This window comes from Abramis brama, assembly GCF_963993115.1.
Source record: "Abramis brama genome assembly, chromosome: 19".
NCBI classification, from domain to species: domain Eukaryota; kingdom Metazoa; phylum Chordata; class Actinopteri; order Cypriniformes; family Leuciscidae; genus Abramis; species Abramis brama.
Genome location: NC_139981.1, coordinates 20,218,172 through 20,290,260, shown reverse-complemented (window position 1 = coordinate 20,290,260; position 72,089 = coordinate 20,218,172). Strand labels below are relative to the sequence as shown.

The 72,089-nt window shown below is 37.2% G+C and overlaps 5 protein-coding genes across 7 annotated transcripts in view; 3 read left to right on the top strand and 2 right to left on the bottom strand.

Annotated features, from left to right (window-relative positions):
- The first annotated feature begins 13,071 nt into the window (after positions 1-13,071).
- On the top strand, positions 13,072-16,200 carry LOC311069620 (programmed cell death 1 ligand 1-like). Its single transcript, XM_084092903.1, has 4 exons — positions 13,072-13,272; positions 14,139-14,483; positions 14,591-14,875; positions 14,981-16,200. The coding sequence occupies exons 1-4, from the start codon at positions 13,218-13,220 to the stop codon at positions 15,193-15,195; spliced, it is 900 nt and encodes a 299-aa protein (XP_083949029.1). The 5' UTR covers positions 13,072-13,217; the 3' UTR covers positions 15,196-16,200.
- An 863-nt stretch (positions 16,201-17,063) lies between these two features.
- LOC311069481 (uncharacterized protein) lies at positions 17,064-24,973 on the bottom strand (the record flags this gene model as incomplete). The annotated part of the gene is made up of 5 exons (XM_084092660.1): positions 24,089-24,973; positions 21,284-21,387; positions 20,024-20,198; positions 19,651-19,736; positions 17,064-17,824 (listed from the first exon to the last, which is right to left on the bottom strand). Exons 2-5 carry the CDS (start codon positions 21,360-21,362, stop codon positions 17,064-17,066), a joined length of 1,101 nt encoding a protein of 366 aa, XP_083948786.1. The 5' UTR covers positions 21,363-21,387; positions 24,089-24,973.
- Positions 24,974-25,241: 268 nt separating this feature from the next.
- On the bottom strand, positions 25,242-53,561 carry mfsd2aa (MFSD2 lysolipid transporter A, lysophospholipid a). Its single transcript, XM_084092815.1, has 14 exons — positions 53,223-53,561; positions 50,669-50,806; positions 48,418-48,542; positions 43,942-44,065; positions 42,466-42,544; positions 32,586-32,755; positions 32,411-32,501; positions 31,457-31,578; positions 30,895-30,978; positions 30,516-30,599; positions 30,314-30,426; positions 26,798-26,941; positions 26,495-26,674; positions 25,242-26,377 (listed from the first exon to the last, which is right to left on the bottom strand). The coding sequence occupies exons 1-14, from the start codon at positions 53,313-53,315 to the stop codon at positions 26,329-26,331; spliced, it is 1,596 nt and encodes a 531-aa protein (XP_083948941.1). The 5' UTR covers positions 53,316-53,561; the 3' UTR covers positions 25,242-26,328.
- A 7,753-nt stretch (positions 53,562-61,314) lies between these two features.
- On the top strand, positions 61,315-65,002 carry mycla (MYCL proto-oncogene, bHLH transcription factor a). Its single transcript, XM_084092238.1, has 3 exons — positions 61,315-61,652; positions 62,312-62,901; positions 63,899-65,002. Exons 2-3 carry the CDS (start codon positions 62,337-62,339, stop codon positions 64,468-64,470), a joined length of 1,137 nt encoding a protein of 378 aa, XP_083948364.1. The 5' UTR covers positions 61,315-61,652; positions 62,312-62,336; the 3' UTR covers positions 64,471-65,002.
- A 5,015-nt stretch (positions 65,003-70,017) lies between these two features.
- Positions 70,018-72,089, top strand: part of tacc3 (transforming, acidic coiled-coil containing protein 3) — a 12,505-nt gene continuing 10,433 nt past the window's right edge. For 2 of the 3 annotated variants that reach the window (XM_084094035.1, XM_084094033.1), the window contains exons 1-2: positions 70,018-70,123; positions 71,272-71,437. In XM_084094035.1, coding sequence (XP_083950161.1) covers positions 71,273-71,437 — 165 coding nt within the window. In that variant the 5' untranslated portion in view covers positions 70,018-70,123; position 71,272. Of the gene's footprint in view, positions 70,124-70,651; positions 70,769-71,271; positions 71,438-72,089 lie in introns of all 3 variants that reach the window. The other variant, XM_084094034.1, reaches the window with a different exon arrangement.

Genomic DNA, 72,089 nt, shown 5'->3' with positions numbered 1-72,089 from the left:
TTCACATCAGCAACTGTCTGAGAACACACAGACAGAGTGTCTTCATTTCCTCCACCCTAATAAATAAAAATAGGCCAATGTAAAGCATAACTGTTGTAAAGCAGATTAGTTTGGTGTTCTGTCTGCTGCATACTGACCTCTGTGTGGGAGACTGTGTGTATGTGTGCTGGCTTCAACAGAGACACTGTATTTCCCTCTACTGCAGAACATAGTCAGCTATATTTAAAACTTAAAAAAGTAGTAATGGATTGCACACGTACCCAGTGTTACTTGGAGCCAGCACCAGGGTCAGACTGTACAGCACCTGTAATCCCATCCATAATCGTCCATCCCTTATTGCCTACTCAGAGCCAACTCCTCCGCCACAGTGTATTCTGGTTTTCTGAATTTAATTCTTTATTTCTGTTTGCTGCAAACAAGTGTTTGTGATAAAATGTTCACAAATGTAATAAAAGGTTGTAGTAAATACTCACCACTTTGAATTATATTTTTATATTTTGTCTTTATCTGCTGCCAAGAACATTTGGAGTTGGGGTTGCATCTAAAAATCTAAAAAATCAATGAATATTAATCTTTCTTAGTACATACATGCACATTTTTTATATATTATAAAAATAGGCTATAGGCTATATTACACATAGGCTACACATACATATATACATACATACATCATTTTACATAAATATAGAACGTATTTGTTTAACTTACGCATTAACAATCAGCAATCTTTCTCCAACAGTCTTCTCTTGCTTTGGCAGCAGAGAACGTATTGTTTCAAGCTTGAAATACATATTTAAATTCATCGTAATTCTGAATGATTATCTCTTGCTCCTCCGCGGAAAAATAGGCCTAAATCGCTCTCGCTCTACCCGCGATTGGTTGTTCAGTGTCGACGTCACTCTTTTATGTGCACGCGCGCGTGGAGTAATCATAGCTTAAGGATCAAAGCCTGAGTTGACAGAGAAAGTTGATGAGCTGCATCATGGTACCAATAAAGCCTGATTGCATCGGTTTGGTTTTGTCAACTCAAAACTAATCCTGTAACCCCGAGTTTGTTCAGCTACCTTCATGGTACAGGCCCCAGGCAGACAAGTCCAAAACAAAACAGAACACAACTGTGACACTTTCAGTACAACAACTTTCTAAAGTTAATCAGAATTATTGTTCAGGTGTAAAGTATATTCTGAACTGCTGCTGAAGTAACACATGGATGGCTCTGTCACATTTAGTCAAGTCAAGTCAAGTATGCTTTATTGTCAGTTCTTCCACATGTACAGTACATACATACAGAGAATTGAAATTACTTTACTCTCAGACCTGTAACGAATGAGACCAAATCAGACACAATTATTTGGTACATGTACCATAAAAACTTTCAAACTTCTCTGGGAGAAGCATCTGCATCCCATCCCCCACACAGGACAAGATGATCTTAGTTACCCTGACAACGATCAGATAAGGAGTTTTATGACTTTTAGCAATGCGGACAGAGCCTCTGCTGCAATACTAGAACAGACTCTCCTGCATTCATTTATTGATGAACTGACTAACATGAAATGAACATGCATTCCAGAACATTTTGTGAATGATTTACTGTCGTGTGTTGTGTCTTTTAATACTATTATCTGTTGATACTATGATCTTTTGATACTATGTATTTTATTATACAACCAACGGTCAATGTAACCTTACCTGTATCATGTCTCCTATCTAATTAATCCTCATTTGATGACTCACGCTTTGATGTACATCACCTTCTCTTAGAATGCAGTGTGGATTTGTTATATCTATCTGAGTATTAATGAACAGAAAAGAGTACTTGAGACAGCGTCATAAATCTTTCCAACAAAGGAAACTCCCACCAGAAATTCCCCCTTTCTGATTGGTTTAAGACCGCCTGCAAGGTGTGCCTTTTGTTAAGCTTTAAAAGGCCGTTCCGTTAGCCCTGCCTCTTCTCTCAGCGCTTCTCATCCGACTACAACACTGCTTCTGCTGTTACTGGGTGGGGGGGACCCCTCCCCCCACTGGGGCCCAGGGCTGGCAGGCCACAATCTGCACTTCAGCCATGAGAACAGTGTCAAACTAACCACGAAAGTCCAGCATATCTTCTCCATCCAGCGGAGAAGAAACGATTGCAACTTATACAGTGACATTTGACACTCACGGACCCATCAACGAACCCAATCTTCAACCACTTCAAGAATTGACCATGCAAGTATCAATTTAATGAGGTGCTCGGAAAATGATAAGCTTATGGTTCTTTTCCATGTTAAATTCTTTTCTATGTTAATTTCGGGAGCAAGTTCAGCTTCCTGACAGCCTGATGAATGAAGCTGTCCTTCAGTCTGCTGGTCCTGGCCTGAAGACTCCGCAGTCTCCTCCCTGATGGCAGCAGACTGAAGAAGCTGTATGACGGGTGAGTGGGATCACCTGCAATGCAGAGGGATTTGCGGGTGAGATGGGTTCTGTAAATGTCCTGGAGGGAGGGAAGAGAGACACCAATGATCTTCTCAGCTGCTCTCACTATGCGCTGTAGAGTCTTCTGGCAAGATGCGTTGCAGGCCCCATACCACACAGTTGTGTGACGGTGTGCAGTTGTGTGTCATCAGAGTGAAGAGGAGGGGGCTCAGCACACATCTTTGGGGGGCCCCAGTGTTCAAAGTGATGGTGCTGGATGTGTTACTGCCGACCCGTACTGCCTGAGGTCTTCCAGTTAGAAAGTCCAACAGCCAGTTGCACAGCGAAGTGCTGAGCCCCAGCTGGACCAGTTTGTGAATGAGCTGTTGAGGGATGATAGTGTTAAATGCATATCTGAAGTCTATGAACAGCATTCTGATGTATGAGTCCTGGTCATACTCCTGGTCACTTTACTCAAGACCAATCAGATTTTACAAAAATTTACAAAGAAAATATTTCCAATGTTTTCACTGACCAACTTAATTGTATTTTGTAAATATAAACAAATTTTGATTTTGATGGCTGCAACACCCTCCAAAAAAGTTGGGACAGAGGCATGTTTACCACTGTCACATCACCTTTCCTTTTAATTACACTTTTTAATCATTTGGGAATTGAGGATACTACATGTTGTAGTTTTGTAAGTGACATTTTTACCCAATCTCGCTTGATACAAGACAGCTGCTCAACAGTCCGTGGACATCGTCTGATTCTCCGTTTCATTATGAGTCATACATTTTCAATAAGAGGCAGATGCGGACTGCAGACAGCCAGTCAGGCACATCCACTCTGGTGTAGTAGAGTGTCTCGAAACCTCTGTTTTAGCAAGTGCAGAATGAGGCCTGGCATTGTCTTGCTTCCCAGGAAAGATGTCATCTTGATGGCAGACAGTATATGTCTCTGTAAAATCCCAATATATGCCTCCACATCAATGGTACCTCCACACATATGGAAGTCACAGATACCGTTTGCACTGATGCACCCCGTACCATGACAGATGTTTGCTTTTGGACCTGAAAGTCTGGATGGTCCCTTTCATCTTTGAGACTGAGAATTCAATGTCCGTTGTTTTTCCAAAAGCAAGCTGAAACATGGACTCATCTGACCCCAGCACACATTTCCACTGTCTTCTAGACCATCTGAGATGAGCTCGGACCCTCAGCAGCATCTCTGCGTTGAATAGATGTATAGCTTTCTCCTTGTGTAACAGAGATTTGAGTTGCATTTCTTAATGCAGCGTCAGACTGTGTTAAGTGAAAACGGTTTTCCAAAGTGCTCCTGAGCACATGTGGGTATATTTAACACTTGCATGATGGTTTCTCATAGAGTGCCATAAGAGGGCTCAAAGGTCACACACATTCAACAGAGGTTTCCTGCATTGCCCTTCTGAGATTTTTCTGGATTCCCTGAATCTTTTCACAATATTATGTATGGTAGATGGTGAAATACATAAATTCTTTGCCATCTTGCATTGAAAAATGTAATTTTTGAATTGTTTGACAATTCTCTCATGACATTTGGCACAAATTGGTGAGCCATGACATCTTTGCTTGCAAATACAGAGAAGCTCCTTTTACACCCAATCACATTACACTCACATTTTACCAATTCGCCTGCTAATTGTGGACTGTTTCAAAAGAGTTTAACTTGGATATTCTATAATCTTTTCATTTATTTTGCCTCTGTCCCAATTTTTTTTGTAGTGTGTTGCAGCCATCAAAATCAAAAATGTTTATATTTACAAAATACATTTATGTTGGTCAGTGAAACATTGGAAAACTCTTCTTTTTGCTTTTGTCAGGTAAAAAAAATGTTCCAGAGAATGAATTAGTGATTAGATTGTGGATTTTATTAGCCTGGCTAACGTTAGACCTCTTTCTCATTGAGACGTGAATAAAATCAGCGTGAATAAAATCGCACTGCGCGCAATTTATCCTACATATTGTTTACTTATTTCGATCCTTTAATATTTGAGCAATATGTTTAGTTGTGAGTTCCTTTTAGACTAAACAATACATATAAATTATTTTTTATATATATATACACTCACCTAAAGGATTATTAGGAACACCATACTAATACTGTGTTTGACCCACTTTCGCCTTCAGAACTGCCTTAATTCTACGTGGCATTGATTCAACAAGGTGCTGAAAGCATTCTTTAGAAATGTTGGCCCATATTGATAGGATAGCATCTTGCAGTTGATGGAGATTTGTGGGATGCACATCCAGGGCACGGAGATCCCGTTCCACCACATCCCAAAGATGCTCTATTGGGTTGAGATCTGGTGACTGTGGGGGCCATTTTAGTACAGTGAACTCATTGTCATGTTCAAGAAACCAATTTGAAATGATTCGAGCTTTGTGACATGGTGCATTATCCTGCTGGAAGTAGCCATCAGAGGATGGGTACATGGTGGTCATAAAGGGATGGACATGGTCAGAAACAATGCTCAGGTAGGCTGTGGCATTTAAACGATGCCCAATTGGCACTAAGGGGCCTAAAGTGTGCCAAGAAAACATCCCCCACACCATTACACCACCACCACCAGCCTGCACAGTGGTAACAAGGCATGATGGATCCATGTTCTCATTCTGTTTACGCCAAATTCTGACTCTACCATCTGAATGTCTCAACAGAAATCGAAACTCATCAGACCAGGCAACATTTTTCCAGTCTTCAACTGTCCAATTTTGGTGAGCTCGTGCAAATTGTAGCCTCTTTTTCCTATTTGTAGTGGAGATGAGTGGTACCCGGTGGGGTCTTCTGCTGTTGTAGCCCATCCGCCTCAAGGTTGTGCGTGTTGTGGCTTCACAAATGCTTTGCTGCATACCTCGGTTGTAACGAGTGGTTATTTCAGTCAAAGTTGCTCTTCTATCAGCTTGAATCAGTCGGCCCATTCTCCTCTGACCTCTAGCATCAACAAGGCATTTGCGCCCACAGGACTGCCATATACTGGATGTTTTTCCCTTTTCACACCATTCTTTGTAAACCCTAGAAATGGTTGTGCGTGAAAATCCCAGTAACTGAGCAGATTGTGAAATACTCAGACCGGCCCGTCTGGCACCAACAACCATGCCACGCTCAAAATTGCTTAAATCACCTTTCTTTCCCATTCTGACATTCAGGAGATTGTCTTGACCAGGACCACACCCCTAAATGCATTGAAGCAACTGCCATGTGATTGGTTGATTAGATAATTGCATTAATGAGAAATTGAACAGGTGTTCCTAATAATCCTTTAGGTGAGTGTATATTATTGTACATCCAAATGTGTTTTCTAAAGTTTTTGGTAATTAATGCACATTTTGTAAAATCAATAACTCAAAGACCAAAAATAAAAAAATCTGTGCATTATGCATAAATGACAAAGTCCTTTTAGGGGATATTACGGTGGCCGAGAGAGCTCAACGCGCTGCAACTGAAGAAAACACATGCAAATAGAAAAAACACCCGCAAATTAAAAAAACATCTTCATTAGTTTCACAACACATGTGTGCTCCAAATACTCACAACACAACCAAATACAGAAACGCGCTGCAAAAGTTCACAACACAACCAAATACAGAAACGCGCTGCAAAAGTTCACAACACAAACAAATACAGAAACGCGCTGCAAATAGGACAGAACACAACGGAAATATTTCCGGGGAACCCAATAAGTGACGGACAGATGGCTGGGACGTGCTTATTGCTCGTGAGCTTTACCTATGCCCTACTCTCTTAAAAGGGCAGACAGCAGAGCCCTTGAATTGGGCACTTTGGAGGGAGCGGGGCACTTGTGTGCCATTATTATGTTGATGAAGGGAGCAACGAAAGACAACGTAATTTCCTCATTATTTTCACCTGGGATGTTCCCATGACAACGCAGCGCGTGTCCATCAGCTGAATAGCTGTTCTTACCAGAAATATAGTATTATTGCTGTTAACATAACTGTTGCAAATAAATATACATTTTATACAACAAAGTTTTTAAAATATGCGTTATATCTGTGTGTGAGTGTCTCAACTTTAAAACTTGCCGTCTCATATTTGGACCCTAGCTGCATTCTAACATTTCTTATGAAACTTATTTTAACATAACATGACAAAATGTGTACAATGTAACTGATGTATAGATTAATGTCTTTCCCTCATGTTCTTTTTCTCTCTCTTTATTTATTTATTTATTTTAGTCTTCTGCAGCTCATTGTTCTTTTTAGTATTCTTATGACATTGAACATATTGTAAATACATTTTGTATATTGTCTACAAAGTTGTATGTCATAAACGTGTCATCTCTGTATGTTTTGCAAAAAAATAAAAAAATAAATAAAAGTAGACAGCTGTAAGCACGTCCCAGCCGGGTCCGTCACTTATTGGGTTCCCCGGAAACATTTCCGTTGTGTTCTGTTCTATTTGCAGCGCGTTTCTGTATTTGGTTGTGTTGTGAACTTTTGCAGCGCGTTTCTGTATTTGGTTGTGTTGTGAGTATTTGGAGCACACATGTGTTGTGAAACTGATGAAGATGTTTTCTTAATTTGCGGGTGTTTTTTCTATTTGCATGTGTTTTCTTCAGTTGCAGCGCGTTGAGCTCTCTCGGCCACCGTAAGATATATATGTTCTGTGTAGCTGCCACTATTGTTCAGTACTGGCATGTATAATAGCCTTTTTGCTTGTGTTTAGTAACTTATGGTAGTAAGTTTTATAAAAGACAGAGAGGAAAAGCTATACCTTTTCCAGAAAAGGAAAATGCTTTTTGAAACACTAAGACATGGTTGCACTATTTCCAGGCAGCAAATTTGCATTTGAATTTGTCAAATGCTTTACATTTTCACATGTGAGTTCCAAATGAAGTATAGCAAAAGATGAAATGGAATGGAATGTTTTTTTGTTTTGTTTTTAAACTAAGAACTTTTCACTAATTTTCAGATAGTGAAAACGCATTTGAGTGTGTGTGAAGTTTCAGAGAAATTTCCCTAAAATAATTTACCCTTATAGGATAAAGTCATTTTTATAAATGACAGCACCCTTAAAAAGGTAAAATGTCAGATGTAGAAAACTAGTTTTGGAAAATGATTTTAGTCTTAAATATAAAGTGATTTATTTTTTTCTAACTGTGATTTCATGAATAGTCCCATAAAGGGTTAAATGTGGGCTGCACACTTTGTCAGGCATCTCAGCAATTCTGAAATGTTTTTTTATATGGAAGTAAAATAATGTCAAATGTTTTTGAAATAAAAAAGCCTGTTGAATTGCACTACTTGAAAAAAATAGGCATCGCATTAACCATGCTTGCATTTTTAGGATTCACCCTATTTTTAGGGCTTGCATTTTTATGGGCAGAAATTCAACATAGTTTAATATTTAAGCTGTGAATATTTCAATTGAAAACATTTCAAACACATTTTCATTATTAAAAATTCAATAATCCATATTCACCTTTCATATTTCACTTCCAAAATATTCAAACTGTTTAAAAATACAACCTATAATATTCAACAGGCAATTTTCGGTCCATTTTATTTCGCTTTGCAAATTCGCTTCCACAAATTCAGTGGTTCAAATTCGACAGTAAATTCAACATTGACATCCAGGAACTGCAGGAAAAGCAGTAGATTGCCGAGCATACTCTCCATCTGCTGTTAGTCGATCTCACCAGCAGGTGGTGCAAAAGCGCGTGTTGTTAATGGATGGTTCCACAAAGAATTGACTGCACATACAACATGAATTTACTTCAAACTAAAGATCTGACTTTACATACAGCAAAAGACACTGCATCTATTTTTGTCTCATTAGCTCTCAAAAAACTTTAACCTTACAGTTCATTAAATATTTTAACACAGCTAACTCAACATTAATTGTTTTTAAATCTCCACAATGTATAGCCAGAGGACTATCACAAAAGTGTTTAGGAAAGTAAATACATACTAGAGTATGTTTGTTTAAAGCTGCTTTGTATTGTTGTGTATTTTAAAAAGCTCTATAAATGTCCTAAAACGATGTGCATTTTGCTTGTAGTTTTGTGTTAATAAAAATGTAATATATTACATCTCATAATTCAGTTGAATTCATTATGTATTGTATTGTGTAATTTAATTAAATTTTTATATAAGTTTTGGTTCTCTCATTTTATTACATTAAATGTTATTGTGTTGTATGATGTTCTGTATTAAGAATTAATTATGACATAAATCATATGCATTAGTACACAAATGACATGCTTGTAATAAAAAAGCAATTTATGCCCCATTGCTTAATAACAAATAACTTTGTCACAAAACATACTTTAAAAATGTTATTTCTTTCAAATAAAAGATTATTATATGAATTAAGGGGTTTGATTAATTACATTAAAAATTGTGATTCCATAATTTTACTATACTGTTCTTTAGTCAAGGCTAGATTTAATATTTTATATTTAATATTTATACCCACAAAACATAGCTAGCATTCTGTAATTTATTTAAATGTCTAAACTGGTAATACGAAAAATAGTAATATACACAAATAAGCATTATTTTAAGAATATTTTAATAAATAAAAGTGTAAAAAATAATTACATAATTATAATTGCATTACGAATGGCTGTGAATATGGTAAGGCAGTATCAGTGCAGTATAAGCTCAGGAAAAGCTCATAGCACGAATCACGATCATCGGATAACGTTAGCTGTATGCTATGCTATTATCTAAGCTAACTAAAAAACACTACCAACGAGAAATGTTTAATTTCACAATCTATAGCTTCGGTTAAATACTAGTATATGAAACGTATAATTTAGAATACATTAAATACATTAATGATTCGTTATAACGTAGTACAAACGTCTTCTATAATAAAGTGATTTTGTATGATTTGTAACCAGGCACTAAAGCGATTACCCATAAAACGTGCTTTGAGCCAATCGGATTGCTTGGGTCCTCAGCCCGGACCCATTACTATACGGGTACAGAATACTATCATAGACAGTAAAAGAAATGGACACAGCGACCCCATTGGAACTCAATTGAGACAAGTGAAGCCCATTTTCAGCGATTTCTTAGCACTTCCTTTCCTGACGCGCAGACTCAAACCGAGCAAAGCGTTACACGGACCACGTGAGCAACCCGTCTGTCTTCTAGTAGCTGTGCCTAGAGAAATCTGAATCATTCCCTTCCGAATCTTGCAGAGACGGAGAGTGTGAGTAGGAGCTGTCCATAAGCTTGGAGCAGGAAAAACTTTTGCTAGGTATTCTGATTAATTATATTGTCATTTTGCCTCCACGTCCCCCCGATTGCCTGCGAGCTTCTCCTCCCGTCTATACGGTAATCTCTCTAGTGTGCGACAGAGAGTCGCGTGGTTATGACGCAATCGTTAGCCTACTTTTACAAAAACTGCTTCTACGGGGCCATAACATAAGCTACAAGGTAATGGATCATTTTATACATTGTCGTGTATCTTTAGAAATAAATAATGGACAAATGGAGTCTTTAAACGCCTCAGATGTAAAGTTATTCGCTGTCAAAGTGACGCCAAAATGAATGGGAGTCAATGGGATGCTAACGCAAGTGAAGTTCTGCTACAAGATGTCGGCACCCGGCCGACTTCAACTTCCGGTCGACTTCCTTCCCGCCTGAATACTATACCACACCGGCCGCGTGCCACCATCTTGTAGCAGAACTTCACCTGTAGTTAGCATCCCATTGACTCCCATTCATTTTGGCGTCACTTTGACAGCGAATAACTTTACATCTGAGGCGTTTGAAGACTCCATTTGTCCATTATTTATTTCTAAAGAAACACGACAATGTATAAAATGCTCCATTACCTTGTAGCTTATGTTATGGCCCCGTAGAAGCAGTTTTTGTAAAAGTAGGCTAACGATTGCGTCATAACCACGCGTCTCTCTGTCGCACAGTAGAGAGATTACCGTATGGACGGGAGGAGAAGCTCGCGGGCAATCAGGGGGACGTGGAGGCAAAATGACAATATAATTAATCAGAATACCTAGCAAAAGTTGCTCATGCTCAAAGCTCATGGACAATTCCTACTCACACTCTCCGTGTCTGCAAGATTCGGAAGGGAATGATTCAGATTTCTCTTGGCACAGCTACTAGAAGACAGACGGGTTGCTCACGTGGTCCGTGTAACGCTTTGCTCGGTTTGAGTCTGCGCGTCAGGAAAGGAAGTGCTAAGAAATCGCTAAAAATGGGCTTCACTTGTCTCAATTGAGATCCAATGAGATGGCTCTGTCCACTTCTTATACTGTCTATGATTTGAACCACTGAATTTGTGGAAGCGAATTTGCAAAGCGAAATAAAATGGACCGAAAATTGCCTGTTGAATATTATAGGTTGTATTTTTAAACAGTTTGAATATTTTGGAAGTGAAATATGAAAGGTGAATATGGATTATTGAATTTTTAATAATGAAAATGTGTTTGAAATGTTTTTAATTGAAATATTCACAGCTTAAATATTCAACCATGTTGAATTTCAGCCCATAAAAATTCAAGCCCTAAAAATACAATGCATTAAAATGCAAGCATGGTTAATGCAATGCCTTTTTTTTTTCAAGTAGTGCAATTCAACAGGCTTTTTTATTTCAAAAACATTTGACATTATTTTACTTCCATACTAATAATAAACAAAGGTGAGCTGCCTTCATTAGTTCGCACACATTAACGTAGGCTAAATAAGCAGCTCACCTTTATGGGCGAGTCTTTAAAATGTTTCTATAACAATCTGTATATATTGTTATTGATTTTTGCAACGTGGCAACAAGTTGACACTTGCCACAGATTAGTATCCATGAAAAGTAAACAATCGTGTTACGTAACGACGTTATATTTCCGTGACGTCCTTACGCAAATACCAGAAAAAAATGGCTCCGGTGTCTAGAACATTCCAGCTATTCAGGCAGTATTGCCCATCTATGGTATTACCAGTTTTAGCGCCTTTGTCGCTTTAGCGACTTTTCAGACCCCTTTAGCGTGATTTTTTCAAAAAAGCGACTAGCGACTAATTTAGCGACTTTTTTTGGACAAACCTCGGTAACCTCCAAATGTTGCCAGAGCGAGGTCTTGCTTTCTCCCTGCCGTCACTCTCTCTAGCTGCGCCTGTTCAGTGAATGGCTGAGAGGAGCAGCAGCACGTTCATCTGTGGAGCGCACGGCTGCTGACAGACGTGAATGAGCAGTGATTTCCCACGGACTTAGCCCATCACTTATCTGCTTTTCTTTTGTTTTATATTTAAAGTATTTAGTTTGACAATTTTAATTTCCTTTCTTTTCTTGTGCTTATTACGTGTAGCCTACTCACTATCACAGAGCTTTAGTTCATCCGGTTCCCGAAGTCTCTCAATTCAAATAATTTTCCACATAGGCTTATAAAAAATGTTTCACCATATCATAGCTACTCGTTCTATTGTCTGACAAAAAAAAAAATATATTGGAAATGAGAACATCTTTACTTGACATTCGATTATATTATATTAGGCTATATCATGTTATATTATATTATATTATATTAAATACAGTATGTGAGCATTCATTTAGAGAGAAAACACATTAGGCAGGCAGAACACCTACTATGCGATGATGTCATGAATATGCAAATTGAGCTATTTTTAGGGAAGGCGTTGTCTACTTTCCTTTGAAAATAGTTGGCAACACTGCATTCAGGTTGCTGTGGAGACTATCACTTTGTCCTTAGGCGATTTCAATGATTTTATTAAACAATAACTCTAAATTAAAAGTTTTGTTGTTTTTGTAGGGTTGTTATGCACATTTTGTAGGCTAGTCTATTTGACTTTGTAACACATGACTATTATTGTCAAAGTTTCAGCGCACACGTTTGAAATAATGGTAATTAAAGTAGGCTACCTTTTGTTTAAGCCTCGGTGGTTGTTTGTGCTAGATCTCAAAATTTGATACATGGTCACATTTGTCTGCTACAAATATAACGCACTTGGACGTGTACAACACAATCACATTAATGACGTGTTTGACATTAAGTTAATGTCAAACACAAGAGTTCCCCACTAATGTGGTGAGTTGCAATAGCTGGAAATAGATGTAACAAGAGGTAATTTGCTCAAGAAGATCCACACAATCTTACATTTTTGGTAACATTTTTGATGATCTGGTACAACTATCCCCACCACTAACAGCCATAATTAACTGTTTTAGCATGTGGGTTAGAGGTTAGCACTTTCCTTTCTGAAAATCATAAAATGTAGCAACAATGTTGTTCACATGCCGCTTCTCACGTGAGATCAAAAAGGGTGATACTATGCGAGTGTATGATATTGATGACAACACATTCACCACAGCTCTTTTCTGACTTGTCAAACTGACAGTGTTATAACTGACCTCGTGTCACAACACTCCCCGGTCACGGTGACATAACGCTTTAGCTGTAGCCTACCAACACAAAAATACATTTCCCTACATTTTATGGATAAAAATAAATAAATAAAATAAGCTGTCTGATTCTGCTCCGGATGCCTTCAGAAATATAATCAACCTTCATTTTTTCTGACTTTCGTCAAGTCACATGAAACCTTTAGCCCACAATAAAAACTCGCACAGCCTGAATTGCAACATTATAATAGGCGGCGCCTGCATAAATAGGCTACAGTGGCAATGAGGACTGACATCTCAAAGTAGCCTACATCAGGTGTGATCGGGATCGGATCTCTGCTGTTGATCTGACAAACCACAGAGGACAGTCGAAGTTCATCTGGTGTGATTCAGGGACTTAGAGGATTCACCTGTTACCAACGGCCGTGGATCGGGATATGAACCTAAAATTGTTCTCCCTGTCTCTCCTTCTTTTTGAAGCCTCCTGTTTCAGTGAGTATTTTTAAATTATTAAAACTATGATGAAAGGGATCTTTACGAGGCCAATCAAAACTACATATTTCCAGAATTTCTATTCAAAACCGGTCCTTGCTGCAATCGGGTCCGGCTATGTTAAATGATTGAAAATGGTTAAACCGTTTCAGTAACATTCCAGTTACTAGAAATTCAAGTTTTAAGGAACAGAATATGATAATAAAAACGGGATTTAAATAAAGGAAATATAAACACATGCTGTTTTTATAGGCCTACTGATTTTTAATTGCACTTTAAATTCTTTAAAATGTAATTGAATCCTTAGAGAACTAATAGATCTATTACTGGACTGATCGTGAGACTATTCAATATTCATATCAGCTTATAAATAAAGATTTCCTTCCTTCCTTGTTCTGGCTGTTTTGTAAAGTGTAGGTGGTGTTGGGGCTTATTATTACTTGTGTTCAAAAGAAAAACTTGTATCTAGAAGTCTAGAAGATGTGGTTTCTTCAAAATAATCTCACGCCCGTTTATTTGGTTTCTCACCCGAGGCAAAAACAAACAAACAAACAAACAAAAAAAAAACATTACAGCTTCAACAGTCCACTGTTGCTCACAACTTAAAGGCATAACAAATCTGTAATAAATTGTTAAGTAATATACAAAAATACTATTTTAATATGTCAGAGAATATCTTTATTATTTTTTTATTTTTAGAAGAGGAAATGTTGTGATATTTTTACCGAAATAATCATCTCATCAACCATAAATGCAGCTTTCTGTAAATCCTTTTGGGAAGTCAAGATCTGCCAACAAAATCATACTGCAAGTAATGATTGATTGTGAAACTCAAATGCTGATATATTTTCTCCTTCACTTTCTAGCTGAGTTTGAGATTACTGTGCCCAGAGGTCCTGTCACTGGGTTTTACGGAGAGGCGCTGATCCTCCCCTGCACCTTCCCTGTGGACTCGTGGGATCTGAGTAGCACTGTTATTACCTGGCAGCGTAAACTGGACGTTGTTCACAGCTTCTACTACAGTCGGGACCAGCTCGACCGTCAGAATCCTCATTATGGAAAACGCACCAGCCTGTTCATCCAGGAGATGGCAACAGGAAACGCATCACTCAAACTGGACAGAGTCACTCTGCAGGACGCCGGTGTTTACACCTGCTCCATCAGCACAAACACTGGCAGCCAGAAGAAGAGCTTTAAAGTGAATATTGCAGGTAACAACAACATGGACTGATGTTCATAGAAAATCATGTGAATCAATGCAAGGTCTCACAATGTGATTGAAACAGTCTTGTGATTTAATGTCTGTGTTGTTTTTCAGCGTTCTACTCTGAACCTCGTCTGCAGTTCTCCATGTTAACTGATGGACTCAACCTGCTAGTGACATCAGATGGGGGTTACCCTTCTCCTAAACTGCAGTGGCTGATGGAAAACTCAGACATCACCAACCAGACACAAACACACTTTATGCAGGACACACAAACAGGACTTTACATTGTGTCGAGTTGGATAAACCTCACTGAAGTCACAAACTCCTCTCTGACATTTATACTGCACAACAAACCTCTGGGACAAGACATCAGGAGAGAGATCCAGCTGTACTCAGGTGAGGACAGTCAAACACAAGCGCTTTAAAATGCTCTTGGATAATCAATAAAATTTAAGAGACTTAAACTAATTATGTTTAATTTAATTTAATTTTTTTATACAGATAATATAAGGAGAGAAGAACAGTCAGCATACAGATGCCACGGATGCTCCATATTGATCTCTGTTATTCTGCTGCAGATAGTGATGGGTTTATTGTTTGTGTTCATTATAAGAAAAAGAATGGAACAAACCAGACAAAATGGCTTACCTAATGACGTACTCAAGTCTCAAATTTCAGCAAGTTCCTTACCAAGTATGCATCATAATGTGGTTTGACGGAGACATGGAATGTAACTTTAATATGTTTAATGTTCTTATTTTCATCAAACAAACCAGCTTACCATCTGTAATACATACTGCTTGGTTCAAGTCTGAAACTCATAACCTTAATGGAAAAGTTTAGTATGTCCATAATGGTTATTCTGTTACAAAACCATTTCATCTAACAGTAATCATATATGAAACTTAAAGAGTGTATGTGATTTGCAGACAATAGCATTATATTTATTTTTTACATTGTATGTTATTTCATAAACTTGGCAGCTTTTAACAAACAGTAAATAGTTTATTAGTAACAAGACATTGACTATGTAACATTTCAGTCCATCATTCTAGTGATCTGTATAACAGATAATTGTATTGCCTCTCCCTGCCGAAATGACCAGATCTACTTAGGTGCTTTTTTTGTATTACTGTTATTTGCGTGTACACTGCGTGGATGTTGAGTTTGTGCACTGAAATATTGCATTGTATCCATAAATGCTTTTTCATTTTTACCCGATGGCAGTAAATCAAGAAAGATTTTGTTACACTATTTATTGAACCCATGCTTTACACAAATGTATATGTGTTTTTATATTGTGATTTTTTTTTACTGTGAACTACATTGTATTTAGGACTGTGTGAAACAGAATATTATTCTTGCACACCTATAATAGGTATTACACTGTGTAAGAAAACACTACACATGCAGTGATCAAGAAAAAATAAAATATTTCCATAGTATCTCATCAGTGTTTAATATTGTTTCATAAATCATGACTGTATTAATAAATATTGTATTTATCCTATAGAAAACAATTGTAGAAATAGTTTGAATACTATAAAAGCCAGATGTGTTTACATGACAGTCATGTGGGAAAGAATGGGATTTTAGCTGAAGTTGCTTGAGGTTGGCATCTACACTGATACTTAGTTACTCTTTTGGTTCACATGGCTTTCAACATGTTCTCTTGATAAAAATGAGGTAAAAACAATGAATAAACCAACCTTACAAAGAAAGTAGGCTATAGTGAATTAATGAAGTAACTGTGGCGAAAGTGTTGCAGGAAGAGAAAAGGAAGGAGAGCACCTGCAAATGAGGTCATCGGTTAAAACTGTATAAGAGTCGGAGTTGCAAGTGAGATGGTCAGGTCCTGCAGGCATCTCGGCTTTGTCCAATAAAGTCTTATTTTGACTTCTGGAACTCTGCCTATTGAGCTTCATTGGCAAGAAAGGAAAGCCTTTTCTCGACGAAAGTACTTGACAGTCTATGTAGGACATTTTCTTTTCTTTTCTTTTTCAAAATGACATCTGCTAGTTCTAAATAAAAACCACACAATCAGAAGGAATTGTATTCCAGGAACAATGGATATATCAGAGAATGTGTTGCATATATCCTCAACCAGTTCTTTCCTACAGAGATTACGATACATGAAAAGACTAGTGTGGGTGGGAAACACAATATGTCTTTTAAATTCTCAACGGTTAAATTCAATTCACATTTACTAAACTGTCACGATATGCTGTTCCATCAGAATGAAAATATTTAGCCTGACTTTGCCCTGAAGCCTTGCAATATACAGACCGCAAGATCAAACATGTGCAAGACTTGTGACAATATTAGTAGAAGTTCTTCATACTGTCTGAAAAGATCACAATTAACAGGATGTTCGGATTCAAGCATTGAAATGGCTTTTTTTGAACATGATGAACAAAAGGGCATTATAATGGAAACCAGAAAACCATGTGACAAAAGTAATTTAACATCCCTCAGTTCACAGCTTATCGGTCAAAAACGAGACTTTCATGAAATACTAGTTTTAATTATTAAGCTTTATGTGATTCTTTGGTTTATTCATCAAAACAAACAAAAATACATGCATTTAATCATAATAATCATCTGAGTCTTGCTTAAGATCTAGTTTCGTCACAAGACCCTGCTCCACCAGCTCATCAGATCCAACCTGAAACTCTGACGTCTCTTCAAACGATGGAATTAAAAGGAAAGCTGAACCTTCCTGCATATTTTCCGAAGAATTTTCACCTTCCTTAAACTTTTCCTCTGAAATAAAGGATCGCAGAAACACCTCATGGCGTTGCCAGTCACCCAGTGCTGATTCATTCATTGTGGAACGCTGCTCCATGGATTTATTGACCATCATAACTGATGTCTTCATGGAAACTCCTACTCTCTGAACTTTCTTTGGCCAGTAACTCAGACCCTTATTCATATCCTGCATCTTCCTCTCTCCAGACCAGCCCGAGGATTCAACCTCAAACTGCTCCATGGAGTCTAAATCTGGCCTATCAGATCCCACAAAGCTCTTACTGATAGCCATCAAAATTTCCACCTCCCCATGTTTATCTTCCTCATTCTCTTCCCTTTCCTCCTCCATGAGTTTCACTGTGCTGGAGTGAGACTCATGCGGTCTCTTAGCATGGTCCTCCTCAGAAGAAATCAGGGTAACAGAGGCAACAAAGTCCTCGTGCGTGTAGGACCGCTGGGGCTCTTTGGCCAGTTTGGCTTCAAACCAGATGGCGTCATCAATTCTAGAAGTCATTAGAGTGGAGGCAGAAGGCAGAGTTGGCAGAGTTGAGAGAGGAGATGTGTCAGAGAAGAGTAGTTGATCACTGCTTACGAACCCTGATGCACAGAAAAAAAGAGAGGAGAAGTCAATGCTTTTATTTTCTCAATGACTTTTATTACACAGCACAAAAAGGCTGTCATTTCCTGTGTACTAATTTAACAAGTTAACCTTAAACCTAAAAACCCAACATTTTACAAGTTTTAGAGCTACAACCTTGGACCTATAATAAATGTATGAAATGGTGAATAATTTGAGACCAAAATAGTACAATTAAAGGAAGCAAATAGAAAAGGTCAGCTCATGATATCTACATAAATAAATTCTAACAAAAGATATTAAGATTGAACTGTCATTGTCAATCAAAATCAGTGTCGTTATTGTTAACTAAAACTGAAACTAATTGAAAGAAAGCTCAAATAAAATAAAATAAAATATAAATATTAGATGGAAAAACTTAAATAAAAAAACATGATTTTTTTTTTTAAAGGTTGCCTAGACTGAAATAAATACATTGAGGTTGAAGTACTAAAATTACTAAACCTGAAAAAAAATGAATAAAGCTAAGACATTTAACAAACAAACAAACAAATACAATTAATAATGGAAAAAACAATATTAGTACAACAATATTAGTACAACTTAAACAAAAATTAATGAAAACTGAAAATATAAAAATAAAGCTAATTCAAAATATCAAAAAAACTTGAAATATTAATAAGCAGAGCACAAGAAAAAGTTGGTAGTGATTGTATTGTTATCACTTTCTTTCTCTTTGCTCTTCTTTCTTAGTACTGTTTAATTATTGCTGTATTTTATATATACAAATATTACCGATTACTATATATATATATATATATATATATATATATATATATATATATATATATATATATATATATATATATATATATATATATATATATATATATATATATATATATATATATATATATATATATATATATCTAACGTTGGCCACAATTATTGAGACCCCAATAAATTCTTATGAGTAAAATATCTCTGAAGTATATTCCCACTTATATTAAAGGTTTTTTTTTTTTTTTTACCAGGGTGACTAAGAGCATGAAATTGTCCAGCCATGACTTCCTGTTACAGATGAGGTTAAATATGAGTAAACACAAAGGCCAAATTCCCTTAATCATCCATCACAATGAGTAAAACCGGATTCTGTGGTCAGATGAAACTCAAAATGTTGTGGGCCTTTTTTTTGCTGGAGCTCCTAGACATCTTGTTCAGATACATGGTATCATGGATTCTAGCAAACACCAACAGATCAAAAAAAATCAAATAAAAATAAAAACCTGACTGCTTCGGCTAGAAAACTGGGCTGTGTAATGGGCCGTGGTTGGATCTTCCATCGGGACAACGGTCCAAAACAAACATCAAAATCAACACAATAATGTGTCACAGTGCACAAAATGAAGCTTCTGCCATGGCCGTCCCAGTCTCCTGACCTGAACCCTAGAAAATTAGTGGAGTGATTGAACTGAAGGGAAGAGCAACATGGAGCTGGAAATATGAAGGATCTGGAGAGATTCTGTCTGAAGGATTCTGTAAACCCCCCCCCCCCCCCCACCAAAGTAATGTGAATATACGAGTTTTTACTGTTTTTTTTAGCGTATGAATACTCAGATTGATTATTTATGTTCATGGTTATGCTTTTTATATACTTACCTTCATGAATTTTTCGTTTGGTTTTAGTCTGATTGCAGACAGAGTCACAGCAGTCACAGACAGAATCTTGCCCAAACACAGAGATCCATCTGATCCATCCAATTTAGTGATGTGGAATGGAATGGTAGTGTTAAAAGAGTGATTCATGATCTTTATAACACTGAGACAGATGTTAAGTCTTGTTAACCTTTTGTCTGGGTGGCTGTAAAAACATGACTTCTGCATTGGACCAGGACCTCCCCCCGACACAGAGAGCTCACAATGGAGTGAGACCTAGAGCAAATCGACACAACAAAAGCACACAATGAACACATCATAATGCACACTAAAGCATTATTTTGTCTTCAAAATGTTTCACTGGCGGTGGCACACCTGGGCATTTGGAGCCTCAGTGAATTGGAAAGCACCAAATGAGAACTGAACAACATTGTCCGCACTGGAGAACCAGAATCTTGAAGCACCTGGATTTATCCGGCTCTCCCGTAAACACCTGGATGTGTGTGTGAGAAAGTTTTGCGTTGGATAAATCTTCCACAAAGCTAGCGTTCAGCTCCACTCACCCGTAATTGTCTATGATGCTGTATTTGGTGTCTTGACTCAAGGTGTTAACGGTAGCCACATAACAGCTGTTGATAAAAAGCTTGACCCCAGGGTAATGATGTCGAGTGGAGATCTGCACGTTCACATTCTGACCCAGCAGGTACACAGCAGACCTGACTGGAGAAGACCAGGAGTCTACAGCACAGGCAAACACACATCAAGCAAACATTTGATAAGACCATCAGCATCCTTTTACAATCACCATGAAAGAGAAGTTTACAGATTAAATCAGGGTTAGATTAAAAACATCTGGGGTTATGCCTGTGCAAGTAATGGAATGTAAAAAAAAATGCTGCTAAATAAGCTCTGCTGGTAACAGTTTGAAGACAATCTTTTTGAGCATGTTAGTTAAGCATGTTTATAGCTCAATTATACAAAATATTTGACTTTTTAATCACTAAAAAGTCTTAGGCACGTTAGTATTTTCACCAGAAAAAAATGGTTTTAGACCAGTTATTTATATATTTTGCTGTCGTGCCAGTAGGAAATATCAGTTTACATTTCCAAATATTCCTTTTGCCATTAATTGTAAAAATAAGTTTTTGTATGCACAAGGAGTCCTACAACACCTGATCTTACCATCAACAAATCCGTCTCTGATTACATGAAGAAACACCGAAGAACTGCGGAAATATTTCCAAGAAGAAACCCGGCTGCAAAGCTATCGGCTGTTGTCAGACTCCTTGTGCATACAAAAATCTTACTGGATTATTACAATTAATGGCAAAATAATTTTTTTGAAAATGTAAACTGATAGTTCCTACTGACACACTACAGCAAAATATATAAGTAACTGGCTAAAAAACATTTTTTTCTGGTGAAAATACTAACGTGCCTAAGACTTTTGCACAGTACTGTATGTATGTATGCATGTATATGTATATATTTTTATCAAGCTTGTATATTTTAGTTCAGTAATTTCACTTAAATGGCAATGAAAATTACCTATGAATTGTCATTTAAGTAAAATTACTGAACTCAAATATACAAGCTTGATAAAAATGATCATTCTAGAAGAACATTGTCTATGATGTATAAAAAATCATATATATAGATATATATATATATAAAATGGTAAAACTTTCAAGAAAAAAAACCCCTCTGTATTGAAGATATTTGATGTTTCTCTGTGATGAAAAATGTGATATAAGCTGTTAATGCATAATGATAATGTGTTCCTTTTCCTTTCTTTTTAAACAAAACAAACAAAAATTGCTCACCGTCCATCAGCTGAATCTGAAAGTCACCAGATCGGCTCCTGATGACTTTACGCAATAGTGTTCGCCACGTTGGGCTCATGGTCAGACTGTGCACATGATGGTTCCTAAATAACAAACAACAACACAACAGTGTTTCTCCTCGTCCTGGACTGGAATGAAAAACATAGTCATAAAAGATTATGAAATTACTAAATTTGTCATCTTACAATCAACAAAATGTTTTCTTGTTTACAGTTTTTCCTCGATTGCTTAAACACATTTCTTGAAACTATGCCTCGTATTCTCAAAACTGTAAACACAAATCCATAACGTCTCACCCAATTCCCCAAACATCCTATTTTCAGGTCAAAATGAAGCTCTAGACTCAAAACCATTCACTCTTGCTGAAAAACCAAACTTTGCCCTCAGACAGGACACACAAGCCCTCAAAACCACACACACTACAACATAGTCTAAAACACTGGTGCAATAAATTCAAAACAACATTTCCAAAACTGGTAAGTTATGTGGATACATTTTTATGTATCCATCTAATTTTTATTCATTTATGTACTACACACACACACACAAAAAAAATTTTTTGTTGCCCATTTTACTTTTTTTATTTTTATTTTTTATTATTCTCTCCTCTACATTTTTTGTATATTTACTTAAGATGTGTGTGACCATCATATGACAGTAAAAGAGCACACACAAACCTTATTCTAATATGGAATTGTATTGGAATGGTAAAGAGTGTTGGTACGTGACAGGAGGGCCTCCACTCAAAGATACAATATGATGAACAAGTCTAAGAATGTTCCACATATGGTTGAAATGCCATCATTTGCCTAGAAAGATAACATTCAGGGAGTCAAGACTATAAAGGAGAAAGGATGCCCTCCCTTCACTGTCACACTCTGTGCCACTCTGTGTGACTGTACGACTGCTGGACTTTTCTTGCAAGAAAATACACCTCATCAAAGACTATTGGAAATGTTTGTCTCTTATTCAGTGATAGAATTTTGTTTGCCACCACACCTCCCTGAAGGTTCTCGAGGCGACGGTAAAGCGACTCAAATTTGGCCTTACTCGTAGGCCAGCCTCCCTCATAGTCATACCATTGACAAAGAAATGGGCAACTAGAGTGGCTTGAATTTCATCTGAGACTGCTCGTCTTCTTGCCCTTGCCCTTGCTCCTCCTCCTCGATCTCTTCCTTCATGTCTATCTACTGAAGGATGTGATTGATGTGTGTTCAATTTTGACTCTTAGTGTTTCCACCTGGGTAATTGTGTGCTAACTGAGCTGAAGCTGTGCTGACTTGAGTGAACAATATTGAATGCTAGTGCTTTCTAAATGACAACATGGTCTAGGCAATGAGAAATGAAGGGATTTGTGTGTAGAGGTTTGCAGTGACAGTTCAACAAATCTGACTCATGTGTCAAAACAGGGAATAGTGTTTATAGTTTAGTGAAATGAGTGTGCTTTTTGATAAATGGCATTATGGTTTTGAAATTTTAGTTCAAAAGCCTGGTTGTAGTGTTTAAGCAATCGAGAAAAACTGTAATTCATGAAAACAAATGTTAATGTAACACTTATGCAGAACCAGTTGAACAAAAAACTTCTTATAACGTCAAATTTAACAATAAAATAAACAGAACCTAAAAGTGTCATGGTTTCTGTTCGATTCTGTTAACTCTTACGAGCCTCTGTTGGTCATCAAGAGTCTGCCTGTGGTTACAACTGCTTTCAATTAGCATCATAATTAAGACGTTCGAGTTTTGAAAGTGCTTGATTTTAATTGTTTTCAAGATTTGAAAATGTGTTTGCATTTTCAATACCAATGTCTTCTTTGCTGCTGACCTTCAATGATTTTACCAAATTTAACCATATAGATACATACATACTTTAGTTAAATGTCTCATCTATTTAATTTTTATTGATAAATTTAGGGTTTAACTTTCTTTTATTGCGTTCTTGCATGTTGCGTCCTCTAATCTTTTTGCCTGGCACATTTAGATTCAAATTTCATATTAATTTTGCTCTTTGTGTAATATATATATATCGTTTTTATTTTATTTTTTATATCAGTTATATCACAGTACACACAATATATGTGTGTGTACTGTGTATAATTATTTTGTATATATAAATACACGCATGTATGTATTTAAGGAAATATTTGTATGTATATACATTACATATATACATATTTATACATAATTTATATTATATATAAATATTTATACATATATAATTATTTTATAAATAGTGTTATAAATATTTAATATATAAATAATTTTTTTCTTAAACATATACATGCATATGTGTGTATTTATATATACAAAATAATGATAAAAAAAGTGAAAGTGCAGGAAAAGTGCTTGAATTTTGCTCTTAAAACTGTAGGACTACAGTACAAACCCTATCGTGTGTTTTTTTTTAAATGTTTAAAATGCATGATTAAGAGGTTTAGGAATATATTAGGCCATCTACATTTAATACTACTATTTCTACATTGATTATTGTATATTTATTTAAAAAATAATAATAATTTGATAATATAGCCCAATTATTTGAACTCTTTAAAGAATAATAGTAAAACTGGCAAGGGATCTCTTAGTAAGAAAAAAATAATACTTAGAACTGATTCTTATTCAAAACCGGATAAATAAAAATTATAATAAAATAAAAATGTAAATAGTAATTAGTCAAATAATTTTTTTTTTTTAAAAATTGGTAAAATAAACAGAACTGAAATGCTTCATAATGTTCCATTACTTTTTAATGAACCGACTCAAAACCAAAACACGACCTTATATTACCTTTTATATCGACACTCCACGCCCACATTCACTCGGTTTCGGTGTGAGAGTGGCACGTAGTGTAGGACATACTTGTACACTACCTGTTCAGGAAACACCTTTCATTTGGAAATGAGTCATGTCATTATTAGGCAATGATGACAGACAACAGAGATTTCTAGATTCTTTTGAAATGACGATGACGATGACGATGACAATCACCTGTTGTTCACCCTGACAGTCCGTGAGCGCGTATATGAAGAGCAAGTCTTTATGCGGCTCTACGACCCCGTTGCTTTTGCAGGTTTCTCCGAGCGTCAGCTCCTCTGCGGCGGCCGAGAACCCGTAAAAAACCGTCTTCACCCTTAAGACGAAACTGCTGCTCGTGCAAGTCACAGACACGTCCGGGAGGCGGGTGAATTTGGGAAGGTAATCTGGGCCAGGTGGGATCCTCCTCGCAGGTGTCCGGCCCCGGATCCGCAGGACAGGCACCGATCTCTGGCGCGTCAAGTCCGGCGTGTTTGTGGACGGATTGCTCACGACAAGTTTCCAAGGGTGTTTCTCGCGTGCTGTTCGTGGGCGATCGACTCTCTCATCTGATAAAGATAAAGATAAGCCACTATTCAACAATGCTGGTCTGGAGAAAATGACAAGAATCGAACCTAGAACTAGGCGAGTGATGCTGTGTGTCACTTTCATATCAATTATCTAGAAGTCAATTTTGCTTTTGCTTTACGTATCCTTTATCCGACAGGTGGAAACTAGACAATCAAAAAGGCCCTTTGAGGAAGGTTCATTTGGTAATCATCAGATGTGATTGGTCATTTATAATTGATTTCCGCTCGCACTGTGCAGCATTGTCAACTAGATTTTTTATTCAAAAAATAAATAAAAATAATAATAATTGAAAGCCTTTTATTAATCATATTGCGTAGTTGTGCATGGAGTCAATTGTTTTATTTGTGATGATAACAGAATGAAAAATGGCAAATTGAGCAGACATAATTTTTGGCCATGTTGTCACACCAAGAAAATTGGTTAATATTTAAAATACACACATATTTAATAAGCACAATATAAATACACAACAATGTCATGTCAGTACGTTTATAAACCAATGTATAGACATATTATTTTACATTTTGTAGTTGTGTAATGTGTTTGTGGTTTTGACAAAAAAAAAAAAAAAATCTCCCAATAAATACTTTGTCTAGACACTTTGTGCTGCTGAACAAAGATTTTTGCATTTCATCTCAGCATTTAGAGAAGTAAACTGCAGGTCTATAATATTAGACAGACATTTAGCACATGACCCATTTAGCACATGACCCATCTACCACATCCCTCTAGATCCGAGCACGAATGAAAACCTTACAGCACCATCTTTAAATCCAGTCACTATCCACAGTCTGTGAAACAGCCAAAACTGCTTCTTTATGTGCACAACGTTTTTACCACAGAAATAAAACACAAACATGTACAGAAATACTTCATTTCATGCAGGAAAAAAAGACTGCACCAATGGACAATAAAACATTTAATCTAAAGTCTATTAGGTCAGTTAGTGGCTCTTTGGCACAGCTGCAGATTCAGGTGATTGACATTATTATGAGCTGTGACTGTGACTAGAAGTTTACTTGTGCTAAACACTATAATCTCATTTGATCAAGTTTCAGAAAATCTCAATATAAGGCACTATAAATAAATACAGAACCATAAAAAATAAAGTGTCATCTTCCTCAGCCTAATAAACTGCCCTACACAAGCACAATGAGTGTTATTTAAATGGAAAGATTTTTTTTTGTTGTTCTGTTATAAATATTTTACCCCCAGTGCAAAAACAATTTTCACCAACAATTCTTCACCACACTGAGGAAATATGTCCTCAAAAGACATTTCCTTTACATTCAAAAACCAAAATATGAATCAAATGAGATACAAAGAGTTGCAACAAAATGTATTAGTAGATGGTAGATTTGAACCTCATATTTATTTTACAAGTCTCCCTTTGTTGGCCAAGGAGATCTGTAACTGTTACTGAAAGCAGCAAATAGTTGTTATGATTGTATAAATAAGTAGCTGTCATAACAGCAGTGCAGATATATAAGGCTTCCCCTCCATCCTTCATTGGTCCTGTTAACCAGCTAAGTGAGGAAAGTTCTGTCTCAGAAAGCTCAGCTGTTAGATTTCCCTCATCGCAGTGGTTAAGATGTATTTTGGCACCCTTTGTAGGGCAGAGCAGGAACAGTCACGCTAGTGTTTCATGCTTCAGGCTTCAATCTCTCCATCTCAGACTCTTGTTCTTCACTCCTGCAAGGTAAATAAAAATACTAGGTATCAATTGCTGGCATGACTTAAGTAGCATTCATGACTTTTTTTTCTCAGTATAAAAAAATACAGATAGAATCATAAGTGTATATGTCCTACAGCAATAGCAACTGGAGCAGTTTGCTGTTTTTCTCCCTGCGTTCTTCATTGATGGGATATGTTTTAAAGATGAGCAGCCCCAGAGCTATAAGTGCCACAGGAGCAGCCGACACCAACATCTTCAATGTCAGATTCACCGAATCGGACTGAACACAAACTCCCGTCTCATAACCTGCAAAGCTAAAGAGATGGAGAGCAAAAGAACCTAAATATGAGCAGATGAAATGTGAAGGCCAGATTGTAAACCCAGATCACAAACTCATGAAAGGGCTTTTTAATACAGACGCAAAAAGGACGAGCTACCTTAATGATAGTGTTGATACTCCAAGCGACACTCCAGAGGCGAATTTGGTGAAGAAAACGTAGAAGGAGTAGAAAATGGCCTCATGGCCTTGAGAGGTAGGATTCTGGACTTTAAAATCATCTACCACATCTGGAAGCATTGACCTGAAACAGAAGCACATTTATGTCTGAAATTGTAAACTTGGTATTTAATGCTTACATTCACTCGCTCTCTCTCAAAGTGGTCCACAGGATCAGACGTGCTAGTTTCCTAGATTCACGAGTTGATAAAACTATCAACAACTTCATATGACTTTACTCAGGGATTGTATATAATTTACTCCTGTGACTGAAAGGAACACATGAAAACAACTGTACTGCTTCATATGTATGTCTTTCCTGTCACTTAAATGTATATGAAGAGTTCAGATGCAAAAGCCTCTAAGTGCCATCTGAAATTTTCTTATAGAATGATCATTTTTATCAAGCTCGTATATTTAAGTTCAGTAATTTCACTTAAATGACAATTAATAGGTAATCTTCATTGCCATTTAAGTGAAATTATTGAATTTAAATATACGAGCTTGATAAAAATGATCATTCTAGAAGAAAATTTCAGATGGCATTTAGAGGCTTTTGCATCTGACCTCTTCATATGTGAAAAATATATATTAATTTGTTTTCATGAATGTTCATTTTGTGTTGAACAAAGTTTGTTTTTAAACATAAATATTAAACATTTTCCTGACTGACTTTTGAATACCATACAGAAAATGTGAATAATTTCCAGCCAAGATTTAATTTAGACGTTTATTCATATTTAAACACTGATCAGCGAACATAAACAGAAGCTCAACCGAACCTGCTTGATGCGCGAGAATGAACCTCATTGGTTTTGCTGAAGCTCAAACATTCTGCGTAACACAAGAATGAATCTCATTGGTTCTCGCACAAGCGAACATGCCTGAGCTTCCGTTTACCACAACTGATGTGTGAGTTGATGAATGTTTATACGTGAATAAAAGTAAATTAAATCTGTTCATCATATAAAGTGATTGTGTCTCTTCAGAAAATTTGGACTAAACAGCTCAATTCATATTGACAACTACGATTACGATCTCTTTATGAACTATCCAGTGAAGCATCAAAGTGTCAGTTGTCAATGGAGGGACTGAAAACTCTCAGATTTCATCAAAAATATCTAAATTTGTGTTCCGAAGATAAACGAAAGTCTTACGGATTTAGAACGACAAGGGTGAGTAATTAATGACAGAATTACATTTTTTTGGATGAACTATCCCTTTATATATTTTTTACCAGCCATTAAACTGTTTATGCAAAAACAGGTTATGACACCAACATTTTAGATACCAGTGAAATTTCAAAATTCTCCATTCCCATTTCAATACCACAGCTAAAACTACTAGCCTAACTACGGTAATATAAATTTAAATCATTATTAAAAGGGTGGTTGATTATGATTTCACTTTTCTAACTTTAGTTAGTGTGTAATGTTGCTGTTTGAGCATAAACAACATCTGCAAAGTTACGACGCTCAAAGTTCAAAGCAAAGGGAGATATTTGCTTTTAAAGAAATTGCTTTTTAAGGACTACAACAAACGGCTGGTACAGACTACACAACATTCCTAAAATTTACATAAACCCCGCCCCCAGAACACGATTTATAGATTATCAAGACAGAATATGCTAATCAATGACTAGAAGATAACTACACATTAGCTAAAGAAATTCATCAACTAACCATTCAGAAACATCCTGTTGCTTCTACAGGTTGTCACTTCTTGAGTCTCTCCATCATTGTCTGACTCCGGTTTGAACATAAAAGGCTAAAAGTTTTTGAAATTTTCAGTGCATGTCTGTGTGAGTGTAAGCTGTTGAGGCTCCGCCCCCTGTGCCGGGAGCAGCAGCTCATTTGCATTTAAAGTAACAGACACAAAATGGTGCATTTTTACTCACCCTCAAAAATTGACAATTTTAACATGCTATATATCTGTGAGGTATTTTGAGCTAAAACTTCACATACACACTCTGGGGGTATCAGAGATTTATTTTACATCTTCTGAAAAGGGCATTATACCACCCCTTTAAAAGACAAGTAACGGTAGTTTTCAAGTAGAGACACTGAAGACTATCCACAGTGTTATTTTACATTTGATTACTTTATTCAACTTTATTCAATGTATAAATTTAACAGATTAATCCTTATTAAACTTACCATGTAAAATGTGACCCTGGATCATAAAACCAGTCACAAGTCGCACGGGTATATTTGTGGCAATAGCCAACAATACATTGTATGGGTCAAAATTAACGCTTTTTCTTTTATGCCAAAAATCTTTAGGATATTAAGTAAAGATCATGTTCCATGAAGATATTTTGTAAATTTCCTACCGTAAATATATAAAACATTTATTTTTGTGAGTGAATGCAGCAAAATTGCGAACATAAATGGACAACTTGAAAGACGATTTTCTCAATGTTTCGATTTTTTTGACCCTCAAATTCCAGATTTTCAAATATCTCGGCCAAATACTGTCATATCCTAACAAACCATACATCAATGGAAAGCTTATTTATTCAGCTTCTATGTGATCTATAAATCTCAATTTAAAAAAAAATGACCCATGTGACTGGTTTTGTGGTCCAGGGTCACAAATTAACATTAAAACCCAGACAGCAGCAGAAATATTAGGCTGCTGTCACTTTAAGACTAATGCATGGATCCAATAATACTTATAGTACACGTGCCTTTTCTTTCTCGACTGATTTTACATTCACTTAAGCAATAACTGACAGTTTACTATGATACTCGCATAGACAGGCATTTTTTGACACAATTTTGCACGAATTTGTCCGTTCAAACGCAAGAAGACGTGAAAGAGAGCTCAGAATTTGCGCGCTGTCTGAGACGCAGTTTTCAGGGATCTGCTTCGGATGTGTGCGCACACTAAACTTCCCACACAGTGCGTGAGTAACGAAATGAGCTCTCTTTTGCATCATCTTGCGCTTGAAAATTTAAATTGGCAAGGCTTAAACTTTCATGACGATGCAACACTGTCCCGTCAACTGTCCAGAGCGTCGTTCACGTTTATTCACGTTAGTGTTGTCAAAACATTGCACTGTTAGAATTCATAAAAATTTACCGGGATACTGGCAATTGACACAGTTTAATTTACTTACCAATGACGATTTTTACTCACATTTAGCTTGGCGAGTGCTAATTTTAGGCCCTGCATGTAAATATTCCCCAATGATTCAGTTGTTTTTAAACAAGTCATATTTCTAATGGCCTTTTGTTATAATGCTTCCTTTTAATATCAACTAGCAAACATCCTGAAATACACCTCTGTCACCTTTCTCTTTGACTACAGAACAACTTATGTTAACACATGCCGAACCTACCTATATCTCTCTCTTCTGTTCATTACTATAGATTATATAGATTTAAAAAAAAAAAATACTCTGAAAATATTCAGTTCTGTTCTGAAACTTAATGTTCAACAAAACTTAACTCACCAGGGCAGGAGGAAGGCCACTGCCACACTGGCACCAGCTGCGATGGATACGATGTAGGACACGATGAGACTACTCTTTACACACACCACCAGGATCATGAAGGGCACCGCCCACTAAAAACACACACACACACACACAAGATTAATCATCACTGCCATCGCACACATCTCTCACTAACGTAACAGGACAATCAGATACCCACTGTGATGCCGATGTATACAGCAGTCTTTTTCCCAAATCGGCATAGGAACCACTGCCACATGGGAATGGTAATAGTGGCAGACAGCTGGGAAGACAAATTGCACAAACATTTATTTACGACTGACCACTACAAACCCTCATTACCATGTTATGCAAGAGTCAGATAATAGTGTGCATCAGCACACACTCCTGAAGTTAAAAAGTCTTTTCATCTGTTGCCTCAAAGTCATGCTGCTTTTTTAACTAGAAAAGCATGTCTTTCATCACTATGGAGACTGCTAACCTCATCTAAACCCGAGAGTGCTCTTATAACACGAAACCAAACAATTTAGAAGCGTACAAAAACACTTATTCAAGTGGTCGGTTGAAAACACTCTCACCATGATGACCAGTAAGATGTTCTGAAAATCCTCTCTGAATCCCAGCGTGTACTTGATGAACAAAGCAAAATTTCCCTCCAGCAGCTGAGAAAGAAAAAAACAGACAGACCAACTGAGATTCCTTCAAACGATTGATGATTATTGTCCATACAGTGTCTTCATTTCAAACCTAACTTCAATCTCAAACCAATTCTGAACTTCACTTTTGACCGCAGACCTGTCCTAATGCTGACTGTGATTCTAAACCTAATCTCTTGCATGGCAGCGTCTCTCTCTGTCTCTCTCTCTCTCTCTGTGGCTCTCTTTGTTTTAACACACATAGCCCATCTCTGTAACAGAGCTGTGACGTGGTCAGTTCCAGAAACTGCTTTCACTTAAACATACTATCACAGACATTCATGGCCTGAGAATTTGTCAGTTAAAAGAAAACATTTTCGTCTTTTGTAAACAATGTGGAATCTGGGATATCTCTCATCATAAATCAGGAATTAAAATAAGTACATTTCAGCATATACGAACGAACATGCATGCCTTTTAAAAGACACCAACACATTTTTATTACCATGAAGGCCAGCGAAGTGAAGAGGAAGGCCAGCACCAGTTTAACATACGGCCCGTGACCTATTACCAGCCTCAGACCGCTCTGAAACGACACAAGCTTTTGTGCTTTTAAACCACCCTGATCTGAAAAAGATGGAGGAAATCATTAAATGCATCAAAAACACATTCAATGTTAATAAAAATAGACAAGGGTTTCCTAAACTGGGGTTTGTGAATCGATGAAAAGCTAATAATTAAATCATAAAAATGTCAAATGAAAATAAATCATTTTATAAAATGGTCCCACTTTAGATTAGGGTCCAATTCTCACTATGTACTAGCTATTAACTATGACCTTTGCTTGAATAAACTCCCAATTACTGCTTATTAATAGTTAGTAAAGTAGTTGTTGAGTTTAGGTATTGTGTAGGATTAAGGGATGTAGAATATGGTCATGCAGAATAAGGCATTAATATGTGCTTTATAAGTGCTAATAAACAGCCAATATCCTAGTAATATGCATGCTAATAACCAACTAGTTAATAGTGTGAATTGGACCCAAAACTAAAGTGTTACCAAAAAGATAAACAAAATAAAACATTTAATAAAAAGATTAAATATCAGAGAACCATGAACCATGTGAATGTGTTGTTAAATTATTTAAATATGAATTAAAATCTCAGGAGGGACTTTCAAAGTAAATATTTTAGGTCAAAGTTTAACAAAAAATTTTGGACTACTATATGAATTCGACAGAAGTTCTATATATATATATATATATATAGAGAGAGAGAGAGAGAGAGAGAGAGAAATTTTTCGGTGCATCCCTAGTAACTATTACCATTATATCACTGTTACCTTGCTGTAAAATCAATGTAACTCATGGCCTCTGGCTTACAGTTTTATTTGAATGTTTTTATATTCCACATTTTGTACTGACTCAGTGTGAATGTGTATGCAAAGAGAAGTAACTCACTGTCCTGCTCTCTTACTCCAAAAAAAAGCACAACAGCACACAGAATGTAGATCAAACTTATGACTGCAGATGCAATCATATATGCACGCCTCTGTAAAAGAGAGAAAGATATGATTATTCATGTGCAAAATGTTGATGAGATTTGAAACCATACTCTATATCACGCTCCCCTCACCTCATTAAATATTCTATATTCCATTAAGATCTGAGAGTAATTGCCATGCACAGAGTGATTAGAGCTGTTGCTCAGTACTGTGTTGTTAATGCAGGGGACGTTGGCCATGCCCACAATCTGCCCCTGGATGGCAGTGCCAATTACTGTACCAAACACCTCTATAGTCATGCCTGAGAGAGAGACAAAACAGAAAATAAGCCACCAAAGCAGTCAAAATGTGTATGTGGGGAATAAACAGGTGTCAGTAGGGGTGTAACGGTACACAAAACTGACTGTTCGGTACGCACCTCGGTTTTGAAATCACTAATTTTTTTTTATTCATCGGTGGTTTACTGAACAAATTGTGTCACTTTCTTTAAATGTATTCAATTATAATGAAGTTTAAAGATAAAAACAATCGTCTCTTCTAATGGTGTAAACTATATTTGGAGCCCTTACTTGCATACTACTATAATTTTAAAGGTTAACAATAGAGCCTAAACTATTAGCCTAAATTCAGTTACTATTTATTTTTAGATATAATGACCAACACATAATTTGTATACAAACATTTAAACTGCACATAAGGCAGTTTTTGCATGAACTTCTAAATCTAATTATGTAATTATGTTTTTACTCCAATTTGTTGTTGAACTATAAGTTCAACTATTTCATGACAGATTTATTTAAACATACATTAAATAATTAAGACATCATCTAATATAGTTAATTATATTGGCTAATGGCTAATATAGTGCATATATTTAACAAAAGAGTTCATTTCTCTAGCGAACTAACAAGCTGTGGACACTGAATGGCTTGCCTGAGGTAAATGTTTGTTTATTAAGTTTTAACGCCATGTTAGCATCAGGGCTATGGCAAACACAAGGTCAATATCACAATCCATAAAATTTTAATTATTATAAAACATTTCAACTTGACATGAGATAGTAAATCTAAAGCACATTCGGGTGATACATTCTGAAATATTCCATGAAAACCTCTTTCTCCTCCATAGTAAAAGGTTGATTTTATGGTTCAGTGATATTTGAAAAAAAAAAAAGGGTTCAGCTCCTACTGTGTTCATATTTTCTTAAATTCAAATCGACAGTTTTCCAGTGAAGAGTTCTTTTCGAATGACATTACTAGAACATTAGTTATTTCTTGGCTTGTGGTTAAAAGTGTGTCCTGATGTTTAAAATGCCGTACTTGAAGACCACCTCTGTCTCTTTGCATCATTTATGACTCTACGTCCTTGTGCTCAACTTATTTTTAACTTTATTAAATTTTCCTTTGTTGGATGTTTGTTGAAGATCCTCTCTGCTTTCTTTAAGCCTTTTTACAATTGTCATCAAACCATGGATTGGTCCTACGACTTGGCTTTGATGATGTCTTTGGTATCATTTCATTTGCTATTTCCATAAGTACATCTGTAAAACTACTAACATGGTCTTCACATTCATGAAGCGCTATATAAAAAATTCATAGCACTGTGTCTGAAAAAGTTATCAGCTGGCTTTTTTTAAGGTTTCCATCTAGGGTTTTTATGTTGAAAATCTGATCTTATGGAGGTCATGAGTGGTCACTTTGACATAAATCATCCCATTTTTGCCACGAAAAATCAAGTAAAAGTTCAGGCTCACATATTATTATGTCAACTGCAGAATATGTTCCATGCCCTGGGTGCAAGTAGGTATTTGAGCCATCGTTGATAAGGCACAAATCGTTGTCATTAATAAAATCTAATCTATAAAACCAAAAGGATTGAGAATCTTGGCTAGATGTTGAAGTTCTGCAAAATTTGCCTTAACACAATGACAGTGTCACGTCTCTGTTTGAGTTTAGTTCTGTGATTTAGTTTTCCCCTGTCTGTTCCATTAGTTCATCTGTCTCACCTGTGCCCTGTTAAATCACCCCATTTATTATCTCGTTAGTTTTGCCCCAGCTGCGTCTTATCACCCTGATCTGTTTCCCAGTGTATTTTATCCCTGTGTTTTCTTTGAGTCTTTGTCGGGTCATTGTATGGTCTTCATTGTCGCTGAGCCTGTGTAAGAGAGTTTTCTGAAGTTCCTGAATTCCTAAGTTCCTGAGTATTCCTGTAATCTGAGTTTGTGAATAAACCAGCTGCATTGAAATCCTGTCTCCTCGTTGTCAGCAACCTGCACAATCGTGGCAGACAGTTCCACTGAATAAAACAGGTATTATGTTGGTAAGATCGGTACTTGGCCTCCACTCCTACTTCTAGGAGAGGGGCTTCGACTGCAGGGAGATATGCTCTCCGCCATATTTACGTCTTTAACAGAGTCAGCTTTCTGTGATCTGTTCTAAACTTTGGTCTTCACTAATTTCAGTTTGTGTTTAACTAGAAGTTTGGGTGTTTTGTGTTTTTGTTGAAGTTGAGGTTTTGCTGATTAATTATGGGTTCTCTCTCTCAAAAGGTCAGATCTGCACTCAGCCACTTGATTTTTCAAACTGAAAAATAGGAAACATTTCAACCTTCTGCATAGTCTTTCACTCTTTAAGGCATTTCCCTTTTTGAATTTCTTTTTCTTTTATCCATGAGGGACAGTTCTTTGATGGAGATGGATAGTCACCTGTGCAATTCCTGCATTTCGGCAATTTTGAACAGTTTCCCTTATGTCCTTCAGTTATGACAAAAAGATTTGTTAGGGCATTCCAGCAGAACTATGACCAAACCTCTGACAGTTGAAGCATCTCAGAGTATTTGGAATGAAGATGTCGACAGGGACTCTCAGATATCCTAAACGGATCCATTCTGGTGGATGAGGTTTGTTGAAAATCAGGACATACAGTCATGTTAAAAAGAAAGCACACCCTTTAGAATTGTATGGTTTTACGTATCAGAACATAATAAAAATCCTCTGGTCTTTAGGTCTTAAATTAGGTAAATACAACCTCAGATGAACAACGCATGACATTACACTGTGTCATTATTTATTTAACAACAATAAAGCCAAAATGGAAAAGCCATGGGTGGAAAAACAAAGTACACCCAATGATTCAATTGCTTGTAGAGCCAATAAGTTGTTTTCAGCCCGGGAGTTTCAGGCCCAATACCGGCCCACTTTTTCCATGGTGGAATTCCAAATTAGCACTTTTTCCAAATTGGATAAATGAAGCAACAGTTCAGCTCTTACTATTGTGTAGTTTATAATAAATAAATACCATATAAATATAATATAAATTAATACCATGGTTCAACAAATAATGTAAAGGTTAAATAATAATTCACTTAGACTTTATAAGAAGCAATTGCGACTATTTCACACAATTCTGACTTTATATCTTGCAATTCTGACTTTATAACACGCAATTGCGACTTTATTTCACGCAATTCTGACTTTATATCTCGCAATTCTGAGAAATAAAGTCAGAATTGCGATATGTAAACTCGCAATTGTGAGATAAAATGTCGCAATTATCTTTTAAAATGTTTTATTCTGTGGCGGAAACAAGCTTCCATACCCCCTGGCCTCTTCCTCCCATCCATCTTCCCTGAGGCGTACCGTTGCGGTAGGGCCGGCCCAGCCATAGATATCATATATAAACGCTAGATGTCTTATGGCGCAGTCACTTCCGGCATCACCGTTCGGCCATCTTGTCACAGTGAAGCTGTGAATTAAGGTGAGTGATCAGCATGCACACAAATCCTCTTATCTCGCTGAAATCTTGACGGATTTACAAACTGTTTGGTTTCTTACAAACGTTATTAACGTGGCTATAATTCCGAATGCTTGAACATGTATGTTAGAATTATTCATATGTATGCAGTGTCATAACTACATCTCTGACGTTTATAACAAACCAAACCGTTTGAAAATCGGTAGAAAATTGAGCAAGTTATGGTTATTTAAAAGTACATGCACCATGTTACGAGTGAGCGAGGACACTGTGGCAAGATGGCCGCCACGTGTGGACGTCGACCTCCACTGGCCAGCAGCGCGCACGAGACATCTAGCGTTTATATATGATATCTATGGGCCCAGCGCCGCGGTAGCCTACCTGAGAAAAGTTTTTGGAAAAGACGGGCTATGGACCCAACCAACTCTATAGGAGGGGAGGGGAGAACTCCCTCACATGGTACAACCCATGCAGAGGCTGCGCGCTGCGGTGTCAGAATCCGGAACATGTAGCCTAATGTAACTAACGTGACAAATGTGGAAAAAAAAATCCTCGACCGGCCCAAAAGTGAAGCGGCCCACCGGGAGTTCTCCCAATTCTCCCGATTACCCACCCCGGGCCTGTTTGACAGTATCAGTCTCTCACATCGTTCTAAAGAAACTTTGGCTCACTATTCTTTACAACGTTGCTTCAGTTCATTGAGGTTTGTGGGCATTTGTTAGCCTGTCAAGCCAGACCTACAAAGATGTTAGGTCTGGCAACTCACTATTAGCCGCTTTCCGACCGGAGGAACCTTTTCACAGTTCCTAGAACTATTGGCTAAAGTACCCGGATGTCGGCGTGTTCGCACCGCAGGAACTAGGAACGATTTTAGTTCTAGGAACTCCATTTGGAGGAACTAATTTAGGTCCTACTTCAGAGTAGGGTCTAAACCAGCACTATAGGAACTACCCGTGACGTTAGTGTACGCTGATTGACCGAACGCACACGGAACACCAGCACCCGCCATTTTTAAAACAGCTAGAATGTAAACACACAGATTATAGCCTATATATTTACTCCATAAACTAACTATACAAACATGTAAAACAGTGATAGATGGGTCTCTAAACCTTTATGCTGAAGAGAAAATCCAACGCAACTTTGAGGGGACCAAGCCAAACACTTATGTTTATCTGCCCAGCTATCAACACTGGCCATCAACCACACGGCAAAGGCTAGTAATAACCTTTTTTTCATATACTGTCTACTTTCTATAACAGTTCTATTTAATAACACATTAAACAGTACTGTTAGACAGATCGCTAACTAATAAACACAGAGAATGCGAGCATTGTTTGCTCTGGCGTTCTCAGCGCCGCCAAAATAAAGGTCCGTCGCGCCGTCAAAATAAGAGTCACCGTGCTTGCGTCACTCCCTTACCCCTCCTACCAGTTCCTATGGCCACTTGGCCAGTGCGAACGCAAACAGCAAAACCGAGTTTGGGGGAGAGTAGTTCTTAGAACTGTTTAGAAGTGGACAGTTCCTAGAACTAAGTTCCTGTAACTACTTGGTCGGAAAGCGGCTATAGACACAGCTCAATCCGAGGGGCGGGATAAACGGCTGTCTTTCAAATTCCCTCTGCACGCAATAGGACAGCGCTTCAACCAACCAGAGCGTTTTCCCAACAGCGGAGCTAGTTGATAGATTCAACTTTTGCCATATCTGGCCGGCAAAACTACGAACACATCTTCCTTTTTTTAAGAATGACTTAAGTGCCGTTCTTTGCTCTTTTCTCAAAGAAAAACTTAACCCCAAGTCCTCCAGAGTGGCGGCCAAAGCCGATTCGAAAGACTGTTCTCCAGTAGCAGCCACCATTCTTTGTTTTCAAGCAGCAGGGAACCGTCGCAACTCTGTCGTCATTATGTTAAGCCCGCCCCGCCTACTCTATACACGACGTGATTGGCCTGACCCAATTTAGGTTTTTGCAGCTCGAAAGTCAATGGAGAGTTGCTAGACTACCCTGGCTGCAAAATACATTTTGCTGCCGCTAGGGTGCGTCTAGATTTCTAGGCTAGGCATTTGTCTGACCTTGGGGTAAATTTGCTGGGAAGTCCACTTGGCCACTGTCTTGAATGTTGAACAACACATTACATTACACTGTGTCATTATTTATTTAACAACAATAAAGCCAAAATGGAAAAGCCATGGGTGGAAAAACAAAGTACACCCAATGATTCAATTGCTTGTATAGCCAATAAGTTAAAATGAAAGGAATCGTTTTCTGTTTGACAGTATCAGTCTCTCACATCGTTCTGAAGAAACTTTGGCTCACTATTCTTTACAACGTTGCTTCAGTTCATTGAGGCTTGTGGGCATTTGTTAGCCTGGCAAGCCAGACCTACAAAGATGTTAGGTCTGGCAACTCACCAAAGACACGGCTCAATCCGAGGGGCGGGATAAACGGCTGTCTTTCAAATTCCCTCTGCACGCAATAGGACAGCGCTTCAACCAACCAGAGCGTTTTCCCAACAGCGGAGCTAGTTGATAGATTCAACTTTTGCCATATCTGGCCGGCAAAACTACGAACACATCTTCCTTTTTTTAAGAATGACTTAAGTGCCGTTCTTTGCTCTTTTCTCAAAGAAAAACTTAACTCCAAGTCCTCCAGAGTCGCGGCCAAAGCCGATTCGAAAGACTGTTCGCAAGCAGCCGCCATTCTTTGTTTTCAAGCAGCAGGGAACCGTCGCAACTCTGTCGTCATTATGTTAAGCCCGCCCCGCCTACTCTATACACGACGTGATTGGCCTGACCCAATTTAGGTTTTTGCAGCTCGAAAGTCAATGGAGAGTTGCTAGACTACCCTGGCTGCAAAATACATTTTGCTGCCGCTAGGGTGCGTCTAGATTTCTAGGCTAGGCATTTGTCTGACCTTGGGGTAAATTTGCTGGGAAGTCCACTTGGCCACTGTCTTGAATGTTGAACAACACATGACATTAGACTGTGTCATTATTTATTTAACAACAATAAAGCCAAAATGGAAAAGCCATGGGTGGAAAAACAAAGTACACCCAATGATTCAATTGCTTGTAGAGCCAATAAGTTAAAATGAAAGGAATCGTTTTCTGTTTGACAGTATCAGTCTCTCACATCGTTCTGAAGAAACTTTGGCTCACTATTCTTTACAACGTTGCTTCAGTTCATTGAGGTTTGTGGGCATTTGTCTGACCTTGGGGTAAATTTGATGTCCACTCTTGAATGTTTTCCACTTTTGAATAATCTTCCTTACGGTAGAATGATGGACTTCAAAATGTTTTGTTTCTTCTCAGATTGATGGCTGCAACAATTGCTTCTCGAAGATCATTGCTGATTTTATCCTTGGCATTGTGTTAACACACACCAGAATGCTCCAGACCAACAAACTACCAAAACTTCTGCTTTTATAGAGCTGATCACACCTGCTGATCATCAGTTAATCAAAGACATTTGATTTTTTATTATGTCCTGATACATAAACCACATAATTCAATAGGATTCTTTTTCACATGACTGTATGTGCCAGTCTTTATTATTTGATCTCCTTTTTTGATTGAAATCCTCTTCACACTTGTAACACCTTCTTGGGCCCTATCTTGCACCCAGCACAATTGACTTTGTACACCGTGTATCATTGTATCATTCCTATTTTGCACCCGCGCACAGCGGACTTTTCCCTCCACGGACGCACGTCGGTAAACTAGGAAATGCATTTGCGCTCCCGGGGGCGGTTCAGCACAAAGAGGAGGCGTGTTCTGGCGCAAACGTTCCCTGGTGCTATTTTGCAGGTTTAGAAAAGAATTCCGCCACTGACCAGGAAAAACCTAGTCTAAAGTCACATTGCGCATGTTATTCATATGCTATTTTAAGGGCGCATGCTTGGCCATAATCAATGTAGCGTGTGCACATCACGCATACACTTTGATTCTCTCATCTACACAGAAGCAGCAGTTTTAATTTTTGCAAATCATACATTATTACAAGGAAAAATATTAACACACGAGGGAAATCATTGTTGTGTCCATGAAGATGTGAAAAAATGGGCATAAATCTAGCTTACACATTTACCCAAATTATTATACGCCTGTTTAACCGAAGGTAATTTGGGTGCGTTTCTCCCATCCCCATACAATGTCACTTCTCTGTCTTTTACGGCCCTGACAAGAACGTCGGTCTCCTCGGCTGTGAACCGCTCCTAGCGTGTGCCTGGCAAATCCGCTGTTATAATAGGAATCCGCTATAGAACAAGCGCGCCTGCTCTTAAAGGGAATGTGAGATGTCGCTCTGATTGGTTTATTTCACGTTACGCCCAAACCACACCTATGAATATGAATGAAGCTACTTCAGACCAACCCATTTTAGATTTGCGTCGGGCGCAAGAGTCATTTATCCCGCCGGTATTATAGCAACAGCGCGCAAGACCCACCCACAAAGTTACTTGTGTTTCGCGCTTGATACTTGCGTTTCAGATCGTTAAAATAGGGCCCCTTGTGTTAATTCTGTGGCAATTTCAGATTCATCCATATCCTGAAGTTCTCTTGTTCTAACTATTGCTCTACTGCTGTTCAGATATAGGTGGGTAGTGGCTTTCATTGGAAAACCAGCCAGAGTATTTGCCCTGACAATCTAAGAGGATAAACCTTATCAGTACACATCCACGTTTATGTCATCATCTGAATTCTTTTCCAATATTTACCTTTTTGAGGTTTGTTTGTTGGCCATATTTGTTTTGATTTTGATTGATCATCTTTGCTCCCCACCCACCTCGGAGCTCAACCAGGGGATGCACTGAGCCGCGAACTCCAGCAGATATCAGGGACACAAGGATGATATACTCTTGCAAGAAGAACTAATGTTCATATTGCTTGATTGACCCTTTGCCACTGCCTTCAGGGAAGAGAAACATATGGCTGATTTAATTGCCAATATCTATCCAGGGCATGTCATGAGTAGTTGGGACAAGTTGCCCTATTTGTCGCCTTTAACGAACAGCAAGGGGGTGCCCAGGGTCCCCACGGGGGCCTGAGGTAATTGTAATGCTATGTGACATTGTTTACAAGCTGTTTTATTGATGTCTTTTGGCTGTTGAAACACTGATTGAGCGATTACAGGAGATATGACACGTTTCAGTAAGTTGTACTGAATCTTTCAACACACCTTCAGATGGTCATTCATGTTTATTTTGTAACTAATATTAGAGGAAGAGATGATCGTGTTTACTCGCATATATATATATATATATATATATATATATCGTGTGTGTATGTGATGTGTCACGGCACATTAAAGAGCATCAAAACGCATTTTTCTTTTTTTTTTCATGATAAAATGGACAGAATTTGAAAGACACAAAATGGACACAATTTGTTTCTTATCGAAAGTAACAAAACATGGAGCTTATTGTGATTATTGATGGTTAGGCCACAACGCTGTCTTTGTCTTGTACACATAAGAAGCATAAAGAAAATTTTTGGGACTAATACGTGTACCGTTACACCCCTAATTACTATTTATTCAAATGTCAAGGAAGAAAAATTTGTTTGTGACATAAGTGTATCGTGGTTTTTTGGTTTGATTTGTTACACCCCAAGGTGTCACAAATCATACACACACTCTTCAAAAGTATGGGGTCAGCAAGATTATTATTTTATTTTTTTTAAAGAAATTAACACTTATCCATCAAGGATGCTTTAAATTGATCAAAAGTCACTGACGCCAAAAATAATTTTAAAATATCAAATTAAAATATATTTAAAACAAATGCTGTTCTTTTCAACTTTCTAGTTATCAATGAATCCTGAAAAAAGTATAAATGGTTTCTGCTAAAATAAACCGTCAATAATAAAAATAATAATAATAATAATAATAATAATAATAATAATAATAATAATAATAATAATAAATGTTTCTAAGCATATTTAAAAAAATTATGACACTAAAGTAATGGCTGCTGAAAATTCAGCACAGGACTACATTTCATTTTAAAATATATTAATACAGGAAAAAAATTTAATGGATATTTTAAATGGTAATAACATTTCAAAAAATACTGTGAAATATTTTTGATCAACTAAATGCAGCTTTGGTGAGCATAAGAGACTTCTTTCAAAAACATTTCAAAAAATTCTTCTTTCAAAAAATTCTTACCTAAATTGTAGAGTATTGTTCAATTATAATGTGTTTGCTGCGTATATTATGTAGCCGATTGCAACAGTAATGCATTAAAATGTGTAAATGCTCTTACGGTACGCTGTGGCTGAATCTCGCTCCCTCTGCTCAGTGCTGATGAACATGGTCAGTGCGGAGTACGGCACATGAAAGCACTAAACACACACAAACACACAGTGACATTCATTCAAAAACACATTCATTGCTGGCTGAATTCCATAATATGCAAAGTAACAATGCATTCATTATGCACAACTAGTCAAAATTTTGGACACACCTTCTGATTCTTTACTACAGCGGTTCTCAAAGTGGGGTTCCCCAACCCATAGCCAGGGGGTCCGCAAAATAATTTGGTTACAGCCTACCGTTTTTTCCGGACTACAAGTCACGTTTTCTTTATCATCTGAAACATGCTATTTACATGCATCTCATTTCTCCGCATGTGAAGATGCTGGTTTATATTGGGACTGAAGTATGAAGCTTTCTTTACATAAATGGTTAACATAAATAGTTTAGCATCTAAATGTTAGGCTACATCTCAAATATGGAAACTTTGGACCGAATGAGAGATGCGTGAGCCCGACCTCTGTGCAGTTTCAGTTTCATTTCAAATTGATTCGTTTAGACTTGCTGTTTTAAAATAAATGTTGTATGTTGAGGGAAATAGCCTAATACGCCTACATGTTTTATGTGTGCATGCATGCGTGTGTGTGTTTCTCAACAACGCGACGAAGTTTGACACACTCAGGTGCAACTTATTTTCTGGAAAATACAGTAAATTATAAAATTGTGCTGTATTGTTAAAAAGTGTATAGGGTGGAGACAGGGCCATACCCACCACTGAGGTCCCCGTATATAGTGTATATAATAAAAGCTATATAATTTCATTAAATATAAATATAATGATATATAATATAATTGCCTAATATTCACTCTAATTTGGTGCTGCAATGATATTGCAAATCGCGATGATAAGATCAATTTTGGGACCTCAGTATTTATAAAAACCCTGCGTACGACCCTGGGTGGAGACCATTTGTGCAAAAAAAAACAAAAAAAAACATACTGTGTTCATTAACCCCACCCACATTAACTTTGGGCTCAGTCACTGTTATAAATATGAGGGGGTCCTTGGAAATTGAGAACCCCTGCTTTACTATATAATAAAGTCATTTAAATGTTTTAAATAATGGAAGTATGAGTATGTGATTTAAACAGAATTGAAGGAGATTTTATTTATGCAGGTCCTTTATCAGCTTTTCCTTGCAGTCCTACTCTTTCATAAAAAAATATATAAAAAAGTGTTAAAACATTAGTTTTAAAATTAAAAGATTAGTTTAAAGGACATTCCTACCTAATTTTAAACATTTCAGCCTAATCATTTAGATCAAAAAGCTTTTATTACTACGAGAAACGCAAATTGTGTCCAAATGATTAACAAGTAGTTGTCATGCAAGAATTTTATATATATATCATCACATCACATCACATCATGTTACATTTAATTCATCAAGAACTATAAATATGTGTATAATGTACTAAATGTACTAACTGTCTGGAGAGTCTGGAAGAGACAGTAGAAGAGCAGATACCACATAATCTTTCCCTGCTCTATAGGCGGAACCACCCATATCAGGAAATAACACAATACAGCCGGTATGGTGGACACCAGAATCCTGCAGAGAGAGAAGGCCATCATCATCATCATCATCATCATCATCTACTTGTACAAACTGAGGCCTGTTACAAATGTTCAACTTTCGTTTTTACAGTAGAATCAGTAAAAATGTTTTTTTTTAAATCCCACACAGCATCTCATTTGATGTTTGAGGTTGAAAACGGTCACAAGGGTGTTTTTACGTGTGAATTAGCTCATCTGTATGAGGTTAAGTGAGGTAAGGAGGCTTTCCCCTCTGGCTCTGAACAAGGGCCTCTGCTGCACATGGTTTCACAGCATGTCAAGCTAACTGAGCCAACAAGAATTTGGCGGGCGTGAAAAGGCTTTAATCACACCACCTTATTCCAAAGCTCTGGGCACCAATCCCATCAGAGAGTCTACTAGGAAAACGCAGACCACTAAGAGACTCTGAAATCGAAAGTTCAGACTGACAATGAAAGCAGTGTGTACGTACAGCAGGAGAAAAAAAAAGAAAAAAAACACATTGAATTCTGGGATACAGTATTCCACAGAGTCTGCTCAATTGTATGCTCATGTTTTCATAGAAGTAGTAGTTTAAATACATACAGTGCAACTTTGGTTTGAGTAGCAATGTCAATTCTATCCAGTTGAAATAGGCTGCGTTTTCACTTGGCATAAACATGCGATCACCGGGATCTGTTCAAGCAAACCGGATCATTAGCCAATCAGTACATGGTGTGTTTAAACTAAGTATCTTCTGTATCTGGATAACTGATGGGATCTCCGTTTCCCGTGCATCGTGCAATATTGTAATGGAAACATGGCCCAGGTGCAAAGTCGACCTGAAGTGTTGGGGTTTCTTGAAATGAAAAACCTGAACAGCATAAGTCTTTAGTATCGGTTTTGGTTTTCGGCTAAAACTTTAAATGTAATTTCCGGTAAAAACAAAAAACTATTTTTTTAAGCTGTCTGCTAAATGAATAAATGTAATTGTATTATTATTTTTGACTGTCACTGACATACCTGTCAACACTCCCGTTTTCCCCGGGAGTCTCCTGTTTTTTACACCCATTTCCCGCCCCCTTCCCGTTTTGTTATTTCTCCCGTGAAACTCCCGTTATTTGTATGGCCCAAACATCGTTATATGAATAAATCACATCAATATATTATTCCAAGGTTGTCCAGTTGCCAGATCTTGTATGAAGCCCATCCTACTCGCGCAATCAACACATCATACAAATTTCAACCCATTTGTGAGCTCAACCTGACAACCTACAACCCAGTTGTGCCGTTGATATCTGCGCAGGTAGTAGACGCTGGAAGTTGAATAAGCGTTACTGGTAGAAATGGGAAAAGATTCCGTGTTAAGTAAATATTTAACGCAATTATCGCAGCATCCATTTTTTTCTGTCATCCTTTGGCTGCATGGCGTTACATTATATGATGCGCTTTTATTCTTGCTAATGCTTTTAAACCATTCAAGCCATATAGGCTACTTATTTTATAAAACTTTAAAAGCGGAAAGCGCATCACTCATTCCTGGGAATACATTTGACATCGCAGCCTGACCTTGACGGAAATAAATATCCTACGCCAAAAGTAGGCTACCAGAGAAAAAGTCTCAGCTGTGCTCAGATTTGTAAACCGTACAGTTGCTTTGGTTTTTCAATCCATACCCGTTTCGCCCCGTGGCTCAAAAGGGACACAACAAAAATAGGGACACACGAGAAAGCCAAAATAGAATGCAAAATTTATTAACACAATAGAACTATACAGAAAAAAATAAAAAAATACGTACAACGGTAACCGTGAACAAATTCATAATCCATGCACGCTTTCGCAATCGTTGTTTGTAATATTCAGTTCCTGTGAAAAATTGTGAAATACTGTTCCAATAGGTGAAGTTACACAACAATATGCTGATTGATTACATAACAATATTTGGATGTAATATTCAGTTCCAGTGAAAAATTGTGAAATACTGTTCCAATAGGTGAAGTTACACAACAATATGCTGATTGATTACATAACAATATTTGGATGTAATATTCAGTTCCAGTGAAAATCTGTTCCAGTTAATGGAGTACACATGGTGATGTGTAATATTCAGTATCAGTAAACTCCACCCGCTGGAACAGTTTCTTACAGAATATTACACAACATCACCTGTTCAGTTTTGAAAACTGTAACCTACTCACAGATTTGTGGCCTATACCTTATTTTAGAAATCAGTTTTTCTGTATATTGATTTGTTGTGTATTGTTAAGATGAATACAACTGTCTTAACTGAATTTTTCTATGATTTGGCGATGGGGTGTATAATGTATAGATGACATGAAACCGCACGTGGTTGAACTGAATACATTGACAAAGTATTGATGTTCAGTTTCTGAGCTGAGTGAATGGGCAGACTGACTTAATCTCTTTGTTAGAAGGACAACATGGTCAAAATAAAATGTCAAATGTATTATTTGAATAAAATAATGTCTTAATTATTAAAAGGTATCAGAATTTAATCAAAATACACAAATCACATCGTACACATTATTATTTTTTATATATATATTTACACATTACACATTTCCCCATCTATATGGCTGCCAATGTGCACAGTAAACTCAAAACTGAAACTCAAAACAGACTCTGACACAGCAACAAACCGCTTTTTTTAAACTGCCTCTCTCAGATATAGCCTGCATCCTGCTTGGATCATGATTGGTCAATTCTGGTGGTGTGTTCAGCTGAGTCAATCAGAAAGCAAGAGTTTTTTTCTGCACTCAACATCCCACATCTCACAAATATAACAAGAGATTTGCACTGTATTTCACTTGATTTCATTTTGAATACTTGTACACACTCACAAACACACCCTTTGTCTTTGAAAGTTTGATTCAATCAATTAATTTTATTAAAAAGTTTCTAATTCATTCCATTTAATGAGTATAGTTTTCTCAGTCATGGATAATGTTTTATAATGAACGTATATAAAGAGAACCAGTAAGTTCCCACTTATGGAGAGTGAGGGTGTGTGTACTGCCTTTTCTTTTGGATTACTGATAGGGATTGAAGGTAAACAACCCTATAAACCTTTTTATTTGCATTTTTGTTCATAGTTTTTATGACACATCTGAGTGCATGCATGAGCAGTCAACAAAATTCCAGAGAAATGACACCACGTGGCACTCTTGTACACTCTAGTAACCTCTTGTAACAGGTGAACTTGGCTCCATCACCATAGCTACTGCTCATTTCTCACTCTCAGATATGTATCTTTCACTCTGTATCTAACTAAGCTGAAACTGTGGGAATGGCTGGGTTTTCACAGAGTTTTGATTTCATTTCATTTTCCCATGAATTTAGAAAGTAGCATCACGGACATTTCACATTCAGCCTGCATTACAGGACAATTTCATTGTGTGTAGGGCTGAGGAAAAAATATTGATTTCTCGATTTTAATCGATTCTCATTTTTACGAAACGATATCAATTCTTAAATCCCAAGAATCTATTAGTCTATCCTGTTTTCAGTTGATGAATGAACTGAACATTGTGGAGCGCCTACCATCCAACAAATCGCAATAAGCTATGTGCATTGTTACTTTTAATTTGAAACAAAGTCTCAGATTTCAAATTCTGTCCATCTTATTAGAAAATTAAAAATCTAAATACCATTTTGCCGCTGTTTAATGTGCCGTGATAGATCTCTGTAGCGCCTCAGTTCAAGAAGTGGCATGAATCACATGAAATGATCATCTCCACCGCTTTAATACCAGTTACAGCGTAAAATAAACATGAATGAACATCTGAAAGCATGTTAAAAGATACAGTACGACTTCAAGCAGTCCGTATCATGTCTCATGTAATCGTTCAATCAGTGTCAACCGTGGAAAGACATCATTAAAACATCTTGTAAACAATGTCATGTAATTTATCTGGTCAGTGACCATAACTCGTCAGCTACATTTTAGAGAGGAGCATCTAGCTAAATATAAGCACCATATTATTCATTATAATTTTAATTGTTCTTCAATATTTAATGCATGTTTGAACAAATCAATGTTTTTATGACAGCCATCATTTAAATGTTTATATAGTTAAAAAAAAACTAATTGGAGTAGAAATATAATTATGTAATGGTAAAGTTGTATTATAACTTTAAAAAACTTCCTTGAGTGTATTAAGTGTTTGCATACGAATCAGTTAATTAAAAATATTATAGTAATTTAGTACCAACTGACTCCCATGTATATAGTTTACAGCATTAGTTGAGAGATTTTTTTTCCCTTGAGAAAATTTGCCATGTACTGTACCTGATATTATCCAAAATAATTGATATTGAATCGAATCGTGAAATTCGCCCTAATTGTGTGCATTTTTAAAAGCCACATACCAGGGCATCATGCGTCCGTGTCGTGTCCATGGGGTTCTGCTTACTAAAAACCCAACTGTAGGATCAGTCACAGCATCCCAGGCCCGACCCACAAACAGGATCACAGAAGCATTGAGGGGATCCAACTAGAAAGACAAACTCGGTCATTAGTCAGTGTAGGATTTACATGCAGCATTGCTCTCTAAAAGTCTCAACTGTGAGAATCCACTGTAATGGAATCAACATAATTGTTCAGAAAATCCCACAGGGTTGGACAAAGCGGTTTGTGTAACCTGTATTCGATAGAAAGTAAACTATATTATCACTCTGCAATATATTTTCTGTACATCCAACTTTACATACAGTACACTCACATAAATCAATATATCAGAGGTGGGAATCTCTTGGTACCTCACGATTCGATTCAAATAGATTCTCGATTTTGAATCAAATTTCGATTCGATATATGAATAGATGTGATTCTAGTTACTTTTCCTATTTGACTGCGGTAGACAGTGTAATAGGTCTTGAAGAAAAAAAAAAATCCCACGGAATTAAATGTGAACCTTGAAATTTATTTAGCATTTCTTCCCATTTTAATCAACCCAATATTACTATTAAGCTGACTGCAATCACTACACACATGGCAGGCAGTCTTCCGTAGTAAAGCAAGGCAGGCAATTTTATTTTATTTTTGATATTAAACATAGGAACAAAGAAGCAATTTACAAACAATATACAAATAAAATAAACTACGTTTTTTTAAGTTACAGTAGCCTAGGTTTATTTAACGTAGTAAGATACTACAGAAATTGAATAATCAAATGTAAAAATAAAACTGTATAGTCTTCACCGTATGAATTAAATAAAAATTGATTCATTTTAGAGATACAAAAGTGAATCAGTCAAAAGTAGTGAGTGATTTTTTTTTAATTAGCATTAATGAAACGGACAGCAACAGTTTATGAGGCTGCTGCCCCTTTAAGAATTAATGCATGGATCTAATATACTGTTACACATCCAATTTTCTCATAACTGTTTATGTTCGCGTAGGACATAACAGACTGTGTTTACATGAATACTCCACACGATGTGCATTTTGACATAATTGTGTGTGTATTTAACCATGCAAGCGCAATAAGCTGTGAAAAAGCTGGCTTATCGTGATTAATAACACTATAACTTGCCAATAACTTTAAGTAGTACTGCGTAGTTAAAGAAGTGAATTTGTCGAAATTTGTGAATCGACGCGAATCGGTAGAAGACCGAAAAAGAAGAATTCCCTCAACCCTACAATAAATACTATATCTCGGCAGCATGATTGTTTAAATCATTGCAAAATGTTAACTATATTATTGCACAGGTCTATATATGAAGTGTGATACATAAGTATTTACAGCTTTATCCGCATATATACAGTGCACTCTTGTACAACTATATACTGTAAAGCAAATCTCGGCTGCGTGACTGTTTATATCATTGCAAAATGTGGACTATATTATCGCACAGTTCGATATATAAAGTTAGATATAAAATGATATCCAACTTCATCCACATACATAATCACACAGTGAGAAAAAAGAAATCCTGTATAGAAAAAAAAGATGCATCAATAATCGTTTTATCATCGCAGCCGTCTGAATCATAATTGAATTATGAGGTGCCTAGATATTCCCATCCCTATACATATACAACATACTCACATACAGTAAAGCGATATATATTATATTTCAAATCTCAACTGTACAATTGTTTATATTCTTGCAAAATGTAAACTATATTCCGATCAGTCTCATTCTTCTACTATAAGGCATGATGACATTAAGATATTATAAACATTAACAATGATTTTTTTGTAACTACATCTCATATCAATCCCTTCATTTGCTCGGCTGTCTCTCGGTCATCTATCGCTATGGGAACTGCCACAAAAATGAAGCAGCAGGAGTTTTGAATAAGATAACTGGAGCATTACAAAGTTACACTGCAAGACAACAGCTTTATATCTGCTTTTCGCCCTCTCACATGCTCTCTTTCTGTCTCCCTCACTCTCGTTTCTGCCCTTGACCTGGGTCACTGTTCACTTGCTTTGTTTGATGAGTGCAAGGAGAGATGATTTTCTCACCATTCTATCTATCCATATGGAGTGATATGAAATGGTAAGAAAAACAATAGCTGAGCCAGTTTATTTTTATAATCAGAAGGTGTTGAGGTCTTGCGGTATAGATCCTCTGCATTCAGGTATAGCATTCCCATATATATACACACTCACCAGCGCCACATCAAGCAAGAAGATTTGCAGAAAGAAGCCCAGGGCGGTGCCTGTGATCTGATACGGAGCCCCTCCGACCGCAAAACACACCTTACTCCACACAGTCAGAGGTCTTTTCCTCTCCTGCTGCGGTGAGAGCTGAAAAAGAGAGATTATGAAAGGATGAACAATGACAGTGATTGTAGCAAGTAAAACAAGAGCCATGAGAGACCAGTGAACTTTTCACCGCAAGAGGACGCGATAAGACCCTAACTGGAAGAGTTGATTTAGTTTGGATTCTGTTCGTGTTTTTGCGACGTTCCATCTGAAGCTCTTTCTTCCAAAAAGATCCCAGTGCTCAGCATCAAAGACCATTCAGAACTGCTGGAGGGCTTTTAGCATTTCAGTCCAGCAGTAATAAGATCCTCAAGTTCATTCCTCCCTGGCTCTGCAGGGACATTACAGATAAACTGTACTTTTGGCTCTTCTACCTGCACTTTAAGGTCCTCCCTCAAATTAACACAGTAATTTCACAAATCTGACTTCTTGCACATTTGTCATAGGTAAATGCTTTAGTTAATGGCTTTAATATGCTTATGGAACCATTAACTAGCAGCCAAACTTTGCTACTTCCTCTAACTGGAAGTAGCTGTAAAACTATGCTTGTTGTTTGTCCCTCCTTTCTATACGATTTCTTAACAAAATCCTTGCAATTGTTTGGCCTTAAATGGCTCAGCATGCTGAGGGGAGGGGGAGGGGGGTGGGGTCAACCACTAATGCTTGAACTGTTTAAGTGCAGAACACATAAATGACTGCATTAGCATTATTCATCGGACTATGATGACTCTGAGGTTAGTTCTTCCCAAATGGTTATGGTCTATGCTTTGTCAGTTAACGTTGACCAGTCACAGACCAGATTTTAAACTTCAAACATTAAATCGGCAGTCTCTTTACACACTGAGAACCTGCACAAGGTCTGCAGAGTGTGTTAATCTTGTAACAAAGGTCTGTTGGGAAATTGCTGCATTAAGAATATTTTACTAGGCCGTTCGCCTTGTGCTTTTGAACACAAAAGATGATATTTTAAAGAATGTCAGTAACCAGACAATTGATGGCACCCATTGACTTTCATAGTAGAAAAAAAAAATACTATGGAAGTCAATGGGTGCCGTCAACTATCTGGTTATCGACATTCTTTAAAAACATCATCTTTTGTGTTCAACAGAAGAAAGAAACTCATACAGGTTTCGATCAACTTGAGGGTGAGTAAGTAATGACAACATTTTCATTTTGGGTGAGCTAAAGTAAAGTGACTTATAATTATAATTTAGAAATTATTTAAATTATAATTTACAGTGAAAAACTGTCAACTGAGATTCCCAGAATTTCCTGGGTGACACTTCACGTTTTAAAGTATTTTGTTTAAATAATTATGATTCTTAATTATTTTTGTTATCAGTTATGCACATTTGGGTTTTACATTACATCTTCTGTTGTTTAATGCATTATTTTAGTGTCACGCGAGTTTCGTGATGGTGTTTTGTGTTTGCATGAATGATTGTGCACCTTCTGCATACTAGTATAATTCAGCTTGTGAAAAGGCTACTTGTGATGAACTTCTTCATGATACTTCCTGTGGCTTCCCCTTTTACCATCTGCATTATGGTGGTTGTCAGTATACAAAATAGATTTTAGCAGTAGTGTGCATTGTTGGATTTACCCGTTTGAATTGCAATTCTCTTGTTTGTAAAAATGTACAGGTTGTTTTGTAAATATGTATACATTTTTACTGTATTTTTTAACAGAATTAATCTGGCTGGCACAGCTGGCAAGATTTTATTTTTATTTTTGTAAAAACAATGGGATTTATTTTAGTGTAGTCTTCTCTGACCTGTAATCAGCACCGACTGTGAGACATATCTAGTACAATATCATGGACAGGATTAGTTAGCCAACAACAGCAAACAAATAACAGGGAACTATTCATTTAAATAATGTGCAACACCGTCTGTAACTTTTAAGGAATATTTCAACCACAAAGTTTTGACGCTGTCAACACCTGACATATTTTGTTATGCACAGGAAAGAAAAAGCTAAAAACATTTCGAACAGCAAGGGGGTGTAAATAATAACAGTTTATTTTATTTTATTATTATTATTTGCTTTTGGGTTAACTATTCCTTCGAGTCAATGAACACACGTCCCCTTTAAATCCGGCTTTTCTTCGCGGTGTTCACACTCACAGACACGCCTCATCTTAGTAAAGCTAGTGTGTGTATAGGAAACAAATATCATCATGTGTCATATCATCTATCCCCAAATATAAATACCATCGGCCTACCCTATATTTCTATATTTACAAATATGACATCAATGTCATTCGTCTGTAGCTGTTCCGCATTCAATAACGGCTGACACGTGCTGCTGTAATCATTATATTCAGCATCAATCTAAACTCCCGCCGTATCAATTAATCAAACCATTTGCTCTGAGAGTAACGTTTCCTACTTGGATTCAAAAATACATAGTGTTAAAAATATACATCAGTGATTATATTTCTAACTAGGTAACTTACCTTAGCAATTTTGATTCCATCTTGATGCACGGTTTTGGTTGTAGGAAACAGACCGGATGATGAGAACTGCTCTGCTCCCTCTCCTCTTGCCATAACACAGATCAGAGGTAATTTTATTGCAGGAGCAGAGTGCGCTACTTTATCCTTGTGTTCTGACTAAATAACACTATTTAACAGGGAGCTGCTTCCAAGGTCGAACAAAACGAGATGCTGTTCAGTCACTTCTGCCTCGTTTTGAATGCTGAGCTGTCTCTGAAGTGGCGTGGCGTGGCGTGGCGTGTTCACGCCCACACGATTTCCCCCCCTTGTCACTCATCGAAAGTTGTGCACACGTTGTTGCTCCAAAGTCACAAAAAACAAAACAAAAAAATATGCAGTTTATGATATAAGATTTTTCCGATATGCAGTAGGGCACTTAATGCTCTGCATGTAGTAAAAGTGGGAAATTTCTCATATTTCAGCTGCACACAGATGGACTTTAATGAAGAGAGTCAGCAAAAAAGTGCCAGAGCAAGGGTTATGTTTATGCATTTAATTATTTTCTGCTTCTAATTTTAATATTCGGAAAAAAAAATCCCTTTGTAACTCTCCCTTTTGTAACTACAGTCGTTTTTTTACAGTTTTAGTGAGCAGGTTTTGAAATAACAATGTATGCAGTGTTTGGGAGGTAACGCATTACAAGTAACGTGAGTAACGTAATCAGATTACCTTTTCAAGTAAGGGAGAGCGGGACACAAAGTAACGCTTTTTGACTTTCTCAGTTTGTGTAAATCTACTTATGGTTCAGAGTATTTATTTTTTCCCACATTAATTTCCCACGTCTAGTACAATTGTGTGGTTTTGTTTTATTAATACAGTATATACTTTTTTCTTGATATACCCCAAAAGAATGGAAGTGAAATGTGATAACATGCCCCATAGGTGGGGTACATTGTAATATGTGAGGGGCACATTGTAACATGACCATATGACAGCTTAAAATGTTATCTGATCTAAAAAATATATATATACAAGACAAACTAAAATATTTTCTAAATAAAATACAATTATTAACTTTTTCATATATAACAATGGCATTTAATAATAATAATAATATATTAATTTATATTTAATATAATAATTAAACAAACTTATTTTTGAGTTTTGACTACGAACACAGGAAAACAGCTATACAACATAGTTCAAAACAAATAAATAATTAGTAATTTCTGAATATTGACTATCAGTCTTTATGTTTTCTCAATCGAATTAATAAAAGTATAGAATATAATAGCATATTTCTAATAGGGGCACATTGTAACGAAGTGTGACAACATGCCCCACCTGCACAACTGGGATTTAAACCCAGCTAGTGTCTTCTGCTAGTTAGCGAAGCATTAAAGGACTATCTCAACTGTTAAATAACATATTGGAGATTAAAATAATATCAGATTTGTCTAATTTTAAATAAACACAAAAAATAGAGATGAAAAATTAACTTAAGTAAGAAATTTACTTTTGCTATGGTTTAATAAATGTCTATGGATATCTTCCAAAATTGTTTTAATTTTGGCCCAATTTTTTCTCTATATAGTGTTGATATGGCAACTAGTAAATACACCAAGTATCGTAATGTGTGGAAGTATTTAAAACAAGTGTGTTACAACTAGCCCCGCGTTACATTGTGCCCCGCGCTCCCCTAACTAAAGTAACGGATTACTTTAAAATTTACAACAAAATATCGGAGTTACTTTTTCAAATAAGTAATGCAAGTTTCTTTGTTTTGCCATTTATTGACTGACACCTCTCCTGTCCTTATAGAAGAAGTTGGGAGTAATGCAGAGGCGTTGTGTGCGGCTGTGCGCTGTGGATGGACTAAATGTGAACATGCATTTACTCGTCTCACTGGCACAGTGAGCAAATATAAATAACACAAATATTATAGGCTACAAAAAGCAAGGCCAGCCCACATGAAAAATGTAATGAAAAAGTAACGCAATGCATTACTTTCAATAAAAAGTAACTAAGTAATGCAATTATTTCCTTTTTTATTGAGGTTTCAAAAGGATGTTTTCACAGAGATGCCATAGAATAACCATTTTTGGTTCCTCAAAGAACCTTCCAGTTAACAGTTCTTATAAAGAACCATTTGTTTTTCTAAGTTGAAGAACTTTTTAATAATCTGAAGAAACTTTTTCCACTTTAAAGAACCTTTTTGTGCGTTGTAAAGGCTCTGTGGATGTTAAAGGTTCTTCATGGAACCATTGATGCCAATAAAGAACCATCTGAGTTTGATGGATTATCGAAAAAGAAGAAAATGTAAGACGGGGGCTTGGTTCTATTCTTCAGTCGATGATTGGATTTTGAGCTGTGGGCATTTTACTCTAGAACTGAGGCAGATGAAATCATTCACCCTTATTCTACCTCTAAAAGTTGCTTCTCTCTTCATTAGAGTCCATCTGTGTGCAGTTAAAATATGAAAAATGTCCCACTTCCTGTATTTTCATGAAGGTTGATGAGAGAGCAAATCACGTACACTGCCCTTGAAGGCCATGCAACATGTGAAGATCTGAGATGATGAGGGCCATGAACAATTTCCAAAAATCTGATTTGATCCCAAAACTCACAAGAAGAAATGTGGAAATTCCAAAGCATGCAACAATTTCAATTTAAGGAAATAATCGTATGACATAAAAATAACTTTTGTGCAATGCTAATAGCTATATTTGACAAAGTACATTATTTCATCTTTTATTTTATTACTTCCATATATTTTATTATTTTATGTATTATAGCTGAACAATTCTGAAGATGTTTGTAAGGGGAATAGATGGAGCAAAGTACAACAATCTGGGTGCAATATGGTGGAGCTGGGAAGAATTCACCTTTCAGCAGGAAAATAAATTAAAACGGATAGCTAATGCTGGAGTGGTTTAAAAATAAAAATGTAATATCCTGAACTGGCCCGGTCAAAGCCGTGATCTCAATCCTCCTGAGCTGCTGTGGAATGGGAATAGAATGTGGAAAGTTTACAAAAAACTGTATGGAGTAAAAAGCTTATGTTGCATAAGCATTGGGGAAGACTATTCTATTGACTAAAGAGCGCATATTCAAGTTCAGATCACACAATTGATCCATGAATAAGACACCTAACAACCACGAGTTGATCCAGAGAGGCTGTTCCTGTATTAAGCGTACTGTAGTTGCTTTGGAAAGCATCTGCTAAATATAATTTACTAGGAAGTTACTGTTACTATTCTTACAGGAGAATTTGAAACACTTAAAGAGACTGTTGCCAACAGAGGTCCCACCAACTGTTACCTGTGTGGATGATGGAATTAATGAGAGTATAAAATTAGTCAAATCTGTGTTTGCGGTGAAGGAGTTCCAAAAAGACTCATTGTATCTATATTCTTAGATCGACTAAAACATACTTGGATTCTTAAATCACAGCCAATCAGGGTGTGGGTGATACACAGCATTTGCAGCTGTTCAGCGTATAGCCTACTTCAGTGCAAATCTTTCAAAAGCTTGTTCGATCTGTTATATCTGATGTGTAGGCTCTGTGCATTCAGTTTCTTTCTTACTGTTTCTGTCCGATATTTAGGACTTCGGATTAGTGTGTTAATCACTATTAAACAATTTTTTTTAAAAGTCTTCCTGTAGCTCAATCAGTAAAAGCATGCTAGCAAGGTCATGGGTTTGATTCCCAGGGAAAGCAAGAACACATTTTTTTAAAAGTGCACCCTGAATGCAATGTAAGTTGCTTTGTATAAAACTGTCTGCCAAATGCATAAATGTAGAGGTCATAATTATGTAGAGTGTTCTGTAACTTTACACACACATTCTAAAATGAGCAGGCTATGCTGCATATGAACCTGATACTGTGGACATCTGTCGCCTCTAACTCGCACGTGTTCTCATAAGCATGTTCATTCATGGACACACAGTGTATGTTATCGTTAAGACAAGAAAATGCTTTGAATATATCACCACTGTATCTGTGTTCCCCATAACAGTTGATTTCATTTCTGAAACGGATTTCTTGTCTGCAGAGCTGTTGTCATTTGCTACAGATGATATATATTCTGTATTCTTGTTCTCTATTATTATATTGTTTTGAAGAATTAACATGGTCAGCATTTAATTACCTAAATTAACAAATTAACAATTAAACTTCTCTACTATCAACAAACACCGTGGCCATTTAGACAGTTTGGTCTCCGTTCCAATGACGAATGAATTTAAGGGTGTGGCGTCATCTGCTGGACAGCAGTGCAATTACAAGCAATAAATAGACGAGCTGGCATTTTATTCAAATGGGGGGAAAAATCAATGCAACTAAGTTTTTATTCAAATGAACTTGGATTAGATCATCGTACTTAATGATAAAAAAAAGTTAATTATTTACCAGACACAGCAAAATGATTAAAAAAATTCCACCTTTAGCGAGATCTCACCTTCTAATTTGACTGTGAAAAAATCAGTATGAGCACATTTCCCAGGCTCAAAAGCTGTTGAATGTGTCATGACACATTACGTTTTCATGACAATTACAACGACTGCTACATTTTAAACTGGCTTCTCTGATCTCTGTAGTTCATTTATCATGTGAATCAGTCGTGCTGCTTGGCTTGTGTATGGCCCATTCAGGAAACAATAATGTTTACCGCTAATGTATTTAAACGAGACAAATGACACAACTGATATATACAGTTATAAACCATATAAGTACAGTTATACAGTTATTTTGAATTGTAATATAATTTCACAATATTTTAGTTTTTACTGAATTTTGATTCAAATAAATGCTGATTTGATCCACAAGAAACGTTTCTGATTATCAATGTTGAAAACAGTTGTGCTGCTTAATATGTTGTGGAAACCATGATAAATTTTTCAGGATTCTTTGATGAATATAAAGTTAAAAAAAGAACAGCATTTGTTTGAATAGAAACCTTCTGTAGAATTATAATTTATTTTAATAATTAAAAAAATCTTACTGGCCCCAAACTATTGAATGGTATAATGGTGAGATAAACTTCATGAATGTGCAACATAAACTCATGTGCAACTCAAACTCATTTTCAGAGCTCTCACATAAAATCTCACATAAAAGTCTCTGAAACCCTCTGAGGTCATTGGGGTTCGAGGGGGTTAAAGGTGAGATGAGGGGAATGGGGATTGAGGGGCAGAAACAGGAGTTGGTCTGAAGATCAGACTATTCTCAAACACACCTCTTTGAATGGCAGAGGGATTATTTTGTCAGATCTTTTGTCATCATCCATAGCTTGTGTTTACTTTAACTGCACATACTTTCATGATCAGTTCATTTCCATGTGTGAAAACAATTATTGTTCATGTACAGCATCTCATTTTCACCTAATGAAGTTGTATGCTCTTTTTTTCCCCCTACTCCTCAGAGAGTGTGTGTAGACAGTGTAGTTGCTGAAAGGTGTTAAGCCTCCAACCTTTCTCCACATGCGCATATGAGTCTGAGGCTCTGTAGAACAATACCAGCTCCCAGCACATGGAGCGCAGCTAGCCTGCAGCGCTAACCCTCCCTTAACCCTTTGTTTCGGGCTAATCTGTTGCCTTAACAAAGACAGTGGCCTCCAAGTTTTTGCCTCCATTGAAGAGGGGGATGGTGGAGTACAGAAGCAAGGGAGTGCGAGAAGAGGAGAGAAAGACAGAACTGAGTGGGGGATTTGGATACTACTGTCATGTCTTTAGGTGACTTCTTTTGTGTTAGTAGGTTGTGTTGATGCTCAGAGAGGGTTGAGTTTAAATAGCCACAGATTTAAATAAAGACAATGGTAAAATAATTTAATATATCTCAAATAACTAAAAAATTAAGAATGTAAAATAATGTAAAACATGTTAATGTATATTAACTTATATATAACGTATATATATATATATATATATATATATATATATATATATATATATATATATATATATATATATATATATGCACACACACTTACATATACAAGTTAATATATGTGTGTGTGTGACTGTCTTATTGTAATTACTAATAAAAAATAAATCTAATATATATTATATTTTTATGGAATATGTTCTATTTTGTCTTATTGTATTATTTTAATATTACGCAATTATCTGTGTACAAACCCTCCAGGCAGGAAATAAGACGGTATGGGATTTCTCTGGGAATGAGGGATGGAAGAAACAGAAAAAAAAAATCTTTTGTTTCTTTCATGCAAGCCAATGCATGGTTAGGAAGTGTCATGTATCATTTATGCAATAGGGGGCGCCTAAATGCAATCTGCGTTGAGTATAGACATGTGCTCCTTGAAAGGTGTGTTCTTTGTTTAAGTAGTAAGTAGCTACTGCCCATTATAAGCTTTTTGACCACTTGACTGGGTGTTTTGACTGACCAGACTTATACAACAGTTGTCCAGAGCAGTTAATAGAGCATGCTAAAATGTGTGGGTCCCAGACTTTTTTATTTAGTTAAAAATAATCTGAACATACTTTTAAAAAGAAAATGCTGAACTTGTTAGGACAAATCACTGTTCCAGAACTCTCATTTCTCCACCTTTCCTGTGTTTGTGTAGGGGTTTTATGATAATGCAATACGCCCAATTTCCATCTTAACTGCACACATTACAAAAGTAGCCTAAAAAGAAATATTGCACTCTTATAGTACTGGACACTTTTGTTGTCTTTCCTACATTATCCTGAACCATATACCAGACACATTTCTTTTTGAGCACTGGCACTTTTTCCACATAAACTTTTTTACTTCCATATCTACAAATGATCTGTACACATACGTTGCTTGTGAAAGCATTTTCATAGAAATTTCAGTGTACTTGATAGACCTAAACCTTTTCCACTGTATCTGCTGTATCTGCTCTGGTCATTTGCGTAGATGTGTGATGATCAATTAAGCATTAGATCACACTTCTACTCGAATAGCGTTCGCACTCTGACCTCTGCGAGGAGTGTGTTGGGTGGAGGGGTTCATGACATTAACACAACCAATAAATGCTCTATACTAAATCGCAAACCTCTCATGTGAGTGCAGAATCTAAATTAAATGGAAAAAACATGGATAACTTGTCTCCAATAGATGTGCCTGCATAGCATACAAAAGTAGCAGAGTTAGAAATCCTGACTGAAATCATATAGGCTAATACAAAGAAATGCACGACCAGTTCATCAACAAACTTAAAAGGATACACTGATCAATGAGTCTGAGTCAATCAACTGATCAACTATTGGTTTGTGGAATAGATGTTTTATTAAACTAAAATGTCCATTTTGAAAGGAACCATTTCATTGGATTGTATCTCTCTTGTAAAAAAAGAAAGAAAAAAGTTTCATTTTAAATTGGGTTTATAGCAATGAATAAAATCAATTTCAGTTGTGAACTGCAAAATATTTTTATCTGACTGGTGACAATTCAATTTGTAATAGTAATAATACAAATTTGGGGGGCATATGGGAGCAGAGTGATATGGATGGACTGTATAGGCTATGGATTGATGCAAAATATTCCTTGATATAAACTTAATTTTTTTCCATTTAGTTGTGTTGCCTATTCTGCCCAAGATGACAAAAATCAGAGACACCTCAATTCTAGTAAAGAAAAAACATATTTTTTTATTATTGTTACTTATTTTAATTCACTATATCTTATTGCTTTCAAATTACTGGTATTATAAGTTTATTAGTAGTTTTTTGCTTTTCCTGTCTGCAACACTTTGGTGATGTTTAATAGGCCTACATTTATCATGCAATTAAAGTACAAATATAATTAAAAATACAAACAAAATCAGTTGCATTTAATCAACAGATGCTTTTAAAAAAACGTACAGAAGGCAAAACCTCCAGTGTTTGCATCTTGGCTTTCAAGGATTAGCGCGTGCTGTCCTCGCCAGTTCAGACGCAACATATTGATTAGTGCGTCATGCATCAGAAGACAATTAAAAGGACGCATCAGCTCAATCATGATTATATTGGAGTAGTGACGTAGACGCTTCTATTTTCATTCAAATGCTTATTTTAGTGCTGCGAATTGCCTTCACATTCACATTAAGCGCGGTTCACACGCTCTCCCCGCCCCGCGATTCCGGTGGGTGGGTCCACGCGACGCTCTCGCACACAAAGACGCAGATCTGGCGCGAAAGCACTTTTACCGGCAGTGGGCTGGGGGAGGGTGCGGCTGCACTGCACCACGCGGATCGATCGTTGCTGCCGTTGTAACAGGACACCCGCTTTATTTCTGCAAGGGAAAAAAACTTTTCTCGTTGTTCAGGTTAAACGGCCGTTAAACAGAGGCGTCTGGTGTGTCTCGCGCGCTATTGTTTAGTGAGCGCGTGTGTAAGTTACGGGAGTTCTACCGGACGCTGCGCTTCTTTGTTCTGTTCTGCGCGTCCCGTAGACTCTCCCTGGACTGTGCAGGTCTGCGACCCCATGGTAAGTGCATTTTACATCAGAATTCCATAATTTGCTTTAACCGTACCGTAAATTCGTTTCGTTGTAAACTTTCGTGTAAACCCCGTGGGTCGTTGAACATTTCCTGGATCCTTTAATCGGACTCGGGTGCTCCCTTTATTACCCCCCTGTTAGTGCGTTTAATCTTTATAGAAGTATAAAGCACCGCATTTATACCGCAGCTCATGGTTTCTATGTGACTTTTAATCAGTGATTTAATCCTGCTAGTGTTGATTACCGACTTTGATATGTTGCTTTGGTTGTTTTGTGGCTGCACGAGCGCTCACTAGGCGAAACCCCTGCAGTCATGCGCGTGCTACAGAAATCAAATGTTTATAATTTTATAGTTAGTGCATTTAATCAATGCAATCGATTAAGAGCGTGCAAATGTTGAACATATGCGTTTACATGTGAAGATCACATTTAAGCAATGCATTTGGTGAGAATGTATTTGCATGTCAAAATTGCATGTAAATATGTATCATTACAAACAAGCTTTAAAGTAGGTACATTGTGTCAGTTAAGAAATAAGTAACAAGCATGCATTGTGGGAGAGCGTCTGCTTGTAATGTGCATTGCGTCGCATTTGAACTCCACGTGGGCAGTCATCATTTGATCTAATGACCCTGTTGTCTTCACAGATAATCTTGTAGACGTTCTGCAGCAATGCTTGGAGTCAACACTCACACACTGTACGGCTGGGACATGGAGCACTACTTTTACGATGAGATGGACACTGAGGAGGACTTCTTTAAGTCTACAGCCCCAAGTGAGGATATATGGAAGAAATTTGAGCTGCTTCCTACCCCGCCCATGTCGCCCTCAAGGACCCTTGTTGGGGACTGGTTACTGCCGCTACCAGGGGACTGGCTCGGGTGGGCACCGCCGAAGGTATTAACATGTGATGAGGAATACGAGGGGCTGCACAAATTCGACCCACTGGACATTTTTGGTAATCTGGGCTCTATCGTTATCAAAGACTGCATGTGGAGTGGTTTTTCCACGGGTCACCGACTAGAAAAAGTGGCTCATGGTGAGCGAGCACCGGTGACTGCTCAGATTCAGACCTTGACCACACAGAAAACTGCTCGTGCTCCATCGGTCACGCCCGTGACTGGGACCCATGCGGCGCAGTGCGTGAGCCCCGCCGCAGTCCTGGAACTCCCTGTCCCGCATAACAAGAAAGTGGCTGCGGGCTCCTCCGGTTCTGAGTGTCGCTCGGATTCATCCGGTAAGATATGCGATTACTTCACATGTGATTACTGGCATGAGTCCATTTGTACTTCAGAATAATCCTGAGCCAATGAGGTCATATATCTGCTGTTACTGTGCCATAAAAATGGATGTTAACAGAAGTAATTTATCTAATAACTTCAGATCAGATTTGGCAGTTAGTTAGTGTTATTCTTCTATTCTAAAGAAAATTGGTCCATAAGAAGCCAAAGCATCAAGCTTTGCCTGTGACCAAGCCACTTGCCGACTAAAAGCCGATGTGGAGCGTCAAATGTTGGAGCGGATTCCTCTTTTCCCTGCTCAAAGTTCTGTAGTCCGCTCCACGCCCGGTTTTCCTTTCCCACACCCTGCACGCTAGTGAGGGGAAACTTCACTTTTATAAACCCAATTGTCACTGCAGGCAAGGTCATGCAGCGTTTACATTCATCATATAAGATGTTCTGTCTTGACATTTAGTTTTTTTGTGATTTAATGTGTTCAATATGGTTTCAAATTTAAAATATGTATATTTTTCATCCGTTTTATTTTTTAGTTAACAAAAAACAGTTTTAATAGTTTAGGTTAACAATAATCAGAATAAGTTTGGGGTATTTTTCTCTATTTATACAAATGTGGTTTAAACAATCTTGGTAGTTTTATTATTTTGACCTCTTTTTTGCCGTTTAAAATGGCTATAGAAGCTGGAATGGCATTAAAAACAAACTGGCTCATGTGGCTGTGTAGATGGAATGCAACTGTCTTGCCAAGAACTGTGAAATATTCTACAGACTGACTTTTATTAGTGAGGTGACATGCAAACAACCATCACACATTGGTTAATTTAACCCCTATGCAGTGGATGCATTGTTTAATTGTAGGTTTCCTATTCAGTTTTCTGTTTCAGACAATCCAGTCCTGTTTTCTTTTTATTATTAAAGTATGTTGTGGAAAAGATCTCAATTAATTTGATATGCTAAGTGCTTTAGCTAAATGTGCCAAATGTTTTGTGGTCTCAGATGACGATGAGGATGATGATGATGATGATGATGTGATTGACGTGGTGACAGTGGACAACCGACCGAAGCGTGGTCGCCCTCCAAGCCGCCGAACGCCTGTAACCATTACAGTGAGTGCCGATCCATTTGGACCATGTCCCAAGCACTTCCACGTGTCTCTACATCGGCAGCAGCACAATTATGCTGCTCCTTCCCCTGACACGGATCCTGAGGATGACTTCGATGAGATTGAGCCTGTGAGCAAACGGCCACGCCTGGAGCCTTCGTCCTCTCCCTCGTCTCCACTTTCCTCACCTGCCACATCGGACTCTGAGGACTTCAGCGAGCAGCGTCGTAACTTCCTGGAGAGAAAGAGGAGGGATGACCTTCGCTCGAGGTTCCAGGCGCTCCGGGAGGAGATTCCAGGTCTGTCCGGATCCTCGAAGACCTCGAAGGTAGCGATTTTGACGCAGGCGACGGATTACTTGCTGAAGCTTCACGGGTGCCAACGGCGACAAGCTCAGGAGAAGAAAAAACTGAAAGCCAAACAACAACAGCTTCTCCGCAGGATCAGTGCGTTACAGAACTCCTGAAAAAAAAATTGTCTGCTTTAACACTGCACAATATTTCCAAAGCTCATTATGGACAAGGGAACTCATTGTTTGTCAATCACTGAAATGACACTTAAAAACACTTCAGGGAGATCTTTAAAATCACATTGAAATCTGCCCTTCTTGAAGGGATCTGTACATGTGTGCGTTCTGGGCTCTAGACTTCAGTCGACACATGGACAACTTTGTTTGAGAAGACAATGACAGAAATGTGCACATGCAATGCCTTTATAAACCTCAGCAGATGGTGATGAAGAGGAAGTTGATACATTTACCTCCATAGCAAGAAGGGTGGGTGGTGTTTGTGTGCATGTGGGGGGTGGGGGGGCAGGTTATTATGAGTGGGGAGCATGGTGTTTGAACATGTGTAGAAAATATGAAATGTCTTGTTCATAACTTGATCTGTACAAAACTTGTTGTAAATACTGTATTAAGAGGATGTTGTCCTCCTGTATCTACTCATCAACTGCACAGAAATTCTATTTTGTTAAAGAATAAAGCATCTAAAATTAAAGTGTTTTTTCCTATTTAATAAAAAAATTTGGCCAGGGTCTAAAATGAAAACTATAGAGTTACGAACTCCAGACGTCTTGTAAGAATAAACCTAAGATGGAGTAATACCGTTTAAGCTAAATTGTTAATTTCCTGATTCCTTTATTTTTTTTATTTTTTTATTTACATTTTATTTGTTCTGAATCTTAAGATTCAAGCAGCAAATTAAGGCTCATGTTAAGATTAGTTTTTCAGATCCTTTCCTGTGTGTGTCTGCTGTTAAAGCTGAAAGAGGAAGTGTTCTGGATATTTACTGCAAAACCGGTAGTTCAAAAATCACCTTTACCCCCCATTATCCTGCACAACAGGTTAAACAGTGACATGGTAGAGGTGTGAAAACTGATTTGCCTTTATGGGAGGCTTATTCTCTCGCTCATATATATTAAATTTAGTCCCATATCTAATTTCTTCAAATGAATTCTTAAAACTGCAGAAGTGGGATGCAGGAAGCTGAAAGAGGAAGTGATGCAAGCAGCCCTATGCATTTTCATGTGTATCTGAATTTCTTCACCAAACTGGGATCAGTTTAGTCCATCAGATTTTACTTCATGATTGTCTAGAAAAAAAGTTTATTTTGAGAGCGAGAAATTAATACTTGTGCAGCAAGGACACGTTAAATAGACCAAAAGTGACAGTAAACGCATTCTTACAAAATGTTCTTCTGCAAATAAACGCTGCTCTTTTGAACTTTGTATTCCACAAAAAAATGTATTCAATTAAAATAATTTTCAACATTGATAAGTGTTTCTTGAGCACAAAATCAGCATATTAGAATGATTCTGAAGGATCATGTGCAACTGAAAACTGGATTAATGGCTGCTAACTTTATCTACATTATCTTGTTATAGTGCAGCTATTATTGGTGTTTGGTGTGTTTATTTTCAAAGAGGCCATATCACTCTCTTTTCCCATTATTCAAAGTCTATTACATAAGAATCCACACATAAACAGTAGCTTTCTCTCAGACATAAAGCCCGGCTGTACCAGCACCATCTCTGCCAAGCGTTGACCCAGATTCCATTCCCATAGAATCACAGGAAGTCAGACAGCTCCCAAACAACCGGTGACCCACTGATCATAATAAAGCTAATCTTTGCCACACATACTCACTTATTTAGTTCCCACTTCCTAATCCCTGTGTGTGTGTGTGTGTTTTTCTCCAATCTCTTTCATTTCTCCTTTTCTCTCTGTCAGAGAGTAACTGCAGTGTTTATGTCTCTCCGTCTCTCGGTCTGTCTGTCACCTCACTGTGGACGTTATGGTCTGGGTGTGGCACTGGCACAGAAGCAAGTTTATAGCATTTGACTTGCTCTGAAACCGAATCTGTCTGCCCAAACATTTAAGTAAATCAGGAACAGCTTTTATTTGGTGTGCTTTTGGCTCAAATCTCAAATAATCTTAATCCCACAGGTTAAACACAACAGCCATCTGGCTGCAATCAGATAGACCCATTCGTCTCCACTTTGCCATCCAAACATATAAACAGTATTAAAGCATTTATGTAATCAGATTACTTTTTCAAGTAACTAGTAAAGTAACACAAAAGAAAAGAAAATATCGGAGTTACTTTTTCAAACAAGTAACGCAAGTTACTTTTGTTTTCCCATTTACATGTATTAATTTAGCAGATGCTTTAATCCAAAGCGATTTACAAATGAGGTAACACGTGATTCATCACAAAGAGGCAATCAACACGAGCCGTGCAGGTATACAAAGTTTCAGAGCATTGTTTAGAATAGTACAAGCTAGAACAGGCAGAGATTAAGGAAAAGTAAATGCATAGGGGAATATTTGTTTTCAGCAGGATGCAGTTGAGATAGAAGAGATGAATCTTCAGCTGTTTCTTCACTTCTGTTTCTTTCAGATATAGGGTTGGGAAGATCATTCCACCAGCAAGGAACAGTGTAAGAAAACGTTCTGGACAGTGATTTTGTGTCTCAGTACAGGTACGCATTTACGGACCTCAGGCTTCTGGAGGAGATGTAGACTCATAAGAGTGGAGGGTGCAGAGCCTGTGGCTGTTCTATATGCAAGCATCTTGAACTTGATGTGAGCCGTAACTGGTAGCCAGTGAAGAGAGATGAACAGAGGTGTGACGTGGACTCTCTTGGGCTCATTGAAGACCAGTCATGATGCTGTGTTCTGGATCATTTAGTGGTTTGATCAAACATGATGGAAGTCCAGCTGGAAGAGAATTGCAATAGTCCAGCATAGAAATGACTAAAGGCCTGGATGAGAAGTTGTGCAGCATGTTCAGTTAGGAAGGGTCTGGTCTTCCTGATGTTGTGCAGTGCAACCTGCATGTGCAAGTGCAATCTTTGCATTGTGGTCTTTGAGGGCTGGTCATCAAAGATTACCCCAAGATTTCTAACTCAACTTGATGGGATTTTTGTTGATGAATTAATCCTACCTATAGCAGGCAATAATAATCTAAACGACAGACTCAGAAAACTGGGTATGAAGCAAACACTTACACGCTTCCGCCGTCTCGTGTGACAAATCGCTTCACCTGCGATTAGTTACTCGACTAAGCAACATTTATAGACGGACACCTCTCCTGTCGCCATGTTGAGAGAAATCGGCTGTAAGGTGCAGAGGTGTTGTGTGCGCTGTGTGAACATAATAGTATTGTATTTCTAGACTAAATGTGAGCATGCATTTACTCAACTCACTTGCACAAAAACAGATTCAGTATTGCTCAAAATGAATAAAAACAGTGAAATGCAAACTCAGAACATTATGCAAACCTGTATTAACCTGTATTTGGAAAACAAACAAGCAAGCCCAGCACAGATAAGAAAAAGGTAACGCAAAAGTAACGTAACTCATCACTTTCCATAAAAAGTAACTAACACGATTAGTTACTTTTTTAGGAAGTAACGCTGCAAAATATTGTAATGCATTGCTTTTAAAGGCACACTATGCAAGATTTGTACCTTAATATAACAGCTTCGAAATCATCGGCGCTGGCAAAACCAGCAATGCAAGTTTGAGAGGTGGCGCCCCGCTCTTGTTATATGATGGAAAACTTTCAACTTTATTTTGTATTATATCTAATTAACAATTACTAAATGAAAGTATTGTCTTAAATACAGGAAATACATGTCTGTACTTGATTTTTAAGTATTACACTCCTAAGTGGTTATTAGATTGGATTTCAGGGGTTTGTGTGTCTATGTGTGCTCGTTGGTAAGGAACAGCTATTGCATTGTGTTGATGCACTCTCAGATGAATGGAGAGCCTTACCCAGTTGTATCATTTGAAACCGCCCCTCTGTGCTGTGATTGGCTGAAGGAGTTGTATCCCAATCATTAGATTGGTGGTGGTGGGGGGGAGGGGGAGGGGGTCTTTGTCTGTTTGGTTTTTGTCTTTAATGAGATTTTAGACTCCTAGTCATCAAACCAAAGCCTCAATTGTCAGCAGCACCATGTCTGCACTAACTTCAATGCATTATCATTGATGTCGTTTACAATTTGCCTGGATGCAATATTAAATGAGAGGAATTCTGTGTGCTTGACTTGTTGGATATAATACAGCAATAATTCTTAAATTTGTGATGGTGGGAGTGTATAGCTAGGCAAATACTTTTAATTTCCACAACAAAGTTGAAAAAGTTGCTTCTCTGCTAATTTTTTTATGGATCTATGAATGTTATGCCTATGGGATCTATGCAGCATGTACAAAACCAAGAACTGTACTTTTACAGTGTACATTTGCATTTTATTCTATTTTTGTTCTATACAAGCACTATACAAACTCAAAATAATTCTGAGACTCAGTGCACATTTAGATTATAGATTAAAAATAAGGTAATAAGCACCTGGGAAAGAAAAGAAAGTGTGTCATTAGGCATGTATGGTTAGTGTGTATATGTATCCTTGTGTGATGTAAGCTGAATATAGGTCGGTAGTGTAGGGAGAGGGAGCTCTGGCTGACCTCAGCACAGACATGCCTTTGTTATGTAACTCTCTTCTCTTCCCTGCCCCTCCCTCTTTCTCTCGCAATTGCTCTTTTCTCAGATTCAGACTCAAGCTTTTGGCATGATAAAATGAGCTTAAATCCGCTACGGATTAATAAACATTTTTTATATACATATAGTCCATATATAAAACATGCACATAAACATAAACGCATTCTTCTCTCCCAACCCATGGCTGACGCTTGCTTCATAAAGTATGACATAATTAATGATCCAAAGCTGCCCTCTGGCGGTAGAAATTGAAATTGTCTTGTTTGTGAATAAAAGACAAAGGGTTATTATATGCACGATTATATACGCCTATTATATGCACAAACAGTAATGCAGTAAAGGTAAACCTGTTAAAACATTTCAAAGCACTTAATTCTGCATAGCTCTTTAGCAAACAACCTTTTTGCTTACCTGTGTAGTCACAGATCTCTTCATAATTTCTGTTGTTTGTGCTATTATGAGCTATTTTATAGTTTTAATGGCTACAGATCACGCGTATTTATTTTTATTTAAATACACAACAATAAGCTATAATAATCGATTTAAGTGCTTTTCATTAAAGGTATTGGTAACAAAAAATCACCCAGTTGCAAACCTGTTTCATAGTTTAAAAAAAAGGATAGTGAAAGTAAATTGTGACATTGTAACATCCAGAATAAAAATAAAATAAAGTTTATCTCTCTCGTCAATGTGTCCTTTTAATTATATCGAAGCAGTAGGACAAAAACAACACAAACACTTATATTTAATATTTAAAATGTAACTGACGTTTTTTTTCTAGTCCAGTGGTAAAAGGGTAAACGAGGTCGTATTTATCTACCTATCTGTCTGCGTCAATGTTTTTTCTCCCCATTGGATGATTTGGATGTCGATCAAAAGAACATCCACTAGGACGGCAGTTTCACGCGCAATGTTATTGGTCATTTCATGTGATCGCCCCGCCTGGCAAACGCCGAATCTCGCTTTTGATTGGCTAAGACTGCGTCGTTTAAATTTGAACCGTTTCAAACAGCGGAAAGTTATAGACGCACATAGCATCTCTGTGTGTGTCGCGCTGTCTTTCACTGAGAAGAAAACGTTTTTTGTGTTAAATTTGAGCAGTTTGAATATAAGGTACGTATTTTAGGAAACCGTATACACAGTTATAGGATATCTATAATGAAATATTGCGCGATATTGAACAGTAAAAGACGTTGCTAATTACGGTTTTTCCAGTGCTACTAGGGACGTTGGTAATTGTTATCGATCTAACGTTAATTGATTTATGCAGAGATCTTCACACTTATTGTATTCACGAAATGTGTGCAGTTATTTGGATAATAAAAGCAAGAAAATGTAGTATTGGTTTGGAAAACAAATATAAATAGTTTGATCTTTGTTTGAGATTTAGAGACATTGTATTTACAATAAAAAAGAAAAACATTTCTTTTTTATTGAAATGTATGGTTCTTTAGTGTTATTTTTAATCAGCCCTGTGTCATCCATGTGGGCGCGTGGCTGTTAACTTTTAGTCTTCGTTCAAATCTTCCTGGTTGTTCTTGGTTGGCTTTCATTTCGATTACTTGATCTTGGATCTAACTGTGTCCAGGTTAAAACCTGATCATTTTATTTATGATGGTGGGCTGTTTATAACCTGTCCAGGTAGGCTGTAGGAGAGAGAAGCTGTCAGAAGTGCCTGTCATTACAAAGCTGACAATTTTATTGTCAGTCCTACATAGTTGAGCAGAATCCAGGGAAGGACAGATGAGGCCAAAATTGGTAATGATTCTTTGAAAATTTTATCAGTCTCTTGTTTCTCCTTGTCATAATAATCATGCCATCAAGGGATTGCCACAGTATCTTGTAGACCATTATGTCACTATAAGCCAAATCACAAGGCTGTGTTGCTGCCATCAAAAAAAAAAAAAAATGCTTGGTTAACTGCTGGTTTTCTTCTGCTATATCCTTTGACCATCTCTCTAAGGCATGATTCCTTCACAGATAAAGAACCACTTTGTCCCCTCAGCACATGGCTGAATTGCACCGGTTGATACATGCTTGGGTTGTTATTCACAGTGGGTTAGTCTGATCTCTGTCTGATGCTCAAAAGAAATGCAACAGATTTGAGGTGTCTCATGAGTATCAGTGTCTCTGGGTGTTGGGTGAGAAGGTCAGATGCCCGCCTCCGGGTCTTATCAGTAAAACCAGCTGTGAATGGTACCCGCTGGGTGTGGCTTTCCATAACCCATGTTGTCATATTCTGTGTGTCTCTTATCTTGCAGTATGAGTTCTGAGGCGCTAAAGGAGAATCAGGGAGCTGTATGGATGAACGGCAGTTCGGAAGACGCTTGTGACATTTTCGCATTGGAGCAGCCGACTGGCAGGCCCTCGATCCTGCGGCAGTCGCAGGCTGACAACATCAGCAGGACTGCGCATAGAGGAGCAAAGGTGGGTTTGCCAAAGGTTTCCATTTGTTTCTACCTTTTGTTTTGTGCAATAAATTCTCAATTGTAATGTTTTCTATTTGAACATATATTAAAATATAATTTATTCCTATAATGGCAAAGCTGAACTTTCAGCAGTCATCATTACTCCTGTCTTCAGTGTCGAATGATCATTCAGAAATGTAAATTTGCTGCTCAAGAAACATTTCGTATTACTATCAATGTTGAAAACAGTTGTGCTGCTTAAAGGCACCCTAAAATCAAAATGTAAAGTTTTTATTTTATTTTAGTTTGAATATGTTAGCCTTAAAGGGTTAGTTCACCCAAAAAGGAAAATTCTGTCAGTAATTACTCACCCTCATGTTGTTCCAACCCCGTAAGACTTTCGTTCATCTTCGGAACACAAAGTAAGATATTTTTTGATGAAATCTGAGGGCTGGCTCATTCCTTCATAGGCTGCAAGGTAATTTCATCTGTCAGCCCAGAAAGATTAGTAAAGACATTGTTAAAATAGTCCAAGTGACTACAGTGGCTCAACCTTAAAGGGGTGGTTCAGGATTTTGGACATCAGACCTCATTTCCAAGTTAGCCTGGGTGTTATTTATCAGTGGAGACATTTTTCAACATTTTTCATCCAGTCCTTCCAATTTCTAACA

Excerpts from the sequence above, each read along its gene's own strand:
- mycla (XM_084092238.1), top strand. The coding sequence starts at position 62,337 with ATGCTTGGAGTCAACACTCACACACTGTACGGCTGGGACATGGAGCAC. Across the intron at positions 62,902-63,898 it reads GTGTCGCTCGGATTCATCCG|ATGACGATGAGGATGATGAT; the intron begins GTAAGATATGCG and ends TTGTGGTCTCAG.
- mfsd2aa (XM_084092815.1), bottom strand. The coding sequence starts at position 53,315 with ATGGCAAGAGGAGAGGGAGCAGAGCAGTTCTCATCATCCGGTCTGTTT. Across the intron at positions 30,979-31,456 it reads TCACTTCGCTGGCCTTCATG|CTGCTGGAGGGAAATTTTGC; the intron begins GTAATAAAAATG and ends TTTCTTTCTCAG. Across the intron at positions 26,942-30,313 it reads GTGGCCTTCCTCCTGCCCTG|GTCAATGCTTCCAGATGTGG; the intron begins GTGAGTTAAGTT and ends CTTCTGTTTCAG.
- LOC311069620 (XM_084092903.1), top strand. The coding sequence starts at position 13,218 with ATGAACCTAAAATTGTTCTCCCTGTCTCTCCTTCTTTTTGAAGCCTCC. Across the intron at positions 13,273-14,138 it reads TTTTGAAGCCTCCTGTTTCA|CTGAGTTTGAGATTACTGTG; the intron begins GTGAGTATTTTT and ends TTCACTTTCTAG. Across the intron at positions 14,484-14,590 it reads CTTTAAAGTGAATATTGCAG|CGTTCTACTCTGAACCTCGT; the intron begins GTAACAACAACA and ends GTTGTTTTTCAG.